This window comes from Oncorhynchus keta, chromosome 8 (genome assembly GCF_023373465.1).
Source record: "Oncorhynchus keta strain PuntledgeMale-10-30-2019 chromosome 8, Oket_V2, whole genome shotgun sequence".
Lineage (NCBI taxonomy): Eukaryota > Metazoa > Chordata > Actinopteri > Salmoniformes > Salmonidae > Oncorhynchus > Oncorhynchus keta.
The window spans coordinates 9007436-9068383 of NC_068428.1; the positions used below are offsets into that span (position 1 = coordinate 9007436).

At 41.0% G+C, this 60948-nt stretch overlaps 1 protein-coding gene across 2 annotated transcripts; it reads left to right on the forward strand.

Annotated features, from left to right (window-relative positions):
- Nucleotides 1–4762: 4762 nt before the first annotated feature.
- Nucleotides 4763–58939, forward strand: mcoln2 (mucolipin TRP cation channel 2). 2 transcript variants are annotated; one of them, XM_035774572.2, is made up of 14 exons: nucleotides 4763–4928; nucleotides 5762–5915; nucleotides 6398–6571; nucleotides 7132–7285; nucleotides 8005–8083; nucleotides 12839–12935; nucleotides 13046–13145; nucleotides 21670–21782; nucleotides 29302–29451; nucleotides 30003–30104; nucleotides 30387–30509; nucleotides 33858–34064; nucleotides 37459–37598; nucleotides 57994–58939. In XM_035774572.2, exons 2-14 carry the CDS (start codon nucleotides 5769–5771, stop codon nucleotides 58028–58030), a joined length of 1623 nt encoding a protein of 540 aa, XP_035630465.1. In that variant the 5' UTR covers nucleotides 4763–4928; nucleotides 5762–5768; the 3' UTR covers nucleotides 58031–58939. The 2 variants fall into 2 exon arrangements, with proteins under 2 accessions (XP_035630465.1, XP_035630464.1); XM_035774571.2 differs by having other exon boundaries at nucleotides 4918–5058.
- Nucleotides 58940–60948: the final 2009 nt, after the last annotated feature.

Genomic DNA, 60948 nt, shown 5'->3' on the forward strand with positions numbered 1-60948 from the left:
TGCCTTTCCTCATATCGCCTCATACCGCCTCTCAGCTTTAGCTGCCTCCAGTTCTTCTTGCGGCGGCGATATTCCCCAGCCTGTCTCCAGGGTCCCTGTCCGTCCAATATCTCCTTCCATGTCCAGTAGTCATGAACCCTCTGCTCCCTGTTACCACGCTGCTTGGTCCGTTTGTGGTGGGTGGTTCTGTAATGGTTTTCGTCGTCGGATGAGGAAGAGTAGTTGGACCAAAGCGCAGCGTGGTAAGTGTTCATGTTTTTTTATTGAACTGAACACTAATACAAAATAACAAGAGAATACATTAAATTGAAACAGTTCTGCAAGGTACAACCAACACTAAACATAAAATAACCACCCACAAAACCACTGTGGGACAAAGCTACCTAAGTATGGTTCCCAATCAGAGACAACGACAGACAGCTGTCCCTGATGGAGAACCATACCCGGCCAAAATAAAGAAATACAAAACATAGAAAAAGGACATAGAATGCCCAAACAAATCACACCCTACCAAACCAAAATAGAGACATGAAAAGCTCTCTACGGTCAGGGAGTGACAGAAGTGTACTGTTTGTTAGAGGCGCGTGACCTGAAAGCTCGCTCCACTTTTTTTTAATCCACTATTGAACGCAGTTTATCCAGTCTTAAATTTTTATGATTATTTACGTAAAAAAATACCTAAAATTGTTTGGACAAAGATTACAGGTAATTTATTACATATTTTGTAGTCATGTTGCGCGAGTTGGAACCGCTGTTTTTCTGGGTCAAACGTGCCAAATAAATGGACATTTTGGAGATATAACGATGGAATTAATCGAACAAAAGGACCATTTGTGATGTGTATGGGACATATTGAAGTGCCAACAAAAGAAGATCTTCAAAGGTAAGGCATTATATCATTATTTCTGTGTTATGTGTTGCGCCCGGCGGATTAAAATATGAATGTCATGTGTTTGTTTGGTGGGGTGCTATCCTTAGATTATCGCATGGTTTGCTTTCGCCGTAAAGCCCTTTTGAAATCTGACACATTGGCTGGATTAACAACAAGTGTAGCTTTAATTTGGTGTATTGCATGTGTGATTTCATGAAAGTTTAACATTTATAGTAATTTGAATTTGGCGCTCTATCATTTCACCGGATGTTGTCAAGGGGTTAAGCTAGCGGAACGTCTAGTTGTAACAAGTTAACAATTACAAGCATACCCATAACATGATGCAGCCACCGCTATACTTGGAAATATGGAGATTGGTACTCAGTAATGTATTGGATTTGCCCCAAACATAACAATTTGTATTCAGGAAAAAGTATATTGCTTTGCAACATTTGTTGCAGTATTACTTTAGTGCCTTGTTGCAACCAGGATGCAAGTTTGAAATATTTTTCTTCTGTACAGTTTTCCCATATCACAGCCATTAAACATTAAATCCCTGAGCAATTTCCTTCCTCTCCGGCAACTGAGTTAGGAAAGACGCCTGTATCTTTGTAGTGACTGGGTGTATTATTACACTGTCACACCCTGATCTGTTTCACCTGTTCCTGTGATTGTCTCCACCCCCTCTAGGTGTCGCTTATTTTCCCCAGTGTCTTTATCCCTGTGTTTCCTGTCTCTCTGTGCCAGTTTGTCTTGTATTTCAAGTCAACCAGCTTGCTTTTCCCTTACTCTTTTTGCTGTTCTACTTTTTGTAGTCCTCCTGGTTTTTACCCTTGCCTCTTTCTGGACTCTGTACCCACCTGCCTGTCTGCCACTCTGTACCTCCTGGCCTCTGATTTGGTTTTGACCTTTTTGCCTGTCTACGACCATTCTCTTGCCTACCCCTTTGGATTATTAAACATTGTAAGACTCCAACCTCAGTCCTGAGCTTCCCCTCAGTCCCGAGCTTCCACCTCAGTCCCGAGCTGCCCCTCAGTCCAGTGGGGTCCTTGGTGAGGGTTATTAGGCCAAGGTCGGCGGCGAGGGTCGCCAATCAAAGGACTCGTTACAGGGGGACTAAGACTTGGTTGGAGTGGGGTCCACGTCCCGAGCCGGAGCCACCACCGTGGACAGACGCCCACCCGGACCCTCCCCTATGGGTTTAGGTGTGCGGCCGGGAGTCCGCACCTTGGGGGTTCTGTCACGCCTTGGTCTTAGTATTTTGTGTTTTCGTTATATATTTGGTCAGGCCAGGGTGTGACATGGGTTTGTTTTGTTGTGTTTCGTATTGGGGTTTTGTAGGCATTGGGATTGCGGCTGAGTAGGCGGTTCTCAATCAGAGTCAGGTGATTCTCGTTGTTTATGATTGGGAACCATATTTATGTAGCCTGGGTTTCACTGTGTAGTTTGTGGGTGATTGTTCCTGTCTCTGTGTTAGTTGTCACCAGACAGGCTGTATAGGTTTTCACGTTCCGTTTGTTGTTTTGTATATATATAGTTATTTCATGTATCGTTGATTCTTCATTAAAGAACATGACTAACCACCACTCTGCATTTTGGTCCGCTTCTCCTTCAACAGACGAACGCTGTTACACTGAGTGACTTCATGCAACTTATTATGTTTCTTGTTTGGCACATTTTTACTCCTGAACTTATTTTGGCTTACCATGAGAAAGGGATTGACTACATTTCATCTTTTCATTTTTAGTTCATTTATACAAATGTCTAATATAATTCCATTTTGACATGATGGGGTATTGTGTGTTGGCTATTGACACAATCTAAATGTAATCAATTTTAAATTCAGGCTGGAACACTACAATGTGGAAAAAGTCAAGTTGTTGTGAATACTTTCTGAAGGCATTGTACATATTCACATGTCTAGGCCTACATCATTGGTTTTAACTAATATAAAGCTGTGGCTTCTCATATGTTGGGAATATTTGTTTCTAAATTTCTCTGTTCTTAATGTTTGCAGATGCTAGAGAAGTCATCAGAAGAGCAAAATACTTCATCCAGTTCATGACAGTATGTTGCAACTTTTGGGTTGCCTGTACTGAGCCAACGTAGCTAGCAGTGTGTCTAGTGTAACACTAGACAGTGTTTTTGTTATTGTAAGCAGAGCAAAATATATAGGTAATTTGTCTATCGGCACGGGATGAGAGGAAATCCATGCGTTTTGAGATATTAGACAGAGCAAATAATAAAATCTAACTTTATTTGTCAAACGGACTGAAATTGCCGTGAAATGCTTAATTACAAGCCCATAACTAACAGTGCAGTTCAAGAAGAGTTTGTTTATTTATTTACTTATTTTATTTATTTCACCTTTATTTAATTAATCAGGTAGGCAAGTTGAGAACAAGTTCTCATTTACAATTGCGACCTGGCCAAGATAAAGCAAAGCAGTTCAACAAATACAACAACACAGTTACACATGGAGTAAAACAAACATACAGTCAATAATACAGTATGTATATTATACAATATACAATTATACAATATTCAATGTGAGCAAGTGAGTTGATATAAGGGAGGTAAAGGCAAAAAAAGGTCATGGTGGCGAAGTAAATACAATATAGCAAGTAAAACACTGGAATGGTTGATTTGCAGTGGACGAATGTGCAAAGTAGAGATAGAAATAATGGGGTGCAAAGGAGCTTAAAAAAAATAAATACAGTAGGGAAAGAGGTAGTTGTTTGGGCTAAATTATAGATAAGATAAATTATAGTTAAGAAAATATTTACCAAGTAAAGTAATTATAAAAGTAGCGCAATAAGAATAACAGTAATGAGGTTATTTACAGGGGGCACCGGTACCGAGTCAATGTACAGGTTATTTGAGATCATTTGTACATGTAGGTGGGGGTGACTATGCATAGATAATAAACAGCGAGTAGCAGCAATGTACAAGAGAGGGGGGGGGGGTCAATGTAAATTGTCCGGTGGCGATTTTGTACATTTTTCAGCAGTCTTATGGCTTGGGGGTAGAAACTGTTGAGGAGCCTCTTGGTCCTAGACTTGGAACTCTGGTACCTCTTGCCATGTGGTAGTAGAGAAAACGGTCTATAACTTGGGTTACTGGAGTCTCTGACAATTTAATGGGCTTTCCTCTGATACAGCCTATTATATGTTCGCCCCGCCTTTCCCTGTAGTCCACGATCAGCTCCTTAGTCTTGCTCACATTGATGGAGAGGTTGTTGTCCTGGCACCACACTGCCAGTTCTCTGACCTCCTCCCTATAGGCCGTCTCATCATTGTCGGTGATCAGGCCTACCACTGTCTAGCCAGCAAGCTTAATGATGGTGTTGGATTCGTGTTTGGTCCAGGCAGTCGTGGGTGAACACGGCATACAGGAGTGGTCTAGGTACACACCCCTGATGGGCCCGGCTCAGCGTAGCAGACGTGTTGCCTACTCTTACCACCTGGGGGCGGCCGTCAGGAAGTCCAGGATCGTGTTACATTCAAAATCCTAATGTAACAAATCATCTCAATTATTTCTACTGCTGAAAGGAAATCATTATTTGACATTAAAATATTTTATTTTTCTTCATGTTACATTCAAAATCATGATTTATTTCATGATTGGCTGTTAAAGGTTGGCTTATCAACGCTCTTTGTCCTGTATTTCGAACATTTGTGGATAAATGTGCCACCAATCGAGTGTTTTTTTTAAACGTAACTTTATTTAACCCTTTACCGTGTATCTAGGTTTTCCTCTGCATGCCTTTGTTTGTTTGGTGAAATCCATACTTTTTTATAAAATGTTAATCAAATACAACTACCGACTGTTTCCTTGTTGAGATTGAATTGGCCCATGACCATTCGCTGATTTGCCAGTCTTATAACACCAATGAGTCAGTCATTGGTATGTGATTAACTCTAGTCTGCGCTCAACTCTGTGGAGGAGTTGAGGTACTTGGCAAATCACAGTACAATACACTACAGTATCAACAAGCTGAATTCAACTTTGGATTGGATATCTGATGCCTGTGTGTAGTCCACCAGCCACGATTCATGTGAGTGACACACATTGTAACTTCTATTATGCTGCTCTGTGATATGATAATTAACAAATCAAACATATCTTATCATTATGGAATTGTTAGTCCAGTATCATGACGGGAGTGAGTCAGTTGGGCCGCTTGGGTGAGTAGTTTTTACAAGAAGTTGTCAAATATTATTTTTGAACTTTTCATACGAGTTGAGACATTCAGGAACTCTCAAAATCAATAAGCCTAACATGATGTTGGTAGAAAATGTCATTCAACTTAAGTGCAGTGAATGTCTGTCTTAGCTGTAAAATTACACTGTACAACTACAAAACAATATGCTGAAATGACTTACAAAACACCTCACGTTGTCACAACGAAAGCTTCATACTAGTCAACACTCGTGCAAATATTTTCAGTGCAGTGAGTTAACCTTGGACTTTTACCCACATGAATGCAGTCACTGGTCAGTACAGGGAGTGCTACATGTAGTACATTTATTTGTGCATTTATGGAAGGAGTCTGGTGGAAAATAGCCTTTTTTCTAAACTGACTGAAATGGCCTATTCAAACTGTTACTTCTCTTTCAATTTGAACTCCTGTGTCCGTCCCATTTGAAAAGGGGAAAACACGGCTATTGGGAAACACTTAAAGGAACTTGTCAAAAGAGATTATATGTTTTATCTTGTATTCCTGTAAGTCATTTTATTGGCCAAAAGATGTCATATAGCTCAATCATATTCATTTGAATTCAAGTTGATAGGTTTTATCTCAAGTTGTTCCCAATCATTTTAGTTGCTATAATAATATTTAATACCTATTTAGCCTAATAACAATGAGTATTGGGTTGTTTCTTTTAGTTCCACAATGAGCCAAGGTATAATCAAGGAGGAAATTCTTCGCAATGATCTAAAATACTACTTCATGAGCCCTTGTGAGAAATACAGGGCCAGACGCCAGTTACCATGGAAACTGGGGGTGCAGATCCTGAAAATCGTCATGATCACATCACAGGTATAGTCTGAGAAGTGTGTCATGAGAACTGTTTCTCTCTTTTTAGGAATTATCGAAGGTAATTGCTAAGAATGGCTATTCTGGCTGTCAGTCTGTTTCTGCTCGCTGTCTTGTCAACTCCTCATGGAATTGGTTTGGCATGGCATAAGGAGTTGGTGGTAGAGCATAAAATAACAGACTGGCACCAAGGCTTAAGAATGCGATCAACCATTATGTTTTTTTTTACTCTCACAAATCATTAGGTTAATTTACACTGATTTGGTGACATAACAATTTGATATGGTTGTGATATGAAAGGCAAATGCCCAAATAAGGCAGTTTTAGTATTTTGTTCATCATTTCATTGTTGATACGATTCCCAAAAATTGTGCATGTCAACAATCAAGTTTTCATGATGAAGCACTTTTCAGTACAGAGCAAAAAAACGGATGTGTTTTGCATCACACTATCCCTTTAAATTGTGTATTTCTTCTCCCACCAAGCTTATCTTGTTTGGACTGAACAACCAGCTTGTGGTTTCCTACAAGGAGGAGAATGCTATGACCTTCAAGAACCTGTTCCTCAAGGACTATAGTGGAGTTGATGAGGACGATTACAGTGTAGCTCTTTACTCCCAACAAGCCGTCTATGACAGTCTGTTCTATGTGCTGGATCAGGCAAGTCTCCAAGGCCCATATTCATAATAAAGCATATCAGAGTAGGAGTACAAGATCTAGTATCTAAACAAGTCTCCTGACTGTCCTTCTTTTTTACTCTAACCCAAATCTCTTTCTTACTGTCGCTTTCTCCCTTGCCTATCATCGGTTTCATAATCATTCCTGTATTTTTGCCGGGTAAATTGGTCTCTGCCACTCATCAGGCAATTTTCCCCTGGGTTATCAATATTGCAGAGTCATGGTTATAGCCTAATGCTGCACACATAAGCATTTCACTCTTAAAACAAATATTTTATTTTAGAGATATAGGGTGACAGTGGGGAAAAACAGAGGTTGTGTCAAAGGGCAGCAGCTCAGATTTTCTCTTCGCCGATACCGTAGACGTGTGCTGCAGGCTGCAGGCCACCTTCTACTGTTTTATGAGTCTGATTGTCCTTTTTTGTTTAAGGTGCTGGTGCAACATTTCATGAGTAGTTATGACTCATACACATAGCATTACACACATTAGCTGGCAATGAGCAGAATGCACTTGTGTTTGAATGGTGTTCTGTTCCCTGCAGTACCGCCAGTTGGGGCGCCTCTCTGTGGGGCCTATCAGTTACGCTGAGGAGGATGGGAAACTGTTACCTCTGGTCATCTGTAAGGAGTACTACAAGAGAGGCAATGTGGAACCCTCGGACGATGCCTACGACATTGATGCTCAGTTAGAAAAAGGTCAGTGGACTCCAAGGGCAAAATTGTGGCGTAGATATTTGGGAGGATGAACAGGAGACGGGGAGGGTGCACTGACAATTTCATTGACATTTTAAAGAGTATTTCCTGCAATTCTACATAGTTTGACATGACTTATTATACCTATTTTCAGGGGTATATGGAGGGGTATTTTGAGAAAACATGAAACGGGTAACTTCTTGCATTTTGACATGGGGAAGAGAAACATTTTCAGTTTAAAATGCTATTCTATGAGATATGTTGCTGTTTTTAAAGCTAACTTTCTGCTACTCTACAACTTTTGCCATGAGGCTGAGAGAAAATGTTGCAGTTTTAAAGTAACTGTCCAGTGAAAATCTTACTTTTATTATTATTATATTATATATATATATATATATATATATATATATATATATATATATATATATATATATATATATATATATATATATATACTTTTGAAAGTTAATATTCTGTTAACTCATACTTAAATAATGTTGTTGACTCAGCCTATACTCGTATTTGTGGCCAAAGTATAAATGGGAGAAAAAGCACTTCAAACCCGCACCTCAAACATCAAACAGACTGTTTAAATATGCTTGCTATTTCCTCATAGAGGATGATGTCATCCTCCATAGGATGATGTCATCCTTCAGAGAAGGAACAACTTCAATTGGCCTAATTGGTTTAATTAGTTCTTCCAATCTTTTCATCTTTTGCAGTTTGTATGACACATGATCCAACAAACGTGAGCCAGTGGAAAGCAGAAAATGTGTCTTTTTTCAATCTGGAATTTTACAGGTACAGTTACTGAGCCAGGTGGCAACTGGGTCAGACAACTAGGTTGTGTTCATTAGGCCATGCAACACAAAAAAAAACATGTTTCTTATTGGACATGTGAGTGTTTCTTAAGCCTAATGAACACAACCCTGATCATTGGAAAAGCTCCTCGCCACGGCACACGGAACCGGTTGGGGTCGGCCCGCCCTCCATTTGTTTTCATTTGCGGAGGCTTTCCTAAATGTTCATACCTCAGTGTTCCAGATAGACAGGAAATGGGCAGAGTGAGGCTCATATAGCTCAGTGGGTTCACGTAGGCAAGTTCAGTACAAAAAACATTTCATAACGTTGCAAATAGGAAGGCCATGAATAGACATGCCTCCTTAGAATAGCATCAGTCATCGAAATTGTTAAGGCTTTGTATATATACAGTGAGGGAAAAAAGTATTTGATTCCCTGCTGATTTTGTATGTTTGCCCACTGACAAAGAAATGATCAGTCTATAATTTTAATGGTAGGTTTATTTGAACAGTGAGAGGCAGAATAACACACAAAAAAATCCAGAAGAGCGCATGTCAAAAATGTTATAAATTGATTTGCATTTTAATGAGGGAAATAAGGATTTGAACCCTCTCAATCAGAAAGATTTCTGGCTTCCAGGTGCCTTTTATATAGGTAATGAGCTGAGATTAGAAGCACACTCTTAAAGGGACTGCTCGTAATCTCACCTGTATAAAAGACATCTGTCTACAGAAGCAATCAATCAGATTCCAAACTCTCCACCATGGCCAAGACCAAAGATCTCTCCAATGACCAAAGATCTCTCCAAGGATGTCAGGGACAAGATTGTAGACCTACACAAGGCTGCAATGGGCTACAAGACCATCGCCAAGCAGCTTGTTGAGAAGGTGACAACAGTTGGTGCGATTATTCGCAAATGGAAGGAATACAAAGAACTGTCAATCTCCCTCAGCCTGGGGCTCCATGCAAGATCTCACCTCGTGGAGTTGCAATGATCATGAGAACGGCGAGGTATCAGTCCAGAACTACACAGGAGGATCTTGTCAATGATCTCAAGGCAGCTGGGACCATAGTCATCAAGAAAACAATTGATAACACACTACGCCGTGAAGGACTGAAATCCTGCAGCGCACGCAAGGTCCCCCTGCTCAAGAAAGCATATATACATGCCCGTCTGAAGTTTGCCTATGAACATCTGAATGATTCAGAGGACAACTGCGTGAAAGTGTTGTGGTCAGATGAGATCAAAATGGAGCTCTTTGGCATCAACTCAACTCACCGTGTTTGGAGGAGAAGGAATGCTGCTTATGACCCCAAGAACACCATCCCCACCGTCAAACATGGCGGTGGAAACATTAGGCGGGGTGTTTTTCTGCTAAGGGGACAGGACAACTTTAACACATAAAAGGGACAATGGACGGGGCCATGTACCATCAAATCTTTGGTGAGAACCTCCTTCCCTCAGCCAGGGCATTGAAAATGGGCCGTGGATGGGTATTCCAAAATGACAATGACCCAAAACACACGGCCAGGGCAACAAAGGAGTGGCTCAAGAAGAAGCACATTAAGGTTCTGGAGTGGCTTAGCCAGTCTCCAGACCTTAATCCCATAGACAATCTGTGGAGGGAGCTGAAGGTTCAGTTTGCCAAACACCAGCCTTGAAACCTTAATGACTTGGAGAAGATCTGCAAAGAGGAGTGGGACAAAATCCCTCCTGAGATGTGTGCAAACTACAAGAAACGTCTGACCTCTGATTGCCAACAAATCAAATGTATTTATATAGCCCTTCGTACATCAGCTGATATCTCAAAGTGCTGTACAGAAACCCAGCCTAAAACCCCAAACAGCAAGCAATGCAGTTTTAGAAGCACGGTGGCTATGAAAAACTCCCTAGAAAGGCCAAAACCTAGGAAGAAACCTAGAGAGGAACCAGGCTATGTGGGGTGGCCAGTCCTCTTCTGGCTGTGCCGGGTGGAGATTATAACAGAACATGGCCAAGATGTTCAAATGTTCATAAATGACCAGCATGGTCCAATAATAATAAGGCAGAATAGTTGAAACTGGAGCAGCAGCACGGCCAGGTGGACTGGGGACAGCAAGGAGTCATCATGTCAGGTAGTCCTGAGGCATGGTCCTAGGGCTCAGGTCCTCCGAGAGAGAGAAAGAAAGAGAGGAAGAGAGAATTAGAGAGAGCACACTTAAATTCACACAGGACACCGAATAGAACAGGAGAAGTACTCCAGATATAACAAACTGACCCTAGCCCCCCGACACATAAAGTACTGCAGCATAAATACTGGAGGCCGGAGACAGGAGGGGTCAGGAGACAATGTGGCCCCATCCGAGGAAACCCCCAGACAGGGCCAAACAGGAAGGATAGAACCCCACCACTTTGCCAAAGCACAGCCCCCACACCACTAGAGGGATATCTTCAACCACCAACTTACCATCCTGAGACAAGGCTGAGTATAGCCCACAAAGATCTCCGCCACGGCACAACCCAATTATGAAGGAACCTACCAGGTCCAACCCCAAATTTGGGACACTGTGAAACGCTAGTAAAATTAAATGCATGCTCTTCAACTGATCGCTGCCCGCACCCGCCCGCCCGACTAGCATCACTACTCTGGACGGATCTGACTTAGAATATGTGGACAACTACAAATACCTAGGTGTCTGGCTAGACTGTAAACTCTCCTTCCAGACTCATATTAAGCATCTCCAATCCAATGTTAAATCTAGAATCGGCTTCCTATTTCGCAATAAAGCCTCCTTTACTCATGCTGCCAAACATACCCTCGTAAAACTGACTATCCTACCGATACTCGACTTTGGCGATGCCATTTACAAAATAGCCTCCAACACTCTACTCAGCAAATTTGATGCAGTCTATCACAGTGCCATCCGTTTTGTCACCAAAGCCCCATATACTGCCCACCACTGCGACCTATATGCTCTCGTTGGCTGGCCCTCACTAAATATTCGTTGCAAAACCCACTGGCTCCAGGTCATCTAAGTCTTTGCTAGGTAAAGCTCCACCTTATCTCAGCTTACTGGTCGCCATAGCAACACTCACCCGTAGCACACGCTCCAGCAGGTATATTTCACTGGTCACCCCCAAAGCCAACACCACCTTTGGCCGCATTTCCTTCCAGTTCTCTGCTGTCAATGACTGGAACAAATTGCAAAAATCACTGAAGCTAGGGACTTATATCTCCCTCACTAACTTTTAGCATCAGCTGTCAGAGCAGCTTAACGATTGCTGCAGCTGTACACAGCCCATCCAACCAACTACCTAACTAATCCCCATATTTGTTTTAGTTTTTCTGCTCTTTTGCACACCAGTATTTCCACTCGCACATCCTCATCAGCACATATATCACTTTAGCATGTAAATTGCTAAATTGTAATTACTTTGCCACTATTAGCCTATTCATTGCCTTACCTCCTACTTAATTTGCACACACTGTATACAGATGTTTCTATTGTTATTGAATGTACGTTTGTTGATGCCATGTGTAACTCTGTGTTTTTGTCGCACTGCTTTGCTTTATCTTGGCCAGGTCACAGTTGTAAATGAGAACTTGTTTTAAACTGGCCTACCTAGTTAAATAAAGTGAAATAAATAAAAATGTCAATGTTACATCCATAAATAGAACATTATCATGCTCTGATCACATATCTCCACGTAGTTTTGCAAACAGGCGTGCGCACAGTTAATGTGGTTTGATGTAGTTTACAATCGAAGTTACCTGCTGCAGTATATCACCTGAGTTCTGTGCTTAGATCTTTTGCCACCAGTTGCTCTCGGAGATAGATGGAGCCCCATCTGTGCGAAAGCCCACCATCCGATACCTTGTAGAATCTGTTTTTTTGCACATCCCCGGTGCCGTTTCAATCTCGGGAATCGTGAGACAGAACTGTGTGGTTGTGGGGGTGTGTCGGCCCTCACAGCTAACGTCCCTTTGGAGAACATAAACTGGGGAGTTTGAGTTCAGTCAGTTTCCTCTTGATTACTAGCAATGGCATAACTTCTTTGTTTAACAGTATTATATGACAAAGATAATGATGTGATGACTATGCCTCTGTCTCCCCACACATTGTTTTCACCATATCAATTGTGGCCGGTAATATCAAAGTCTGCAATAGTGTGTGGTTTCATGGCGTAGTGGGCCTAGACAATCAGCATGGGAATTATATTTCCATGATCTAAGGGCACTCTCTGGTTTCTTTTATATTTTAATAATTTAGATTTTTAAAGTTAAACACATTACAATGATGGGGGGGGGGGTGCTGAAGAGTATTTCTGTCTTTAATAAAGCATGGGGAAAAACTCATTCTGATAGGCTGGGCCTAGCTCCCCAGTGGGTGGGCCTAGCTTCCTAGTGGGTGGGCTTATAGCTGCACTCATGTTTGTGAAATCCATAGATTAGGGCCTAATAAATGTATTTCAACATGATTAACTCTCCAGCAACCCCATTTTCAAATTCGGCAACCCCATATCGGGTCACAATCCATAGTTTGAGAAACGCTGGCTTATGGGTAATGTGAATGAGGTTTTACATGTACCTGCTGATGTCTCACCATGCAGGCTCCGTTGTGTCGAACGTGGTGGAATGAAAATGCATCTCAACCAAGGAAAACGTGTGGTGGGCTGACCCCGCCAACTTTGCCCCGTTCCTTGTGCCGCAACGAGGAGTACTTGAATCATTTGGGGATTGATTTCTTATTAACGTTGGCATGTTTTCCTTTCAGGCTTGTCGATATCAAGATCACTTTTCAACTTAAAGGAATCAACCTGCAAACAGTGCGCTCACATGAGTTACCGGACTGTTATGTATTTTTTGTTACGGTAAGGTTCCTTTGTTGTGTTTAAACATGTAACCCCATCATCATGCCCATGGAGCGCTGTTGGTACTGTTAGACCATTTTTAATCCGTTTTCAGTTGTCTCTTTCTCTAGATCACATTTGATAACCAGTGTCACAGCGGAAAGATAAAAATCTTCCTTGACATTGATGCACTGAGCAGTGCGTGCAAAAACTGGACGATTTCAGGGACTGGTAAGTATAGTTAAGTTTGAGTTATTAAGAAACCAATTTGTTCATCAGGATTAATTGTCCTGGGTAATTAAATAAACACAGTATGTTCAAATACTTGAGGTGCCGTTAAGATTTCTTACTCATATTATTATAATTATTTGATTTATTCTGCTCGTTCCAGCATTTAAATTACTTAAGCTATTAACATGAAACCAACTTCCAAATGTGCAGACCGACCCAAATTATTTTTGATATTGTATACTTTTGTACTACAGCAATATTTAAATGAAGTCACAATACATTTCAATGGAAATAAAAGTTCCATAGACTTACACCATATATACAAAAGTAAGTGGACACCCCTTCAAATGAGTAGATTTCTATATTTCAGCCACACTCGTTGCTCGCAGGTGTATAAAATCGAGCACCCAGCCATGCAATCTCCATATACAAACATTGGCAATACAATGGCCTTATTGAAGACCTGAGTGACTTTCTGCCCTGCTATAGAGCAGCCCCGGTCAACTGTAAGTGCCTGTTATTGTGAAGTAGAAACATCTAGGAGCAACAACAGCTCAGCCGCGAAGTGGTAGGCCACACAAGCTCTCAGATTTGGACCGCAGAGTCCTGATTACATAGTTCAGAAAAAACATCTGTCCTCGGGAGCAGCAGCACGACCAGGTGGACTCGGGACAGCTGAGAATACTTGCCCGTATTCATAGTGCCAACGGTAAAGTTTGGTGGAGGAGGAATAATGGTCTGGGGGTGGTTTTTCATGGCTCTGGCAGGGCCCCTTAGTTCCAGTGAAGGGACATCACGCTACAGCATACAATGGCATTCTAGATTATTCTGCGCTTCCAACTTTGTGGAAACAATTTTGGGAAGGCCCTTTCCTGTTTCAGCTTGACAATACCCCCGTGCACAAAGCGAGGTCCATACAGAAATGGTTTGCTGAGATCGGTGTGTAAGAACTTGACTGGCCTGCACAGAGCCCTGACCTTAACCCCATTGAACGCCTTTGGGATGAATTGGAACACCAACTTCCGAGCCAGGCCTAATCACCAGTGCCCGACCTCACTAATGCTCTTGTGGCTGAATGGAAGAAAGTCCTCTCGGCAAGATTCCTTCAGTTAGTGGAAAGCCTTCCCAGAAGAGTGGAGGCTGTTATAACTACACTGGCCCACCCATGGCTGCACTCCTGCCCAGTCAAATGATAAATCATAGATTAGGGCATAATGAGTTAATTTAAATCCACTGATTTCCTTATATGAACTGTAACTCAGTAAAATCTTAGAAATTTCTGAATGTTGCGTTTATATTTTTGGTGAGTATACATATGTTGCCATAACATAACTCGCTAACAGTAACTATTGAACCGTTTAGCTCGATACACCAAACCAACTTTCTCATTTTCAGGCTATCCTAATTTCAAGTTATTTAACTTTTATCAACTAGAATTATACACATTTTCTTAAAATACGTCACCAACCGTAAATCTTAAACCAAATCTTAAACCATTCAAGCTAGAGAACCGTTTAGCTCGATACACCAAACCAACTTCCTCATGTTCATGCTATCCTGACATCGAATTCTTAAACTTTTATCAACTATAACTATATGAAATTGCATGAATTTGCATAAAGAAACTACAAACAATAATTATTGAAAAGTTCAAGCTACAGTATAGGCACCAAACAAAATGCCACATGTTCAGGCTATCCTAACTTCAAATACTTAAATGTTTACAGCAACAAAAAAAACACAAATGTACACGCATTTGCATAAATAACTCATCAATAGGAACTCGAACTGTTTAAGCTACTGTAGAGCCAAAAACCCAACCGTCACATATTCAGGTTATCCTAAATTCAAATTCTTATATAATTTTATCAACTATAACTATGCAATTTGCGTAAATAAGCATACCATTTTTAACCAACAGTAATTGTTGAACCATTCAAGCTAGATCACATGTTCAGGCTATCCTAACTTCAAAATCGTTTTTATTTAACCAGGTAGGCAAGTTGAGAACAAGTTCTCATTTACAATTGCGACCTGGCCAAGATAAAGCAAAGCAGTTCGACAGATACAACGACACAGAGTTACACATGGAGTAAAACAAACATACAGTCAATAATACAGTATAAACAAGTCTATATACAATGTGAGCAAATTAGGTGAGAAGGGAGGTAAAGGCAAAAAAGGCCATGGTGGCAAAGTAAATACAATATAGCAAGTAAAACACTGGAATGGTAGTTTTGCAATGGAAGAATGTGCAAAGTAGAAATAAAAATAATGGGGTGCAAAGGAGCAAAATAAATAAATAAATTAAATACAGTTGGGAAAGAGGTAGTTGTTTGGGCTAAATTATAGGTGGGCTATGTACAGGTGCAGTAATCTATAAGATGCTCTGACAGTTGGTGCTTAAAGCTAGTGAGGGAGATAAGTGTTTCCAGTTTCAGAGATTTTTGTAGTTCGTTCCAGTCATTGGCAGCAGAGAACTGGAAGGAGAGGCGGCCAAAGAAAGAATTGGTTTTGGGGGTGACTAGAGAGATATACCTGCTGGAGCGTGTGCTACAGGTGGGAGATGCTATGGTGACCAGCGAGCTGAGATAAGGGGGGACTTTACCTAGCAGGGTCTTGTAGATGACATGGAGCCAGTGGGTTTAGCGAAGAGTATGAAGCGAGGGCCAGCCAACAAGAGCGTACAGGTCGCAATGGTGGGTAGTATATGGGGCTTTGGTGACAAAACGGATTGCACTGTGATAGACTGCATCCAATTTGTTGAGTAGGGTATTGGAGGCTATTTTGTAAATGACATCGCAAAAGTCGAGGATTGGTAGGATGGTCAGTTTTACAAGGGTATGTTTGGCAGCATGAGTGAAGGATGCTTTGTTGCGAAATAGGAAGCCAATTCTAGATTTAACTTTGGATTGGAGATGTTTGATATGGGTCTGGAAGGAGAGTTTACAGTCTAACCAAACACCTAAGTATTTGTAGTTGTCCACGTATTCTAAGTCAGAGCCGTCCAGAGTAGTGATGTTGGACAGGCGGGTAGGTGCAAGTAGCGATCGGTTGACGAGCATGCATTTAGTTTTACTTGTATTTAAGAGCAATTGGAGGCCACGGAAGGAGAGTTGTATGGCATTGAAGCTTGCCTGGAGGGTTGTTAACACAGTGTCCAAAGAAGGGCCGGAAGTATACAGAATGGTGTCGTCTGCGTAGAGGTGGATCAGGGACTCACCAGCAGCAAGAGCGACCTCATTGATGTATACAGAGAAGAGAGTCGGTCCAAGAATTGAACCCTGTGGCACCCCCATAGAGACTGCCAGAGGTCTGGACAGCAGACCCTCCGATTTGACACACTGAACTCTATCAGAGAAGTAGTTGGTGAACCAGGCGAGGCAATCATTTGAGAAACCAAGGCTGTCGAGTCTGCCGATGAGGATGTGGTGGTTGACAGAGTCGAAAGCCTTGGCCAGATCAATGAATACGGCTGCACAGTAATGTTTCTTATCGATGGCGGTTAAGATATCGTTTAGGACCTTGAGTGTGGCTGAGGTGCACCCATGACCAGCTCTGAAACCAGATTGCATAGCAGAGAAGGTATGGTGAGATTCGAAATGGTCGGTAATCTGTTTGTTGACTTAGCTTTCGAAGACCTTAGAAAGGCATGGTAGGATAGATATAGGCCTGTAGCAGTTTGGGTCAAGAGTGTCCCCCCCTTTGAATAGGGGGATGACCGCAGCTGCTTTCCAATCTTTGGGAATCTCAGACGGGGTGGGAACAATTTCGGCAGATAATTTTAGAAAGAAAGGGTCCAGATTGTCTAGCCCGGCTGATTTGTAGGGGTCCAGATTTTTCAGCTCTTTCAGAACATCAGCTGAATGGATTTGGGAGAAGGAGAAATGGGGAAGGCTTGGGCGTGTTGCTGTTGGGGGTGCAGTGCTGTTGACCGGGGTAGGAGTAGCCAGGTGGAAAGCATGGCCAGCCGTAGAAAAATGCTTATTGAAATTCTCAATTATGGTGGATTTATCAGTGGTGACAGTGTTTCCTATCGTCAGTGCAGTGGGTAGCTGGGAGGAGGTGTTCTTATTCTCCATGGACTTTACAGTGTCCCAGAACTTTTTTGAGTTAGTGTTGCAGGAGGCAAATTTCTGCTTGAAAAAGCTAGCCTTGACTTTTCTAACTGCCTGTGTAAAACGGTTTCTAGCTTCCCTGAACAGCTGCATATCACGGGGGCTGTTCGATGCTAATGCAGAACGCCATAGGATGTTTTTGTGTTGGTTAAGGGCAGTCAGGTCTGGGGAGAACCAAGGGCTATATCTGTTCCTGGTTCTAAATTTCTTGAATGGGGCATGTTTATTTAAGATGGTTAGGAAGGCATTTTTTAAAAATATCCAGGCATCCTCTACTGACGGGATGAGATCAATATCCTTCCAGGATACCCCGGCCAGGTCGATTAGAAAGGCCTGCTCGCTGAAGTGTTTCAGGGAGCGTTTTACAGTGATGAGTGGAGGTCGTTTGACTGCTGACCCATTACGGATGCAGGCAATGAGGCAGTGATCGCTGAGATCTTGGTTGAAGACAGCAGAGGTGTATTTAGAGGGGAAGTTGGTTAGGATGATATCTATGAGGGTGCCCGTGTTTAAGGCTTTGGGGGGGTACCTGGTAGGTTCATTGATAATTTGAGTGAGATTGAGGGCATCAAGTTTAGATTGTAGGATGGCTGGGGTGTTAAGCATGTTCCAGTTTAGGTCGCCTAGCAGCACGAGCTCTGAAGATAGATGGGGGCAATCAGTTCACATATGGTGTCCAGAGCACAGCTGGGGGCAGAGGGTGGTCTATAGCAGGCGGCAACGGTGAGAGACTTGTTTTTAGAGAGGTGGATTTTTAAAAGTAGAAGTTCAAATTGTTTGGGTACAGACCTGGATAGTAGGACAGAACTCTGCAGGCTATCTTTGCAGTAGATTGCAACACCGCCCCCTTTGGCAGTTCTATCTTGTCTGAAAATGTTGTAATTTGGAATTAAAATTTCAGAATTTTGGTGGTCTTCCTAAGCCAGGATTCAGACACAGCTAGAACATCCAGGTTGGCAGAGTGTGCTAAAGCAGTGAATAGAACAAACTTAGGGAGGAGGCTTCTAATGTTAACATGCATGAAACCAAGGCTATTACGGTTACAGAAGTCATCAAAAGAGAGCGCCTGGGGAATAGGAGTGGAGCTAGGCACCGCAGGGCCTGGATTCACCTCTACATCGCCAGAGGAACATAGGAGGAGAAGAATAAGGGTACGGCTAAAAGCAATAAGAATTGGTCGTCTAGAACGTCTGGAACAGAGAGTAAAAGGAAGTTTCTGGGGGCGATAAAATAGCATCAAGGTATAATGTACAGACAAAGGTATGGTAGGATGTGAATACAGTGGAGGTAAACCTAGGTATTGAGTGATGAAAAGAGAGATATTGTCTCTAGAAATATCATTGAAACCAGGAGATGTCATTGCATGTGTGGGTGGTGGAACTAATAAATTGGATAAGGTATAGTGAGCAGGACTAGAGGCGCTACAGTGAAATAAGCCAATAAACACTAACCAGAACAGCAATGAACAAGACATATTGACATTAAGGAGAGGCATCCTTAGTCGAGTGATCAAAAGAGTCCAGTGAGTGGAGTGGTTGGTTTGGGGGTCACGGCGATTTAGACAGCTAGCCAGGACATCGGTAGCAAGTTAGCATAGGATGGAGGTCTGTTGTTAGCCACCTCTTGCGTTCCGTCAGTAGATTAGTGGGGTTCCGTGTGGTAGAGGGGATTAGTCCAAATCCCACAACAATAAAAATAAAATAAAAACAATAGATATAGTTATAGAGGCCCAAGAAGAAACATAATAATAATAAAAATAAATAAATTGTCCGATTGTCTATTCTGAGAGCAGCCGGTAAGACAGCTAACGGTTAGCAGGCTGCAGATGGGCATTCAGGTAACGTCGCGACGGAGGAGCCAGCCGGATCTCCTTCGGGTAGATAATGTCGGCAGTCCAGTTGTGAAGGCCCGGTGGGGCTCCGCGTAGGCGGTAAAACGGGTCCGGATAGGTGACTGCAGCCCAGGAGTGATTGACGGAGCTCAGGAGTGATTGACTGAGCTGGCTAGCTCCGGAGTAATTGATGTTTGCTCTGGAATTGACGAGAGCAGATAGACACACGGATAACAGCTAGCTAGCTGTGAGATCCGGGAATGAATGTCCAGAGAGCAGTTGAAATCCAAGGACATGGAGAGAAAAATTGGTCCGGTATGTTCCGTTCCGAGCTGCGCCGTACAAAAACTGGCGATAGATTTTCGAGCTAAAGGATAGCTGATGACCACAAACCGTGGTTAGCTGAATACTAACGATTTGCCAGTAAAGAAGCTAACTAGCTTCTGAACTAGCTTCTGATTAGCTTCTCGCTAGCTCCTGGCTAGCTTCTGGTTAGTTTCTGGCTAGCTTCTTGGAGTTTCAGGCTAGCTTCTGGCTAGCTTCTTGGAGGATTGCAGATTTGAGGTAAATAATACTTATTTATAAACGGTCCTTCTGTAGCTCAGTTGGTAGAGCATGGCGCTTGTAACGCCAGGGTAGTGGGTTCGATTCCCGGGACCACCCATACGTAGAATGTATGCACACATGACTGTAAGTCGCTTTGGATAAAAGCGTCTGCTAAATGGCTTATATTATTATTATTAAATATAAATTGGTGAGGCGGGTTGCAGGAGAGTGTTTTGAAGATGGGTTGATGGAAAAAAAAAATGTATGTGAAAAAAAGTTGTAAATATATATATATACAGGACACGACAAGACGAGGACAAAAGACGTCTGAACTGCTATGTCATCTCGATAACCATCTCGATAATCGTAACTGTAACAACAATACAAATGTAACTAAATTAACATAAAATGACTCGCCAGCAGTAACTATTGATCTGTTCAAGCTAGATACACCAAACCAATTTTACATGTTCAGGCTATCATAAATTCTAAATCTTCAAAAGATTTCAACAACTATACAAATTGTAATACTTTAATTCAGTTATTTTATGCAAGTGTAACTTGTCTTCCGTTCAAGCTAGAGACACCAAACCATCTTTCACATGTTCATTGCATAAATTAGCATACAATTTCTCACCAACAGTAGGTATTGATCCTTTCAAGCTAGAGAACCTAAACCAATTTCCTCATGTTTAGGCTATCCTAACATCCAATTCTTAGACTTTCATCTTCTATAACTACATGAAATGGCATACATTTGAATAAAAAACTACAAATAGTCATTATTGAACCGTTCCAGCTGTAGGCACCAAACATACTTCCACATGTTCAGACTATCCTAACTTCAAATTCGTAAAAACTATACTATACAAATTCGCATACATTAACATAATATAACTCACCAACAGTATCTCTTAAACCATTCAAGCTAGAGATACTAAACCAACTTCCTCATGTTCAGAGTATCCTAACTTCACATTTTACCTACTTTAAATAAAAAAAATTAAATACATTTGCATAAATAACTCACCAACAGTAAATCCTGATCCGTTCAAGTTTTTGCCACCAAACCAACCTTTACATGTTCAGACTGTCCAAACCTCAAATTCCTACTTTGAACAAGTTCAACTGTACACATTTGCATAAATTATAATAAATGTATAACCCACCAACAGTAACTCTTGACACGTTCAAGCTAGAGACATCAGCCTATCCTAACTTCAAATTCTCAAAAAACGAATCAACTGTAATTATACACATTGGCATAAAATTACCAAACCACAGTAACTCTTGAACCGTTCAAGCTAGAGAAACCAAACCAAATTTCTCATGTTCAAGCTATCCTAACTTTAAACTCTTACCTTTTATCAACTATGATTGCATAAATTAATAAAATGTAAACCTAAAGGTGTCCTAAAATTCTAAATCAAATAGTTAAATGATCCATCGTATGACTATCTTAAAACAATTCCATATTTTACCTTGTTAACCCCCCACCCAACAGCTTAGACTTTTAGAGGCTAATAGCATACACTTACCCACTGACAGTAACTCTTGAACTGTTCAAGATTGAGACACCAAACCAACTTTCACAAGTTCAGGCTATCCTAACTTCAAACTTTTTGTAAAACTAAACTATAACACCAAACCAACTTCCACATTTTAACACTACTCAATCAATCAATCCATCACAAGCTAGCATGCACACCATATTTTCTTCATGGAATGTACTTTTCTTGTTTAGCCTGCCTTACTAGCTTTTGCTAGTAGAGGACAGTTGGTAAGCTGCTCTAGAGTGTTAGCTAAATGACTGTAAAATGTACTTTTGAGTCAAATTAGACTGTTGTACTCTATTTGAACTAGGTCTCGTATAAGTCCAAATCCAACCATAATGTTTCTTCTCTATACAACCGATACTGAAGACTTCCAATGTTGACACTGTGACACTGTCAAAAGCCTCAAAGCCTTGGAATCATGAGAAGAGTTTTGTAACCCAATTATGTAACCCATGTGTCTTTATCTGTTTCAGCTCAGAAGAACACACACTACCTTCTGGTGTTTGATGGCTTTGTCATAGTGGTTTGCCTGACCTCGGCCGTGCTATGCACACGCTCCATCGTTCTGGCAGTCAAATTACTGCAGGTCAGTTAATGATTCATTATGGAAGTTTAGGTGCTAATTATATACATCACATTTCGGCTTGAAAGGTCAATGTTGGCTGTATGGTTAATACACATGTATGATGTGAATTTCTTGTCTCATAAAACCCAACTCGTGATTTAGCTAAAACAATATACGCTTTGCTCATGGGTGCGATGTCATTTCTGGACAATATTTATCTCCATTTAGAGGGATCCCTTTTGGCTCAAAAGCCAAGTTGTAGGTGTTCTGGAGCTTGACCCCTCACCCCTCAATAAGAATGTGCTCCATGGCTAAATGTGTGGTTGCTTCAAGTTGAGTACTTACAGTCTTTTATGTATTGTGTTGTAATCAACTCCAATTACAATATTCCATTATGGCCTAGTTTGTTAAATAGCCTACAGAAACAAAATAACAAAATATAATAAGGCTTTAAGATTGAATAATTCTGCTCAAAATGAAACAAGACTTGTTTTAAATGGGCTATGTCTAAATACAGTTACATGCCCCATAAACAACCTTCATTGAAGGGAACGGAGGCTATGCAATTATATCTTATTTTTTACATTTTTTTATTGAATATCCCTAACTTACAATATACTTGCAATGAAGCCGCTCAACAACTACATCACACCAGTCATCCAACAGACTCCCATTCAGAGCGACACACAGAAGCACCCAGGGTCAATGCCCTGCTCAAGGGCACGTTGACATATCTCCCACCAGGCCAAAAAACGTGAACCCGAACCCTCTAAGATCCCCCCCACGGTCTCCCTATAGCTGTTCCTCAACCATCCCAGACCACTCCCACAGTCCCCCCCACCAAAACATTCCCCACCCCTGAGAACCCCTCAATGCACCAACAACCAAGAAAATTAACTAAAGAGAAAAAAGAAAAAGACAAGAAACAGCAAACAACAGCGCCAAAAAAAACAAAGGACATCAAGGACAACTAAACTCATAACAGCAATGCCAACTGTATATGTTGGAGTGCATGTCTGGCACTATTACGTGTGTGTGTGTGTCCGTGTATGCGTGTATTTGAATGAGTGTGTGTGTATATGCATGTGTACAAAGACCTGCACGGCATCAGCCTCATCTTTGACCATCATTCTATCTCCCACACAGGATTTCCACTCCCACTTATCTCCAATTACACATCCCAACCCTCAGCTTCCCTCGGCCCATCCCACCCATCTCTGCTGGTCACCCTCTATGGATTTCTATGCAACATATATCTTTCATCTATACTGTGATGTTTAACGTGCAATTCCAATCTATCTAATCGAATAGAATCCACAGATTGCGAGTTGAAGATAAATACTTTTACTAAGAGTATTAGTAATTGACTGACCCGGTCTCTCCAGATCTCCTAACAGTGCTATTTCTAGGGTCAATTTTAGGGTCATTTTCAGCCATTCCAGAACCTGAGACCAGAAACAGGCTACCTGAGGGCAATACCAAAATAAATAATCTATTGATTCTGTATCCTCACAAGAAAATCTGCAGAGCTTTGATGATTTTATGCCCCAAATTTTCAACATTTTGTTGTTGGCAAGAATTCTATAATAATTTTAGCTGAAAAGCACTTGAATCTTGCGTAGTTTTATATATCAACTCATACACCCTGTACCATGGAATTGGTACATCAAAAATCTCTTAAACTATTTTGCAACCTGTATGGCACAGTCCTCAAATGAAACTGGTATACTTTCCTATTTATGCCATTTTTATTATTCCGCCAGTTTTGATCCTTTATATTGGGCAGACAGACGAGTTCCCTCCCTCTTCCCGCTGCCACCTGCCGCCTCCATTTTTGGGGTAATGCTGTAATCAATTCGTTGTACTCTAGGATTGAGAAAACCTTCCCATACAATTCTGATAACTCCATGAGGGACATAAATATAACTATTAAATCTACTATTCCAATTTGCAATATAATTTAAGAACAAAATACCCTTTCAAACATCTTTCCCATAAATACAGGTTTTTTATCAACCAGCACATTTGAGTTCAGACATAATATTTGTTTTAATATTTGTTCTATCTTTTCTCTTGACTTTAACATCATTGAAAAACACATCCCAGCATTTCCATAGCAATTGACGTTTCACATGATCATGAAAGAGACCTTGCATTACTACAGAGACGGCTTCACGACATTACAAATGTATTCCGTACAATATTATTATTCCCTAATGGCCCTATTCTGATATCTTCCCCTTGCTTGTTGTAAACATATATAAACATGTAGACAAAGACATCAAAAAGATAGACAAATGAGAAACATATTAAATTATAAAACAGTTCTCGACAATTGAGAGATGTGGGAGAGGAGAGAAAGAGAAGAGAGCGAGATCAGGTGTGTATGTATATGTAAGCAAGCATGTAATTGAGTACGTGATTGTTCATATCCACTTCATAGTGTTTAGATATTTTTACAGCTCCCATACTTTATTTATTTCGTAACCTGAAGTCCCTGTAGAATTTAGTACAGCTATGGTGTTATGGAGTTGTCTCGGAATAGCTGTCCATCTATAAAGAGTGTAATGCTTCAGGTGTCGTAGGTGTGTGGAGTCAAATGCAGGAGACAGTGAGTGCAAAGCTGTGCGTCTTTAATAGCACCAACGCACCACAGGGTGCTCACAATAGTAACGGCCCCAAACACAGGGAATGAGAATGTACAACGGAAAAGTCACGACCAGGCACTAACACGTACCTCTACAACAGAGCCGAAGGTTACACTGAAATAATCCCGCACAACAACCAGGCGGGCCGGCTGTCTAATAAAGACAAACTAATCATATATAAACAGGTGCTACCAATCAACATACAAGGAGGGAGAGGAAAGACAATCAGTGGCAGCTAATAGGCCGGTGACGACGACCACCGAGCGCCACTCGTGACAAAGAGTTTGTCCACAATGAGAAAGGCACGCTTACCCTTCTCCCTTTGTACCAGATACAGTCTCTTACAACGTTCGTTTATCTCCCTTGGAAATTGGTCATTGAGACCGAATTTGGTCCCATTATGCTACCTTCCCCTGCTTTTGATCAGCTCTTTTTGTTGGTAGTGTTCACTTTTTGTGAATTGGTCGGGGACCCTTGGGCTTGCTGCTCCAAGTTTGTGTGCTCGGTGGAAAGCCACGTTGTTTACAGTCTCTCTAGGAAGTTAAGGCGGATTGCATGAATTCTCTGATCGCGCCCTCTGGATTATTGGATGCGTCCTCAGGAATCCCAGACCAGAAAAAATATTATTTTCACGCATGCTACGACTTTGTCTAGTAGCGACTCCTTCATCACCCTGTTTTCCCTGAGTAGACAATCCATGTTGGAATCGTGGATTTTTACCTTGGCTGTAAGTACATTGTTCTCTCCTTGGAGCATGAGAATTTCACTCTGGTTAAACACCAAACTCCCCCTCAGCCCTGCTACCTTCTCACACAACTTTTCAAGTGTTGCATGAATTCCAGCCAGAGCACCGTCCTGTACTTCTACGGTAAGTAAATCGTCCGTGTAGGTAGATGAATCTGTTTTTCTTTTTTAGGGGGGTTAAAGTTATTTTGTGAGGTAGTCAGATCTTTCCATGATGGAGTATGTTGTCCCTCCATAGCGTAAAGCTATTGGTACTCGTCAATTTCCCTCAGGATCTCCTTAGTATCCAGGTTGGCTCTTTACTGCAACCAGTTATTTTATGAAAAGATAACAAGGAGTCTTTCCCACGACGACGACAGGTGTCTGTAGTACCGCCAGCTAGCACTCACGGAATCCACTCAAAAACACGTTTGGTATTCATATTTAATTAATAGCGTTTTCGTTTTAATCAAAACTAACAAACCAAGTGGTTTCCAGCATAGTGTTCATCTGCACACTCTTGGTTTTTAATCAAATGAAATGAAAAACAATCAATATTCTTTTAAAGAAACAATAATTATGAACAGGATGGGGTCAAAAACATTATATGATAAATCATATCTCTGGTTCAATGGCATTTGCACATTTGCACGTCTATACAAAATACTAAGATCCTGAAAATTGTATCATTGCCTATAGTACCAGTCAAAAGTTTGGACAACAACTTATTTATTTTTATTTTTTCTTTATTCTACACATGGAATGCTTCTCCGACCATCTTGAAGGTGTTCCCACATATGCTGTGCACTTGGCTGCTTTTCCTTCACTCTGCAGTCCAACTCATCCCAAACCATCTCAATTGGGTTGAGGTCAGGTGATTGTGGAGGTCAGGTCATGTGATGCAGCACACCATCACTCTCCTTGTTTAAATAGCCCTTACACAGCCTGAAGGGGTGTTGGGTCATTGTCCTGTTGAAAACCAAATGATTGTCCCACTAAGAGCAAACCAGATGGGGTGGCTAATCTCTGCAGAATGCTATAGTTGCCATGCTGGTTAAGTGTGCCTTAATCTCAAATTTGGACTCATCAGACCAAAGGACAGATTTCACTGGTCTAATGTCCATTGCTCATGTTTCTTGGCGCAAGCAAGTCTCTTCTTCGTATTGGTGTCCTTTAGTAGAGGTTTCTTTGCAGCAACTCGGCCATGAAGGCCTGACTCTTCTGAACAGTTGATGTTGAGAAGTGTCTGTTACTTGAACTCTGTGAAACATGTATTTGGATTGCAATCTGAGGTGCAGTTAACTCTAATGAACTTATCCTCTGCAGCAGAGGTAACTCTGGGGCTTCCTTTCCTGTGGCAGTCCTCATGAGAGCCAGTTTCATCACAGTGCTTGGTGGTTTTTGCGACTGCACTTGAATAAACTTTCAAAGTCCTTGAAATGTTCTGTTTTGACTTACCTTCATGTCTTAAGTAATGATGGACTGTAATTTATCTTTGCTTATTTGAGCTGTTATTGCCACAATATGGACATGGTCTTTTACCATATAGGGCTATATTCTGTACACCACCCTTGTCACAACAAAACTGATTGGCTCAAACGCATTAAGAAGGAAAGAAATTCCACAAATGAACTTTTAACAAGGCACACTTGTTAATTGAAATGCATTCCATGTGACTACCTCATGAAGCTGGTTGAGAGAATGCCAAGCGTGTGCAAAGTTTTAATAGCTAGCTAAGTGACATAATTGAGGGTTGACATTGGTTATGATTATGAATGTGGATGCATTTCAGAATCAAAAAATTGTAGGCATGACGCAAGATGAAAGAACCTTCCAAAAGGACAACCACCTCTACAGCACTCCACCAATCAGGCCTTTATGGTAGATTGGCCAGATGAAGCCACTCCTCGGTAAAAGGCACATGACAGCCGGCTTGGAGTTTGCCAAAAGGACTCTCAGACCATGAGAACCAAGATTCTGTGGTCAGATGAAACCAAGATTGAACTCTTTTTAGCCTGAATGCCAAGCATCACGTTTGAAGGAAACCTGGCACGATCTCTACGGTAAAGCATGATGGTGGCAGCATATGTTTTTTAGCGGCAGGGACTGGGAGACTAGTCAGGATCGAGGGAAAGATGACCGGCGCAAAGGACAGAGACCCTTGATGAAAACCTACTCAGGATCTCAGACTGGGTTGAAGGTTCACCTCCAACAGGACAATGACCCTAAGCCCACAGCCAAGACAATGCAGAAGTGGCTTCAGGACAAGCCTCTGAATGTCCTTGAGTGGCCCAGCCAGAGCCCAGACTTGAACCCTATTGAACATCTCTGGACAGACCTGAAAGGATCTGTGCAGTGATGCTCCCCATCCAACCTGACAGAGCCTGAGAGGATCTGCAGAGAAGAATGGAGAAACTCCCAAGATACAGCTTGTAGCTTCATACCCAAGAAGACTTGAGGCTGTAATCGCTTCCAAAGGTGCTTCAATAAAGTACTGAGTAAAGGTTCTGAATACTGATGTACAGTGCATTTGGAAAGTATTCAGACCTGTGAACTTTTTCCACATTTTATTACGTTACAGCCTTATTCTAAAATGGATTAAATAGTTATTTTCTCCTCATCAATCTACACACAATATCCCATAATGACAAAGCACAAACTGGTTTTGCCATTTTTGCAAATGTATATCAAAAAAACTTAAATATCAAATTTACATAAATATTAAGACAGTTTGAGTGAAATGAAATCAAAATCAAATTAAATGTGATTTGTCACGTGCTGAATCAAACAGGTGTCACGGTTTTCTTCCTCCTCTTCCTCTGAAGAGGTGAAACAGGGATCGGACCAATACGCAAAGTGGTAAGTGTCCATGGTTTTAATAGGAAAACTCAAAAATGAACACAACTACAAAACAAGAAACGTGAAAACCGAAAACAGTCCTGTGTGGCACAAACACTGACACAGGAAAAAATCACCCACAAAATACCCAAATAATATGGCTGCCTAAATATGGTTCCCAATCAGAGACAACGATAAACACCTGCCTCTGATTAAGAACCACTCTAGGCAACCATAGACTTACCTAGACAACTAAACTGAACACAACGCCATTAATCTAATAAAACCCACAGACAAGACGAAACACAATAAATCACCCATGTCACACCCTGGCCTAACCAAAATAAGAAAAGAAAACAAAGATAACTAAGGCCAGGGCATGACAACAGGTGTAGACTTTACTGTAAAATGCTTCCTTACAAGCCCTTAACCAACAATGCAGTTCAAGAAATAGAGTTAAGAAAAATATTTACTAAATAAACTAAAGTAAAAAAATTCAATAAAAAGTAACACAAAATAACAAGGTTATATACAGGGGGTACTGGTAGAGAGTCAATGATTAGAGATTAGAGGTTAGTTGAGGTAATTTGTACATGTAGATGGGGGTAAAGTAACTATGCATAGATAATAAACAGTGAGTAGCAGCAGTGTACTCAGTACTTTGAAGCACCTTTGGCAGCAGTTACAACCTCGAGTCTACTTAGCCTCCATAATTGTTATCTGCCCTCTTGGTCCTGGTATCATCTCTAGCCTATCTTTTAGCTAAATCCAACTCTTTGTTTCGAATCCTCTTCGCTATATTCTGGATGAAACATCTACGGTTGAATGTCACCATGTAGTTAAAAAAAATGCTCCATTGTCAAATTCATGATGATGACTGGAATCCCTTGAAGCCATTATGGTCTGGTCAGTTCTTTCAATTTTGCCCAAAGGATCGTGTTAGTGTCCGCTTCCCTTTTTAAAAAAGGCCGCCTTGGGGGAGGGAGAGGGCCAGAGCATGAGGCTCCGCTCCCCAGGAGATAAAATGTGTCAGCTTGTATATTTAGCAATGAATCTGCTGATAGGAATATCACTGAAATATGTTTAATGGCTCTATCAAACGAGGACAGCCATATACATGCCCAAAAACGTATAGTGCGATAAGTATCACATTGAGCCTTCGTGAAATACCACAAAGCAGGACTACATTTATTTTCAGATCTCCCCCATCAATACACCGGAAGCCGTCATAGGGTGTATCATGGCTTTTATAACCATGTGTGTGGTATACAATTACAGTATACAATGATCTTTCAATTCCTGGCCTCATGAATGTATCCCCTTTATTCCAGAGATTTTCCAGGTTCTTCCGTGAGAATTATAATCACAAGGTGTGTGAGACTGACAAAAAGGAGTTTTTAAATGGCTGGTATGTTTTGGTGATCGTCAGTGACGCTATGGCCATAGTAGGATCCATATTGAAGATGGAAATACAAGCAAAGGTAATTCTCAACTCAAATGTTCAAACTCCTTGAAAGAGTTTAAGCTGACATACATTTACCAGACATTTCTTTCTTTCCTAAATTTAATAGGAACATGTTAACTTTACAAACACTTATGTTTTACAAAATATATGGTTTTGGAAATGTATTTGAATTATCCTGCTTACTGCAAGATGTTACATGTTTAATAACGGCAATAAATGATTGATGTCTAAATCATAGGATGATAATCTATCATATTAGTTTTGAACATGTGGAAGAAGTGGGTGTTTCCATTTATAGCTAATCAATTACTATTTTATAATACAGAAATTAAGAAATAAAAAAACTCTAGAAGAGAGGTTGAGAAATAAATAAAAACTCCCCGTTGCCTGGGCACAGAATCACTGGGCTTGGACTTTGTAACAAGATGGTTGAATCAAGACATTGTAAAACTCCCAAGGACTATTTACTCTAACCTGAGTGACTTTTGAGTCAGACTTTTATGACTTGCATGTTAACCATTTACCCCCAGTTGGCATAAGGAAAATGAACTCCTCTCTCCCTTCTAGAGTCTTACCAGCTACGATGTGTGCAGCATCTTTCTGGGAACTTCTACGCTGATGGTGTGGGTGGGAGTGATCAGGTACCTGGGCTACTTCCAAAAGTACAATGTAAGTTTGATCAAAGACATATTTATTTAGTGTATTCAAAGATAATTATCCAGTAGAAATAGACTAGTCCTGTTTGGCCACATGCAAACTCAGACTTACATAAATAATACATACGAAAATACAATTTGAAAATCTATACATAATGAAAGTGGTTAAAAACAAGGATGTTGCAATAAGAATTATTCATCAACTAAAGGAACACTATCTTAAACACTGATTCAACCCAGGTTTTACAGTGTGTGTGTGTGTGTACATGCCTGTGCACATACGTGTGTGTTCCAGGTGCTCATCCTGACTATGAAGACTGCCTTCCCCAAGGTGATCCGCTTCTGTTGCTGTGCTGGCATGATCTACCTGGGGTACACATTTTGTGGCTGGATTGTACTTGGCCCTTACCATGAAAAGGTACTGACTGGGAATGGCAATGCCGACACTCATTTTAATTCTACACAATAGGGACTCCCGAGTGGCGCAGCGGTCTAAGGCACTGCATCGCAGTAATAGAGCCGTCACTACAGACCCTGGTTCGAGCCTGGGCTGTATCACAACCGGCCATGATCGGGAGTCCCATAGAGCAGAGTACAATCGGCCCAGCGTCGTCTGGGTTAGGTGAAGGTTTGGCTGGTTGTAAATAAGAATGTGTTCTTAACTGACTTGCCTAAATAAAAATATAAGCCTTCATATTTTAGAACCATTTCCTTAACTGTACACAGCTTAAAGTGAAAGTCCTCTGTGCGTACCGGCCCAATTCAAGCACTGGTGATATAAATAGGCTTCATGTGGCCTGGTGTGGTTTTGCAAAAGCCTGAAACTGAACTTGTTTACACTGTTGCCTAACAATTTGATGTATTGTTATCCATTTACAACCACAAGATGGCAGTATGTATACATGTTGCTGCTTGTTGTTGCTTGTCTAGTCAGTGTTGCACCATTATGAGGCACACACATGCCTTAATCATTAATGCTAGCAACGAAGGGCACAAGTGTCTTAAGTGATCGTTGGGTTGTAAGAAAAATTATTTATGGAAGTTGAGAAACATTGCAGTTGTAAACAAGAGCTCACGTGGTGGACTGCATAATCCTCAAGCAAACTTTAACCTGTGTCAAACTACACAGCCCCACTTTATTTGGATTGTCTCTTATAGTTGGTCTACAAACTATCAAGCAACACTTTGCTGGGATTAGGGTTAGGTTCAGGGGATTAGGTTTAGGTTTAGGTTTAGGGTTGGGGTAAATTGACACAGTAGTTAGTATAGTGAACAAAAATATAAATGCAACAGAACCATACATTTATATATATGTATGTTTTTATTTATTACATTTTTTTCCCCCTTCTCCCCGATTTCGTGATATCCAATTCGTAGTTACAGTCTTGTCCCATCGCTGCATCTCCCGTACGGACTCGGGAGAGGCGAAGGTCGAGAGCCATGCGTCTTCCGAAACACGACCCTGCCGAGCTACATTGCTTCTTGACACACTGCTTGCTTAACCCGAAAGCCAGCCGCACTAATGTGTTGAAGGAAACACTGTACAACTGGCAACCATGTCAGTGTGCATGCGCCCGTTCCGCCTCAAGAGTTGCTAGAGCGCGACTGGACAAGAGCATCCTGGCCGGCCAGACCCTCCCCTAACCCGGACGACGCTGGGCCAATTGTGTGCCGCATCATGGGTCTCCTGATCGCGGCCGGCTACAACACACCCGGGATCGAACCGACATGTAACAATTGCAACGATTTTACTGAGCTACAGATCTTACAAGGCAATCAGTCAATTGAAATAAATGTATTAGACCCAAATCTATGTATTTCACATGAATTGGCAAGGGTGCAGCCATGAGTGGGCCTGGGAGGCCTACCCACTTGGGGGCCAGGCTCACCCACTGGGGAGTCAGGCCCAGCCATTCAGAATGAGTTTCACAGTTTCAGCCAGTCCGAATACTCCTCAGGTTCATCAGCTGTCCGGGAGGCTGGTCTCAAACAATCCCACATGTGAAGAAAGCGGATGTGGAGGTCCTGGGCTGCCATGGTTACATGTGGTCTGCGGTTAGGAGGCTGGTTGGACCTACTGCCAAATTCTCTAAAACGATGTTGGAGGTGGCTTATGGATGAGAAATTAACATTAAATTCTCTGGGAACAGCTCTGGTGGACATTCCTGCAGTCAGCATGCCAATTGCACGCTTCCTCAACTTGAGACATCTGTGGCATTGTGTTGTGTGACAAAATTGCACATTTTAGAGTGGCCTTTTATTGTCCCCCAGCACAAGGTGCACCTCTGTAATGACCACACTGTTTAATCAGCTTTTTTTATATGCCAACCTGTCAGATGGATGGATTATCTTGGCCAATGATAAATGCTCACTAATAAGGATGTAAACACATTTGTACTCAAAATTTCAGATAAATAAGCTTGGACAATTTCTGGGATCTTTTATTTCAGCTTATGAAAACATGGGATCAACTCTTTACATGTTGCATTTATATTTCTGTTTAGTATAGTTTGGGGACTATCCAAATACAGTGTTACCCTTACAGGTTTACTATCTTAATTTGATCACTCTGTTGTCGCAGAGAATTTTCCTGCAAAGCAGGAAATGCAAATTGTAGGATTTAAAAAGGCTTTGAACGTTTGTAATTTCCACTTTAAAATGACAGACTTGATTTATCCTATCAAAAAATGTATCAAACCGCTACAAAAATGTTCATTTAATTATAATCCACATAATAGTTCACATTTCCTGTTGCTGCAGATGTAGAAAATGGTCAAATTAAGAGAACATCTGTGTACTTGTACGCAGTCCAAATAAGGTGTGACCCTATTTTGTCTTCATTAGTTTGACATTTTCCTCTCATACTCTAAGAGTTTTCTGAATGATGGCATGAGTGAAATTAGAATATTTATTGTAACTTTTCTTTAAGGAGGAAGTTTGTTTTAAACAGAGCTTTAGCATACACGTTGTACACGCAATGCAATCAAGAGCTGCAGTATCAGATCTCCCATTATTTAAAATGGGGTGGTGCGTTTACTTATAGTGCGTTCGTGTTTGAAAGAGGAAAATGTTGCCCAATATGTGTAAAAATGGCACCAAACTGTCCTCACTGCACAGGTACATTGCAGAGAGGCTGTTCAGACCACCTAGATAGATATCGTTAGTAGATATTGTTTTACCTCTATGATTCAGACTATCCATGACCACCTCAGTATTCAACTCTGGTGTCTGTTGCAACAAGATGTTCACTCATACTTACAACAGGGCATGTGTCCCAAATGGCATCCTATTCCCTATATAGTGCACTCCTTTTGACTCCCTATGGGCCCTGGTCAAAAGTAGTGCATTATGTAGGAAATGGGGTGCCTTTCGGGATGCAGCCATACACTGCGGCCACAGAAGTTACCATAACATCAACTAATTTAGACATTGTTTACCATCTGCAATAAACAAGGGATGTTACAGAGCCGCCCTCCCACAAGTCCCTTACCCTACCTAGGATCTATACCGTCTGTCTGAGTGGGCTGTGCTTAGATGCTATCGCTCTTTGTTTGTGGTGATGTCTCCCCCTGAATCTGACTGTGTTTTGGGATCTGTGCACTCTCTCCTCTCTCTCCCTCGCTCACTCTTTCTCTCTCTCTCTCTCCTCTCTCTTTTTGCAATCGCTCTCCCCTGTTTCTCTCTGTCCATCTCTCTGCTCCTCTCTCTCATTGTCTATGCCTGTCTCTCTCCCCTTCACCCTTCTCTTTTTCTCACTCCATCACAGTTTGAGGGCCTGAGTCGGGTGGCCGAGAGCCTGTTCTCGCTGGTCAATGGCGACGACATGTACACCACCTTTGCACAGCTGAAGGACAAAAACAGCCTGGTGTGGCTGTTCAGCCGCGTCTACCTCTACTCCTTCATCTCCCTCTTCATCTATATGGTGCTCTCGCTCTTCATCGCCCTCATCACAGACGCCTACGACACCATCAAGGTACTACTCACTCATACCTTTGCTGGTTTGTGTTCAGTTGGCACAAAACGTAAGAAAATGATCTGAAATGGAGTGAAATGGGGAGGGACTATCTGAACTTGCCCATTTAGGAACGCTCACTTTGTTATCCGTTGCAAAACATTCTGAAACATTTTTCTAAGGTGTGGCCTGATGATCATGACCCACTGACCCAGGTATCAGGTCTAAATCCCAGACCATACAACCCCAAATCCATAACTATTGTCCAAAAACAGCTTATTGAGATTTGAGGAGGGTTACATATGTAAACGGTCCATATCAGATATGTTTTAATGTCTAGTGAAAATGCCCAGGCACATTATTACACATAATTAATTCAAAGATATTGAATTTAGCCATCAGTGCCCCTTCAAAACAAAATAGTACATGAACAAACATTATACATTATGTGTGATGAGAGAAACAACAATATACGTTGAAAGATTAATCAACTGAGGACCCTTTCATGTGTTAATGAGCAATGGAATTGGAATTTTTAATGTATTTATTTTTATTTTTATTTTACCTTTATTTTACTAGGCAAGTCAGGAATCGGAATTGGAATTAGAGATTTTGTCCAGTATGGCATTATTTATTATTCATCCTTTAATGTTTTTTCTATGGGCCCAATTCAGACATAGTAAATGTACGCCTTTCCTACGCACGTCTTTCCTATGCACTTTTCAGTAGTTGGTATTCAGACTTACCTTATGCATATGCATAACGGGCTTTACAGGCGTGTTTCCCTTGCCCGCGAAGGACACATTTGATTAAACAGCTGAAAACCCTCCCACTTGCTGGCCAACAGATTTTCTTGTGGAGTTTTCATTCAATAGGCATTTCCGTACATTCATCTAAACCACCCCTTTAAATTTTGCATACCTATTAATTCTCACTAGAATATACGAAGAGAATGATTCAGAATATTAGGGATCAATGAAAGATAGCCATGTAAATAGACATTTGTCTCCTATCCAGCAATAATTGGTAGATAAAAAAATATAAAAAATGATCTTGTATATTATTTAGGGTTAGGAAAGTATTTCTGAAAAAATAAAAGGGTTTGGAGAACATTTATGTTCAAAATATATTGATGAATCAAAAATGGTGGTTTGATTCATCCTGAAAGCTGACATATCATTGAAATATTGGAAGGTGAGAAGTGTACACTATGGGTTGAACAGTAGTCCTATAAATCTACCCTAATAATCCTCACTAATCACGGAACTGTGACAACGGCCCAGTTGTTGTGAACCGTGCGCCAGCATCCAGATTTAAACTGCTACGTACACTGTGTACGAAAAATTAGGAACACATTCTTAATAGCGACACCAATTTTTCTAAATGCAGTGAAAAGTCTGGGCATATAACTGAAAGATTCTAGCAATCATAAATCAACTCGGTAGGTTTGGGGCTATACTGTCATTTGCACACAGGCTACAGACGCCTATAGTTTGAGTCTCCAAATTTCAGGGCCAGCATTTCATAAACTTGGTGATATGTTGACAGGCTTCAGTTCGCTGCCATATGACTGGTTTTACATTTGTCTCTGGCGATCTTAATGTAAAATAGATCTAAACAATTGTCATTTATATTTACAATCCCCTCATCCAAATGACTTACTCATTTACGTAGCTCTTTTGAGTTGTAAATTGCAGTGTTGTAAATCGCAGGGAAAAAATAAAGTAGATGTAGTTCCATTGGAACCACAGGTTGCTCGATCTTATCGTTTCATTGTGCATGAAGGTGGTCGAATTATGAGGGAATTAAGTCAAGGTCAGAATACAATGTATCTGTAGACACACCTACGCAACACCTTCATATCTTTGATCTTCACCCCAAACGAATAGTGAGGGTGAATAGCATGCTTGCTTTAAGTTCAAGGTCAGAATACACGTAAACAGAAAAGTTTATTAAGAGTAATTAGTGCCTTCAGAAAGTATTCACACCTCTTGATTTTTTCCACATTTTGTGTTACAAAGTGGGATTAAAGTGGATTTAATTGTCATTCTTCTCAACGATCTACAAAAAACATTCTAATGTCAAAGTGGAAGAAAAAATGTGAAATTCTTTTAAAAATCCTTCAAGCTCTCCCAAGTTGGTTTTTAATTATTGCTAGACAACCATTTTCATGGCTTAATATAGATTTTCAAGGAAATTTAAGTGAAATCTAGGCCACTCTGGAAATTTCAATGTTGTCTTGGTAAGCAACTCCCGTAATATATTTGGCATTGTGTTTTAGGTTATTGTCCTGCTGAAAGGTGAATTAATCTCCCACTGTCTTGTGGAAAGCAGACTGAACCAGGTTTCCCTCTAGGATTTTGCTTGCACTTAGCTCCATTCCATTTATTTTTATCCTGAAAAACTACAGTCATTAACGATAACAAAAAAAACCTATAACATGATGCAGCCACCACTATGCTTGGAAATATGGAGAGTAGTATTCAGTATTGTGTTGTTTTGGATTTGCCCCTAACATAATAATTTGTATGCTGGTTATAAAGTTAATTTCTTTGGCAAATTTTAGGCCGTTTTACTTTAGTGCCTTGTTGCAAACAGGATGTAGGTTTTGGATTCATTTTCACTGTCAATTTGGTTAGTATTGTGGGTTAGCTACAATGTTATTGATCCATCCTTAGTTTTCTGCTATCACAGCCATTAAACTCTGGAACTGTTTTAAAATCACCATTGGCCTCATGGTGAAATCTCTGAGCGGTTTCCTCCTTCTGCGGAAACTGAGTTAGGATGGATGCCTCTCTTTGTAGTGGCTGGGTGTGTTGATGCACCATCCTAAGTGTAATAGATAACTTCACCATGCTCAAAGGGATATTTAAAGTCAGCTTTTTTTTACCCATCTACCACTAGGTGCCCTTATTTGTGAAGCATTGGAAAACTTCTCTGGTCTTTGTGGTTGAATCTGTTTGAAAATTCACTGCTCGACTGAGAGACCATACAGATAATGAATTGTATGTGTGGGGTACAGAAATAAGGTAGTCATAAAAAAATAATGTTAAACACTATTATTGCACACAGAGTGAGTCCATGCAACTTATTATGTGACTTGTTTACCTTGCCATAACAAAGGGGTTGAATACTTATTGACTCAATACATTTCAGCTTTTCATTTTGAATTAACTTGTAAACATTAAAAAATATATAATTCCACTTTGACATTATGGGCCATTATGTGTAAACCAGTAATAAAAAAAAATCTGAATTTAATCTATTTTAAATTCAGGCTGTAACACAACAAAATGTGGAAAAAGTCAAGGGGTGTGAATACCTTCTGAAGACTCTTTCCATTTAATTCGGGTCAGAATGCCCCCCTATGTGAATTCAGTTGTCTCATAGTACTTTTATTCTACCCTACCGACAGAACTACCAGAAGAATGGTTTCCCCATGACAGACCTGCAGAGGTTCCTGAGAGAGCAGAATGATTTCCCCCCTAGTGAGGAGGGCAGCGAGATGGACACAGAGACTGGAATGGGACACCCAGCACTGTGCTGTTGCAGACGGTAAAGTAACTTTAAAATAGCATTACCCCATATAATTCAAATTAGTATAACAGACAATCTATTTTTAAGCAAAGTTCGATTTTATGATGATGGTAGTATAGTGTGTTAAGGTATATGGCACATTATTATGACATGTCATATAGTATGGCTATGTAATATTTTTTATTTAATCCCCTAGTCGATGTTCGCGCCCCCTCAGAAATCTAATTAGAATAATAAAAACATCCCCATCAAAATTTGTCAGTTTAATCTACAGATATAAGTTTCCACATCATCTGTGCTGAAAGGTGGCAGAGCTAGAGCAGTGTGTGTCAGACCATGAGACATCCCGAAAACTTCTGTTGTCCGAACGGTTTAGCTTACAAAATATTATGACCCCTCTATGGAAAGATGAGATTCTCACGAATATGAAAAAAAATAAAGAATATGGCAATTTTATAAATGGTAAAATTGCGTGACACGATTGCATTTTAGAACCCCGCTACCCCCATTTTAGGCAAATTCGTTCTGCGTAGCCGGGTTTGCTCATTTTCAACCAATCCATTGATCCTAATGAGGAAATCTCCACCCACCCGGGGCAGGTCTTGCTGATATTTCCCTGCTACACGTGGAAATCACCACAACGTTCCCACCTCCAATTGCCAAATAAGTATTAGCAGCCTGCGTCAGTCTTTGAGTTGGGCCTTTAACCATTTAGCCAGTTAGTAAAAAAAAATCAATTATAACCTGGTTGGGATTGGGAAGACTAAATTCTACACATTTTTCAGTGTTAGTGTTCCATCCAAATGCAACAACTTCAATCACCATTGTCTCTCCACATAACTGCTCTTACGTGAAAATCATGTGTAATTTCCCTTCAAAACAGTTTCTATCAATCTCTGTCATCTAGGGCAGAGCGCAGCCGAGTGGAGTTTCCTCCTCACTGAAGTTTAGCCTAGCCCTTTGTGGCCTGAGAAATGAAATTAGTGGTGGGAGAAATGTGGACACACCCAGCGATGTACTGATTACAGAGGAACCAAGGGTTATATGCTGGGAAGAGACTTCACCCTTTGGCTGCGCTGTGCACTGACATAAACAACAGCATTGAGAGTGAGTCTCAAATGGTACCCTTTTCCATATATAGTGCACTACTTTTGACCAGGGCCCATAGGGCTCTGGTCAAAACTAGTGTACTATGTAGGGAATAGGTCAAATTAACCAGTGCCATACTGGCTATGTGTTAGCCTTGTCCCAGATCTGTGTGTGCGGTCTTGCCAAACACTGGCGTGACAATGACCTTAGGAATTTTCTAAACACAGATCAGGGACCAGGCTAGATATGTGTGCCACTATATGATTAACTGATGATGTCTGGAAAGCAACAGCTCGTGCTGGTCAACAAATTATGACCATTTCAAGGTCTCTATGTCTTCTGTTTATTTGCAGTATAGCATGTGTTTGAATCTGTGGACAGTATGTGCGTGTGAAGGAGTGGCCTTCTCGAAAGAAATTCATTTAAAAGTGTATTTATTCTAAATATTTACAGAGCAAGTTGTGTTCGTATTTCCTTATTTTATTTAATAATTTACCAAACATTCCAGCTTCTAGATATTGTATTTCCCATCATTTTAAACTAATTGCAGTCATGTGTTCATTATTAAGTGTTACTTGATTCCTATTGGTCCAGTTGATGGAAGTGGTTATTTGACACAGGTGTTTCAGATCAGTAATTGGGTCACCTGCCATGTTAAAAATAGGTGTGTCTTGAACATTGGATTCCATAAAAATGTGATGCCTAATGTTGGGATGAGTAACTACTGGAAGTGTTGTTGAATCCAATGGGCTACTTTAACATTAGCTAGCCTGCTGATGAAAACGGCAGTTTAATTAAAAACTAGCATGATTTCAATCTTCTCTATATATTATTTTCAGAATGGGATAATTAGGTGTACAGTGCCCTCTCCCATCCCTGGATTGAGCTATGTTTTCTGAGCCATATCGCTCGCTGGCTAAATGGCATCCTGATCATGGCAGCCTGCCGTTAAGACTTTACAGAGAAGATGAAATTACAGTGACCGTAAGGTCTAAATGTTTTCATTTAACTCGTATTTGTATAAGCAGCAGGGTGTAATGATATCACCCCCCCCAAAAAAAAAATAGTACAGTACAATTGACTGATAATAAAAACATACTGCCATGGTGGAACTTGCACTCATGTAGTTGTGAAATTGCCAGCCAACCAAAACTAAGGCTCAGGAATTCTTGAAGGTCAGGACAATCCTTGTTCTGCAAAGAAATATTATCTTCAAAAGTATTCGGCAAAAAAAAAAGTTTCCAAAGGAAGTTAGACACTTGTCGAACGGCTACAATTACACGCCTCTTTTTTTTCACATCGCTTTTGTTGAATAAACCTGGGTCAATGGAAACCTTAATGTGACACTCCAGCAGCATATCTGTGACTTTTGGAATGGAACAGCTAGTTATGGTCAACAAATGGCCATTTCAAGGTCTCTGTTTTGCAGTATAGCATGTTTGACTCTTTAGGAGGCTTGTATCTGCCACTCTCAGCACTTGATTCACTGTTGATGCTTGGAAACCAACAGTTAGTGCTGGTTAACAGGTGGCCAGTTCAAGGTCTGTCTGTGTTGCATATAGAGGGGTTAGCTGAGAACATCATGAATGATGTGCGTTATGATTCTAGATGGTCAGATAGCTAGCAACAATGACAAGAAGCTTCCATGTGGGGAATCATAGGTGGCTCATTTTTAGCTCATGTCTTGTTATTGATACTAGGTGGGGCCTCGCAATACTCGTTAGTATTGTGGCAAGGAAACAAACTGCCTTAATGTTAGAAACTAACAATGCTGTCATCCAGCATCACATTTATTTTCCAAGCTATAGCGCACAATATTTTACATGCAGCAGGTTAAGGATGAAAGAGGTTAGTCTGATTCGTGTTGTCATTTTTGCCATGGAAAAAAATATCCCGATGCAGCGATCATCCCGGCCTTAAATACCGTGTCTTGTTTTGACAAGTGCTTATTATGTATGTTTTCAATGAAGGTTTTGAGGAAATATAGTTTACATGCCAACAATCCTTTGAAATTTGGAAGGATTACAAGCTCTTAGATGAGGAGAGAGTTATGTTGGTTCTCTTATGCATTGACAGTTTATTCTCCATCCTGAATGACTGTGGATTTAGGTTTTTGTGATTTCTCAATTGCTCTGAGATGTACCAAGTGTTTTTTTTTTACAGATGCTTTTTAAATATTGTTTGCTCCCTTTTTAAACACTTGTTTATTCATGTGAACACTTTATTGTGCTGAAGTCTTTTTAAACAACACTATAACCGCGTGGCCTTTCAGCCTATAAATACCTGCTACACAATGTTGCCGAGCGTTCACTTTAGCATATGCATATCAACCCACAAACATAAGCACCAACGCTTGATAAATGGTGCATAAAGGATTAATTAAGAAATATTGTGGAACTGTATCATGAAGTCACATGCACCATTATCAATTTATATTGCACATTCATCCACTGATGACAGAATAACATATTTTAATTGTATGATACTAGTTTATGCTTTGATTTCTATATACCTTATCAAACAACTCCGAGTAGGAGTGCTGATTTAGGATACATTTTGCCTTTTAGATCCTTGATCAGCACTCTGAAATGCTTGATACATATAGCCACTTGTGTAAATCCACTGAGATGTGTGTCACATGAACAACAAGCATTATCAGTGAGATATGGACTGTGGGAGCTTACGCAGTATCCTCATGTCATGCCAACTGTTATTAGTGGACTTATAAGTGTCACGACTTCGGTTGAGGTCGGCTCCTCTCCTTGTTCTGGCGGCGTTCAGAGGTCGAAGTCACTGGCTTTCTAGTCATCACTGATCCATGTTTCCTTTTTCCTTTTGTTTTGTCTTAATTACGCACACCTGATTTCTATTCCCTTATTATGTCCCTTATTTAACCTCTCTGTTTTGTCCGTGATTGTTTTGTGTTACCGTGTGTGTTGGAAGGTTTTCTCATTATGTGATGTTTCCTTGTTGGAGATATTCTGTTTTTTTGTATCAATATTTTGAGTAAAGACTTTTGTGTTTTTCCTCAAACCTGTGTCCTACGCCTCCCTCAGACAACGAACCCAGCATATTGTTACAGAATCACGGACCATATTCATGGAGTCAGCAGGCGCAGCCAGTCCTCCTCTCCCGGTAGAGGAGGACCATGCTACAAAGTCTAGGGAAAGCCATGGATCGCGTGCTGCAGACTATGGACAGATGGGAGAGAGGAGGATTTCCAATTAATCAAGCCACACCATCTTCTCCCGCACCTCAGCCTGCACCAATGCCCACCCTCCGTCATCAGGGTTCAGTGGGATTCGGCTCTCGCTCCCCCCGTGTGCGTATGACGGAACAGCTCCCGGGCCCTCTTCAACCTCAGGAGGCTGAAGAAATTCAGCTTGTCACCAAAACCACAACTTTTACAGATGCACAATCGAGAGCATCCTGTCGGGATGTATCACCACCTGGTACGGCAACTGCTCCGCCCACAACTGTAAGGTTCTCCAGAGGGTGGTGAGGTCTGCACAACGCATCACCGGGGGCAGACTACCTGCCCTCCAGGACACCTACACCACCTGACGTCACAGGAAGGCCAAAAAGATAATCAAGGACAACAACCACCCGGGCCACTGCCAGAAGGCGAGGTCAGTACAGGTGCATCAAAGTGGGGACCGAGAGACTGAAAAACAGCTTCTATCTCAAGACCATCAGACTGTTAAACAGCCATCGCTAACATTGACTGGCTGCTGCCAACATACTGACTCATCTCTAGCCACTTTAATAATGAAAAATTGGATGTAATAAATATATCACTAGCCACTTTAAACAATGTCACTATATATAATGTTTACATGCCCTACATTACTCTTCTCATATGTATATACTGTACTCTATACTGTCTACTGCATCTTGTCAAAGCCGTTCGGCCATCGCATATATTTTTATTCATTCCTTTACGTGTGTGTATAAGGTAGTTGTTGTGAAATTGTTAGGTCAGATTAATTGTTAGATATTATTGCATGGTCGGAACTAGAAGCACAAGCATTTCGCTACACTCGCATTAACATCTGCTAACCATGTGTATGTGACAAATAACATTTGATTTGAGGCCACTAATTCACCTGACATTAATGACCCATTAATTGTTGTAGTCTTCACGCAGCTAATGGACAACTTTCAACTTACAACCGTGATGTGCTCATTAGGCACCAAATGGAAGAACAGACTACCTGATTTTGTCCAATACGGAATGTTTGTTTTTATTTATATACAGTACCAGTCAAAAGTTTGAACACCTACTCATTCCAGAGTTTTCCTTAATTTTTACTGTTTTTTACATTGTAGAATAATAGGGAAGACAAATTATGAAATAACACATGGAATCTAATAGTAACCAAAAAAGTGTTAAACAAATCAAAATATTAGCGATTCTTTAACGTAGCCAACCTTTGCCATGACAGTGTGCACTCTTGGCATTTTCTCAACCAGCTTCACATGGGATACGTTTCCAACAGTCATGAAGGACTTCTCACACATGCTGAGCTCTTGTTGGCTGCTTTTCCTTCACGCTGCGGTCCAACTCATCCCAAACAATCTTAATTGGGTTGAGGTCAGGTGTTCACGGAGGCCAGGTCATCTGATGCAGCTCTCCTTCTTGGTCAAATAGCCCTTACTTAGCCTGGATGTGTGTTGGGTCATTGTCCTGTTGAAAACAAACGACAGTCCCACTAAGAGCAAACCAGATGGGATGGTGTATTGCTGCAGAATGCTGTGGTAGCCATGCTGGTTAAGTGTGCCTTGAATTCTAATTAAATCAGTCACCTACAAAGCACCATCACACCTTAATACTTCACAGTTGGAACCACACAGAGACCTACTCTGCGTCTCACAAAGACACCATGATTGGAATCAAAAATCTCAAATTTGAACTCATTACACCAAAGGACAGCTTTCCACCCATCTAATGTCAATTGCTTGTGTTTCTTGGCCCATGCAAGTCTTCTTATTGCTGTACTTCAGTGGTGGTTTCTTTGCAGCAATTTGACAATGAAGTCCTGACTCATGCAGTCTCCTCTGAACAGTTGATGTTGAGATGTCCGTTACTTGAACTCTGATGCATTTATTTGGGCTGCAATTCCTGAGGCCTGTCACTCTGGGTCTTCCTTTCCTGTGGCGGTCCTCATGAGAGCTAGTTTCTTCATCAGCACTTGGTTTTTGTGACCGCACTTGAAGAAACTTTCAAAATTCTTAATATTCAGCATTGACTGACTTTCATCTCTTAAAGTAATGCTGGACTGTCGTTTTCTCTTTGCTTATTGGGAGCTGTTTACATAATATGCACTTCATCTTTTACCAAATAGCGCTATCTTCTGTATACCACCCCTACCTTGTCAGAACACAACTGATTGGCTCAAATGCATTCAGAATAAAGACATTACACAAGGAATACCTGTTAATTAAAATGCATTCCAGGAGACTACCTCATGAAGCTGGTTGAGAGAATGCCAAGAGTGTCCAAAGCTGTCATCAAGGGAAAGGGTGGCTACTTTTGAAGAATCTCAAGTATAAAATATATTTGGATTTGTAGTAAGCAAACGTGTTAGTTTTGATGTCTTCACTTTTATGTTGTAATAACTTTTGTAGACAAAAGTAAAATTACAGAAACCCTGACATGAGTAGGTGTCATCTGTCGTGGTAATTTCCTGTATTACTAAGTGAAAGGAGAGTTTACAAACCACACACAAGTCAGAGATATACTTTAAACTTAATCTTTGAATAATATAAGCTTCACCATAGCCCGTTGACTCTCAGATCAATTCAGTGTCTATACATGAATTCTGAGAGTGCTTACAAAATAATACTTAATCTTTTATAGCCAAGATACACCCCTCTCAACTCACAATGACGAACCACAGATCTTAGGAACTTTATAAAGGGCCTTTTACTTGAAAGAGGAGTATCCAATAGCCAGATAGCATTAGCTATAAATTATCGTTCAGTTTTCTCTCTAAGGTTCTACTTCTCGTTCTTGGTACTTCCTATTACCAAAACATTACCTCATCCAATGGCATATGTCAATTCTAGATACTCCCATCTCAAATACAATCCCTCCTGGACAAGCTCACGGAGAGGAGTGAGCCTCTAGGTCATATACTATGAAAGACAAGTTTTGACATCAGAGGGGACATACAATGGTTCCAGACACTGTCATACACCTCCCCCCAATGGGAAAGTAGGGAGTGACTGGTGTACAGACATTGTGGAGCCCTTCAATGGTTTAACAGATACCCTCACATATTAAGACAATCCTGACCTCTCCCCTCTCTGGGCCCCAAGTCACTTTTTCCACATAAGCATATTTATGAAAGTAGATCAAACATCTTATTTATCAATGTTACCTAACTAATTCTGATTCTGCTACGACACATACTTTGACTGTAACTGTGTATTTAATTTTGGTAGTGTGCCCTAACTAATTTGTCTCTAATAGGTTCGTGTTTTTTTTGTTTTGTTTTTCCGTTTATACTCCATGTTCCTGAATGACATTTGCGACCTCAACTGAGAACCACATTCCCTAAATGTTTACCAGATGGCGCCGCGATTGGTTTGCTGGTTTTCTTGTAAAGATGGATCTGAAATATTAGCATTATCTAATAGGCACTCTTTGAAATTCCACAAAGTTGTCAACCGGGACACCCACATCACAGAGAAAGATTAAATATGATAATTTCCTTTTTGAATATTTGAAGGGTATTGCTTTAGCAGAGAATGTTTCTAATTGTCTTTTTCAGCAAACAATGAGGTTGTTTGGGGTTGTTCTCATTTTTGTTATATGAGAAACAGAAAGAGACTGAATTAAGATGACAGAAATGCCGCATGTCCCCATTGGGGGAATGATCTGGTCTATGTTCCTGAGCTGTTATGCAAAACTCTAACCTAGCCACTCTTATCTTAGCAGCAGCTGGCTACACAAGTGTTTAGCTAGCTAATGGTATATCCCGACAACATTGAAGCTCAACATATTTTGGTTCTAAACCTTATTCAAAATTGAAATTGTATCTGTCTTAAATTCAATGTAGGCGATCTGTTTTGATGTTCCAAAATGAGTTAGCTAGGTTCACGTCTTTTCCAAGTAGCCCAGCTATAGCTAGCCAGCTACCAAACTAAAGCTAACTCGTACCTTAAACATGGACCCTCACCATAATACTTTTGTTAAATTCTGTGCTGTGGCGCGGTGGTCTAAGGCACTGCATCGCAGTGCTACCTGTGCCAATAGAGATCCTGGTTCGAATAAGTCTGTCGCAGCTGGCAATTACCGGGAGACCCATGGGGTGGGGCACTATTGGCCCAGCGTGGTCAGGGGAGGGTTTGATTGGCAGGGTTGTTCCTGTCCCGTCGCGCAGTTGACTCTTGCGGCTGGATGGGCGCAATGCACTCTGATACAGTCACCAGGTGTACAGTGTTTCTTTCGACACATTGGTGCAGCTGGCTTCTGGGTTAAGCGGGCATTGTGTCAAGAAGCAGTGTGGCTTGGCTGAGTTGTATTTTGGAGGACACACAGCTCTTCATACAGGAGTTGCAGCGATGGGACAAGACCGTAACTACAAATTGGGTACCTTATTTTGTAAATTACTTCAGTACCATTGACTGTTTTGCGGGAACTATTTAATTTAAGCTGCCAGTTTAGGATTTGTGGTGTCTTTCTCAAATTAAACTATTGTACTTGTCCTCTTGCTCAGTTGTGCGCCGAGGCCTCCCACTCTTTCTATTATGTTCATAAAGAAAGATTGAGGGGACAACAATTAGACTATGGTCGCTTATTAAGATGCTATGGTATTTTGAACTAAGCACATTAGTATGGAAACTATTAGGAAGTAGTCGATTCTAGAATAAGACTTGTGAACATGAGAGTAGAATGACTGAGTAGTCTGTCTGTGGGATGTTGCATTCTCCAGAGGCCCTCTAGATTCCTGAATTTGATTAGATTAATCAGAACCTGGACAGAGGTGATATTTGATGGCGTACGTGTAGACAGTCTGTCAAATTGCCTACAATTATTAGATTAGTGGTACTAAGATCTGGGAGCAAATCAAAAACATTACGAAAGAATTGTGGCTTGTCAATGCTGGGGCCATAGACGTTCAACAGGGTGACAAGGGGTGTTTTTACGAAAGAGACAAGTGACAATTTTAAACTTAAAATCCAGTTGGAGCTCAGATGTCGCTGCACCATGGTTTGTACGTATGTTTCTTACAGTAAGTGTAAGCACCTTTTGCGAGCGTGCTTGAGACACCTTTACAACTTCTTATGGCTAGGCTCGACAACATTCCGATGAAAAGGCAGAGCACGAAATTCAAAAATATGTTTTGAAATATGTAACTTTCATACATTCACAAGTGCAATACACCAAATTAAATCTTAACTTGATAATCTACCCATCGTGTCCGATTTCAAAAAGGCTTTACAGCGAACGCACACCATATGATTGTTAGGTCAGAGCCTAGTCACAAGAACACATATAGCCATTTTCCAGCCAAAGAGGAGTTCCAGCACAAAAAGCAGAAAGAGAAAATGAATCACTAACCTTTTGATCTTCACCAGATGGCACTCATAGGACTTCAGGTTACACAATACATGTATGTTTTGTTCGGTAAAGTTCATGTTTATATCCAAAAATCTCAGTTGACATTGGCGCTTTACGGATCTAAAGTTGTGCCTCGAAAACATCCGGCGAATTGTCAGAGCGCCAAAATTTACAAAAATACTCATAATAAACTTTGATAAAAGATACAAGTGTTATACACAGAATTATAGAAACTTTTCCTTAATGCAACTGCTGTGTCAGATTTCAAAAAAGCTTTACGGAAAAAGCAAACCATGCAATAATCTGAGTACGGCCCTCAGACACATAAACAAGCCATACAGATACCCGCCATGTTGTGGAGTCAGTAAAAGTCAGAAATAGTGTTATAAAAAATCACTTACCTTTGATCTTCATGAGAATGCACTCCCAGGAATCCCAGTTCCACAATAAATTTTTGTTTTGTTCGATAAAGTCCATCATTTATGTCCAAATCGCCTTTTGTCCAGGCGACTGTTCAGACAAAGTGATCAGCTCAGATGAGCGTGATCTGCTCATGCCACTCTGCCAGACCTCTGGTTCAAACAGCTCTCATTCACCCCTACTTCACAGTAGAAGCTTCAAACAAGGTTCTAAAGACTGTTGACATCTAGTGGAAGCCTTAGGAAGTGCAATATGACCCCATAGACACTGTATATTTGATAGGCAATGAGTTGAAAAACTACAAACCTCTGATTTCACACTTCTTGGTTGGATTTTTTCCCGGGTTTTCGCCTGCCATTTGAGTTCTGTTATATTCAAACATCATTCAAACAGTTTTAGAAACTTCAGAGTGTTTTCTATCCAATACTACTAATAATATGCATATTATCTTCTGGGCCTGAGTAGCAGGAAGTTTACTCTGGGCAAGCTTTTCATCCGAACGTGAAAATACTGCCCCTATCCCAAACAGGTTTTAACATCTGACTGATTCCTGAGATCGTTTCCTGACATTTATATCCAAGATGATTTCAAATTTAACATCTTAATTATGTACAAATTAAAATAAAACTTCTGGCTGCAGAAAACAACCAAACACCGTAACAGACACCAGAGAAACCTACCCCTCGCCACTGCTTCCCCAAATTAAGCACTGTTCTCCATCTCTCGTAAATGAGGACCGCCAGGCATGATGGCTAGAATAGACAAATTAATACGTTACTGCTTATGAATCAATGTAAAAACCACTGTTTGCTCAGTCAACATCCCAGTAATTTGTTGCGAGTGATTTCAGCTTTGCAGAGGGTTTGCTGTAGTTTTGATAAGTAGGTTGCAGGCTCTTCGGGCTTGGTGAAAACTCTTGTCATGCCGTTGTGATGAATATGCAGCTTTGCTGGGAAACGCAGTGTCACAGGCGTCGTAAGAAGTGGACCAAAGTGCAGCGTGGTGAGCATACATATTCCTTTTATTTATAGAAAATGTAGCCAACAAAACAAGGAAATGACCGTGAGGCTTAACTTCGGCTATAATGGCTCAAACAAAGTCAACTTCCCACAAATAACAAAGGGGAAAAGGCTGCCTTAGTATTATTCCCAATCAGAGACAACGATAGACAGCTGTCCCTGATTGAGAACCATAACCGACCAAAACATAGAACTAAAGAACATAGAATACCCACCCAAATCACACCCTGACCAAACCAAAATAGAGACACGAAGGCTGTATTTCACCTCCACCTCTCTCATGGTCTGCATGACATCTTGGATTGCGTGCCGTTGTGCCTTCAACTCCATGGTGTAGTCGGAGAAAATGAGAACCATTTGACCTTTGTTTTCCATAGCTCACTGATGAGCTCCTTTTCCTTTCCCTTGCTATTATGGTGCACGGCTTGGCACCTAGTGAGGGCTTCACCTGCAGAGAGTGGTGTGCACGGTCAATGAAGTGCTTTGGGAAGTTGACATTGCCCAGCAGCTTGGGAATGAGCTTGGACACACTCTGTGGTTTAACTTGTTCTTCGTCCTCCCAAATCCCAAAAAGTTTGCTGTTCAGCCTGCAACTCCTGCCTTCAAAGTTTTTTAAAGCTGCTAGCAGGTGGTTTCCAGGCCTCCGATCCGGGTGTCATTGTCAGACTGCCTCATCGGCTGTGTCCATGCTGCTCTTCAGTTCGACCTGTGCTGTCTTTAGGGACTAAAACTTTGTTTCGAGCCTGTCAAAATGATTGTTGAATGTTTTTATTACAGCCTTTTTCATTTGTTCACTACCATGGAGGAATCTTGTTGGTGGGTGTCTGAAGTGTTGTCAGTACTCAAAGTGGCGCTAGCTGCTGCTTGTTGGGACTGAGCCTTTGTAGATTTTCCGTTAGCGGTTCTGTTGGTTTTCGTCACCATTCTTCACTTCATCGCTGCTAGTTAAAACTTCTTATGGGCAGGTGGGACGATAACCTTCATAAAATGACAAGTGTAATATATCAAAATAAAGCTCAGCTTCTTGTTAATCCAGCTGCTGTCATATTTCAAAAAGGCTTTACGATGAAAGCACACCATGCGATTACCCAAAGATTACCAATCAACTTTTCCAAACAAGTCAAACAAGGTTTATAATCAAACCTTAGGTACCCTAATACGTAAATTTGCACAGGATCGGTACATACGAACATCACACCTGCAGGACAGGTACAGGATGGCAACAACAACTTCCCGAGTTACCCCAGGAACACACAATCCTTCCATCAGGGCTCAGACTGTCCACAATAGGCTGAGTGAGGCTGGACTGAGGGCTTGCAGGCCTGTTGTAAGGCGGGTCCTCAACAGACATCACCGACAACCATGTCGCCTATGGGGGTTGTTGCCGGTGTCTGGTGAGGACCTGCCTTACAACAGGCCTACAAGCCCTCAGTCCAGCCTCTCTCAGCCAACTGAGGACAGTCTGAGCACTGATGGAGGGATTGTGTATTCCTGGTGTAACTCGGGAAGTTGTGGCAACTCAAATCGGAAAACAAATGGCTCCTGATGGAAAAAATTCTCAATGGGCCTATTTTATTTTTTATTTAAACTATATTTAAAACAGGGAGTCACAGATTAAAGATTAAAATATTTTACAAGAGCCCTGTATGCATTACAATAACAGAATAATAAAACATATACGTGTTTTTTAAAGCAATATACTGTAATTCAGCACACAAGAACAAAGTAAACACATTTAATAAAAGCAATCACATTCAACTACAGAGGTCCTCAATCAATTTCAACAGCCCGTGTGACACCAGCACATGTAACTGCTGTGAACTCTGTTCCACACATTCGGGGCAAAAAACAAAATGCACATTTTTCCAAATCTGTGGAGACCGAAGGGATCTCTAGTGTTATCCATTAATGAGAACGGGTTTGGTAACTTATGATTCTTAACTTAATTAAGGAAGTTACATATAGAGGCAGTTTTTATAAGATTGCTTTGTAAATAAGAGAATGCAGCTCTCTTACAGACAGTGGTCCATCCTACATTTTTATACAGACTACAATGATGAGTCCTAAAATTGTCACCTGTGATAAAACGTATTGCGGAATGGTAGACTGCATCCAAGGGTTTGAAAAGAGCCTGCTTCATGCATGTAAACAATATCACCAAAATCCAATAGAGGGAGAAGCATTGTTTCAATCTTTTTCCTACTTTTAATGCTAAGGCATGATTTGTTTTGATATGTAAAAAAAACTGTAATCAGATGGGGCGATTTTCGATCAGTACAAAAATCCTTTAAACAGTCAGCATCCTGCGTTCCCCATGCAAGATTAAAATCTCAGGCGATCAACACCTCTGGGGTAATACAAATTTTCATTAAATCAATGAGTTTGTTTAATACACACTTCTTGGCGGAGGGTGGACGATCACTTCATATAACTTTTATTTTTGAGTTTGGACCCAACCATTAAAATTTAGGACTGAAGGTAGCCTTTAACAGAGACACATAAATAATATTATTTGTGTAAATAGCAACACCACCTATTGAGCAATCAATCGGCCATCACTGGTGAGTGAGCTGTACATCATTGGATATGACAGTAAAATTGGAAAGTTTTCTTTGTATTTTTTTAAGAATTTCCTCATTGTACATTGTCTCCACACGTTTAAGCTATTGGTGGAGTCAAGTCATTTTTATTATCAGATTGTTTGTCAGTTTCAAAGTATCCTATCATTTGTGCAGTCTAAAAAAGATTCAGCCATGTAAAATGATGTAGAATTGCATGAAATACATTTTATTTTCATCCTGGACCCTAGGCTACAAAGAAATTCAATGTGCAACTTCTTCACGCACCTCTACTCAACTGCTCTATGCAAAAGCGATATTGCATGCAGTGCTTAATAAGAAAATACAAATAAAATATATACGTATATATATATATTAATTTTTTGGGTATCATGGGCGTGACCTGGAAGGCTCTATCGCACTCACTTTTTGATCGCACTTCCCGATTTTACAAATTTAAGGACTGATTTACTCCACAATTCTAACCTAATTGACAGAGTGAAAAGGAAGATTGTACACAATAAAAACTTGCAACACGGCATTAAAGTAATACTGCAAGAAATGTGCCAAAGAAATGTCCTTTGTTCTGAATACAAAGTTTTATGTTTGATGCAAATACAAAACATGTACCACTCTCTCCAGATTTTAAAGCATGGTGGTGGCTGCACAATGTTAAATCATAGCAGAAAACCTGCCTCGGTCTGCTTTCCACCAGACATTGGGAGATGAATACACCTTTTCAGCAGGACAACCTGAAACACAAGGCTACATCGACACTGGAGTTGCTTATCAAGTAGATGGCGACTGTTCCTGCGTGGCTGAGTTCCAGTTTGACTTTGACCTCTACTTGAAAATCTATGGCAATACATAAATGGTTGTCTAGCAGTGGTGATTTTAGCAGATTATTATTTTTTAGATGCATGCCAGACGAATCAATACATGAATTGCACTACAACTGTGAGTAACAGTGCCCACAAACTGTTAGGGCCTATAAAAAGCTGTCCCGACAGCAGAGCTTTCTTTTTATCACCATGAAGTGAATTCTTAGCCAGGTGTTGCGGCAGTGTCAGCGAAAACTTTTCTGGCAGCGAAACTGTACATTCAGCCTACATTTTTACTGCCTTTTTAAAAAAATATGGCTGACCTTGATAAAACAAATGTTTCTACTGACAATTTGAGATGTACAAACTATGGCAAAGGGATGAATGACGAGTGGATAAGAGGCAATCCGTAATTTTGATTAAGACATTAATGAGTGAGCTAGGACGGACTTAGTCAACTATTTGTTCAGCACTTGAAGTGTACAGCAACCGAATTCAGAACAGTACTCTCCCTGTACACCAAGTCAGAACCATAGGATAAATAAAGGGGACATAAGCAGAGAATGAAATCTCTCCCAATATTTAATTATATTTCTCTAAAACAGGCTACATGCTCTAACCGTAAGGCGCTGCAGAGGGTAGTGCGTAAGGCCCAGTACATCACTAGGTCCAAGCTTCCTGCCATCCAGGACCTATATACCAGGTGGTGTCAGAGGAAGTCCCTAAAAAATGGTCAGACTCCAGCCACCCAAGTTATAGACTGTTCTCTCTGCTACCGCACGGCAAGCAGTACCGGAGTGCCAAGTCTAGATTCAAAAGGTTTCTTAACCGCTTTTACCCCCAAGCCATAAGACTCCTGAACAGCTAATCAAATGGCCACCTGGATTACATTTACATTGACACCCACCCCCTTTGATTTTTACACTGCTGTTGCTCGCTGTTTATATATGCATAGTCACTTTACCCCTACAGTACAAATGTTCAAATTACCTCAACTAACCTGTACCCCCGCACATTGACTCTGTGCCGATACCCCCTGTTTATAGCCTCTTTATTGTTATTTTTTTTACTTACCTTCTTTGGGACAGGGGACAGTATTTTCACGTCCGGATGAAAAGCGTGTCCAAAGTAAATGGCCTGCTACTCAGGCCCAGAAGCTAAGATATGCATACTATTAGAAGATCTGGATAGAAAACACTGAAGTTTCTAAAACTGTTTGAATCATGTCTGTGAGTATAACAGAACTTATTTGGCAGGTGAAAACCCGAGGACAAACCGTTCAGATATTCTTTTTTTATTTCGAGGTCACTCTCTTTTCAATGAGATTTCATTGGTAATCCAGATTTCAGATAGACGTTCCTGCAGTTCCTATCGCTTCCACTGGATGTCAACAGTCTTTAGAAATTGGTTGAGGTTTTTCCTTTGAGAAATGAAGAAGTAACACTGTTCAGAATGAGGATCGAATATAGTGTACTCTTTGTTAGAGGCGCGTCAAAGGTAAGGCATTAATTATATTTTTATTTCTGCATTTTGTGTCGCGCCTGCAGGGTTGAAATATGCTTTCCTCTCTTTGTTTACTGGGGTGCTATCATCAGATAATAGCATCGTTGGTTTCGCCGTAAAGCATTTTTTAAATCTGACACGTTGGCTGGATTCACAACAAGTGTAGCTTTAATTTGATATATTGAATGTGTGATTTCATCCAAGTTACATTTTTATAGTAATTTATTTGTAATTTGGCGCTCTGCATTTTCACTGGATATTGGCCAGGTGGAACGCTACCATCCCACATATCCCAGAGAGGTTTTAACCAATAATACGGTTCAAGAAATAGAGTTAAGGGCTTCTAAGTAAGCATTTCATGGTAAGGTTTACTTTTGTATTCAGTGCATTTAACAAATAAAAAATGTATTTTATTTTTATGTGCACCACCAAGTCAGAAAAGTAGACTAAGTTATGAAGGGGAAAGGGACCAACTTATTAGGATGAGGCACATGGGCTACTAACAGCTTACTACACAACATACACTTAGTATTACTTTCTTAGCTACTCTATACATATCTCCCTGGCATATTACTACATAGTTTATGTAGCAGCATACAATACATGTTTGGACCTCTATGTTCCCGACTTGGAATTCCGAGTTGGATGACCATTTAAAACGTATTTTCCAGTTGTCTTGAATTTACTGAACTCCTGAGATTTCTGCGTTTCCAGTTGTTTTGAACAGCATGGCCAATGTATTCAACCTTTTCTGGCCCATGGTGTGTTGCGGGTGAATGTTTTATCATTTTAAGCTTATCAAAGACCCTTAAACCTTGACTTGGACCATACCCTTTCCACTGAAATAGCAGGCTAGTGATTGTTGTGCAACGTTTGCAGTTGGCAACTGATTCCTTCCAAACCACTAATTGTTGAATTTACAACTTGTGTAAGGTTCCTGACAGACAAGCACCAATAGTTTTTACTTATTTCTCTTCAATTGAGAAGGATTTGCCAGTAGACTGACTTGATTCATGATGACTGCTAGCTAAGATTTTGAAAGTATGATGTTGATATGATCAGTCCAATCAAAGCTATGGCAGATAAAATGCCGTCATATAACTATCTGTGGCCAATGACCTTGAGCCTTCTTGGATGGGCACTTCTAATGTTAATCTATGGCAGCTAATCTAAGTCAGTTCCAATACGATATTTACAACGTGCAGAGATACTCGAGTGATTGTCGATACTGTAGGGGTAAGTGGACTAGGCAACAGGATAAAAGATAAACAGAGTAGCAGCTGGTGTGGAGCGTCATAAATGTGAGTCAGCAAACTATGGAGTGAGTGTAGGGCCCTGTGAATGTGCAAAGATTGACCTTTTATTACAAAGATACAAGGGTAACTCAGTCCGTGTAGGTATTTATCAGTCATATTGCTTGGGGACAGAAGCTGTGAAGAGCCTGTTGGTGTCGGATTTGACGCACTGGTACCTCTAGCCGTGCAGCAGCAGAGAAAATAGTCTATGGATTGGGTGGTTGGAGTCTAATGATTTTTCCGGGCCTTTTTACACCGCCTGGATGGCAAGGCGCTTGGTGCCAGGGATGTACTGGGCTGTCTGCATAACCCTCTGTAGCGCCACGCTACCGAGGGCGGTGCTATTGCCATACCAAGCATTGATTCAGCCAGTCAATATGCTCTCAATGGTACAATCTTTTGAGGATTGGAGGGCCCATGCCAAACTACAACCTCCCTGAGGGGAAGACACACAAGCTCGCCTCCTTGACGACATTTGTCTTTAGTGATTTGGACACTGAGTAACTTGAAGCTGTCTCACTACTCCACTACCGCCCCGCCGATGTGGATGGGGGCGAGCTTGCCCCTCTCCCCACCACCCCTGTTTCCTGTAGTCCCCAACCTTGGTCTTGCAGACCTTGAGAGAGAGGTTGTTCCTCTGGGCACCATACTGCCAGGTCACTGCCAGGTCACTGACCACCTCCCTGTAGGTGATCAGGCCTACCACCTCCGTGTCGTCAGCCAACTTAATAATTTGTGATGGCGTCATGGGTGAATAGGCAGTGACGAAGCGCACATGCCCCTGTGTTAAGGGTCAGCATGGCGGAGGTGATGTTGACTACCCTCACCACCTGGGGTCTGCCCGTCAGGAAGTCCAGGACCCAGAGTCCTAAGCTTGATGACGAGAATGGACGGTACAATGGTGTGGACAGAGCATGGACAAAGCATGGACGGTACAATGGTGTTGAACGCTGAGCTGTAGTCAATGAACAGTATTCTCTCACAGGTATTGCTCTTATCTAGGTGGGTGAGGGCAGCGTGGAGAGCAATTGAGATTGCATTGTATATGGATCTGTTGGCGTAATGCCAATTGGAGTACGACTAGGGTGGCTGGGATGGTGGAGTTAATGTGTGGAGTAACCAGCCTCTCAAAGCACTTCATGATTACAGATGTGAAGATTAGACCTGGAACGCACCCTGGAATACCATCGGGGCCAGTGGCCTTGCCGGCGTTGACCTGATTTTAAAGACCCTTCTCTCATTGGCCTCGGCGAGCGAGATCACCCAATCCTCTGGGTTGGTGACGGCTCTCACACCCGGCTCAATGTTGTCAAAGCATTCATTAAATTAATTGAGTATGTATGGTAGAGGCATTGTCAGGCAGATCACGGTTGGGTTTTCCTTTGTAATCTGTAATGAACTGTAGCCCCTGCCACATCCAGCACGGGTCAGAGCCCATCAATGGTCTCTGACTTGGGGTCAGACCCGCTCAGGAGGAACTAACTTTTATCAACGTCATTGTTTTCTCAAAGGTGATAATGTATTTGTTTTGCAAAACTCTTCACTGAATTTAAAAGTAATTAAAGTAATCTAGTTTTCCCAAATATTTGTCCTGATAGCGTAAGTGATTACAAAAAAACTAATCGGGTTACATTTAACTCCTGAGTTAAATTTTCTTGGGCTCCCGAGTGGCGCAGTGGTCTAAGGCACTGCATCTCCATGCTTGAGGCGTCACTACAGACTTCCTGGTTTGATTCGACTTTATCACAACCGGCTGTGATTGGGAGTCCCATAGGGCGGCGCACAATTGGCACAGCGTTGTCCAGGTTTTGCCGGTGTGGGCTGTCATTGTAAAAAATGTGTTCTTAACTGACTTGTCTTGTTAAAGGTAAATATTAACTGATCACATGTAATCTGTTACTCCCCAACCCTGAATATGACCCAGGTCTACATGAGTCATTTGATGTATAGTATACTGCAGCACTTTACCTGGATTAACCCTGATCCCTTGGACATTTTCTTTGGATGATAAAGGAAAGGAGACTGTAGTTGGGGATTTGGAACAACATTATGTACTTATAAGGAGGGCTCATCCTCCACTGTACAACTTTGCCAACAACTAATCATCATGTTGGGCATTGCAAATGAATGGCAACTACTTCGGTGTTTCCTTTACATTGTATTAACAAGAAATATAAGCCTTTTCAAAATGTTCTACATTCTAACTTTCAGGGACTACATCCAAATGCCACACTTTTCCCGACATAGCACTACAAATGGAATAGCGTGGCATTTGGAATGCAAACACAAAGCTTGAAGTTTTACCAGACAACCTAGGGTCCATACTTGTGAACATTAGAATAAGTTTAACCTGGACCTACATTGTAGTTGGTCTCATCCGATAACCTGCCACATGTTAGCCCTATGCTAACCTCACCAGGTGACAATGGATTATTTCCTGTCAGAACAAATGCTGCATCATCTTATCAAAGATCTAAAACTTTATATCCACCAACAAATGGCATTTCTTAAAATAGGCCCTTGGCCACCAGAGGGATATTTGACCTCAAAATTCAAGGTTGACTTTTGTTCCTCTTGGTCTGTCTCAAGTAGAGTGCCAAAATTGCATGATGATGATGATGCTTCCTTGACTAGGCTACTAATGTTAGACACAATTCAAAAAGGCACATTTTCTCACATGTCAAAATCCTACACTTTTTCTCATCTGTTTTGTACACATCCATGTGCTTTTACAGAAAAGAGGTCAATGCAACAAGTTTATTGTACATTGTAAAAAAACTAAAAAGCTGAAGAGCCATATGGACTTGTCATATAGCTGTCATGATGTACCATCAACATAATTGCTTCCTGGTGGCAAACTTAGCTAAAGCAGTTGCCTCACGTGACAGTGCTCATTAACCATGGGTTCGAGCTCCCCTTATGTCAAGCAAGTTTTGTAAGGGAAACACTGCTTGTCCTCTGTTCAATGAGACAGTCGATAATTATAAAACATTGTACATGTAAGGGTAGCCTGCTTTACGCGTTCACATGTAAAATAATGTGGTTTTTCCCTATGGGTGATTGAAGCTAGTAAAAGATTTTCTGGAATGACAGTCAACTTTTTTTTGTTTGGGATTATGACTGGATTGTTCTGTTTCAGGGCTCCAAGCAATGATGACATCATACTCATCAGCTGACAGCAGCCACACCTGGGAATGTTGGGAGCAGAGGATGATTCTGGAAATTGGGAACCCGGAACTCTGAAATACAGGAAAGAACCCTGATGGAAATACTGTTCAATAATATTTGGGATCATGCAGGTTTTAATAGGCAGAATATGTATATTTTCCCTGGAAGCAAATGTGGAATATAAGTGCCAAATAATGTTCTTTATATTGCCTTTTAAACATTAAACTAAAAGCCATGTATGATATCTGCTGGTTCAGAGCCAGTGGCTCTGTATTAGCAAAGAGAAGGAAAATATTGAAAACAATAAGTGTCCACTCCACCTCTGAGGAATGGGCCTGGATAAATGTAGCCACTCTCAAATTCATAGGCGGGGCTATGGATGCAAGGACTAACCGTCATGACATCAAAATTATAGTTAACTATGTTTTGTTGCTATACAGTGTTTTACTTTGTTTACAAACATTGGCGTAAAAAAAAAGTTTATATTTTGGGTTCTAATGGTGTACGAATGTTGAACTAAGCTCATGAGGCATTTTCACAGGGACATTCTTCAGAGGTTTACAGGACCAGAAAGTCACTTCAGGGAGAGCATGTCTGCTATGTGATTCTGATGCCCTTCGTATGTATGCAACATTAATGTGAAACACATGTAATTTATTTTTCGGTGTTTCATAGATTTGTATGTTCAAAATAAATCTGTAAATGCACTACTAAAAATAATTTGTCTTTATCATTTGTCTATTATTTTGTCCATATCGGTATTTTGTCCATTTTGGAAATACCATTGTGTCTAAGGCCACCATTAATTTTCAGTAAATAGAAAAGGTAATGCAGTCACTTGCAAAAGGAAGAAGGTAAATCACATAATCCACTCATGCTATGTACTTAGTAATTGAACTTGGTAATTGAACTTTGGAATAAAGAGCTCATGACACCTGTAAGCTGCAAAGTCAATATTATTGAAATATGAACTGCCTCTACACACAGGCATGCATGTCTTCCCTGTATCATAAAGATAATAAAATGTGAGTCTGCCTTTCCCAGGTTTTAGACGGCAGGGAAAAGACTATTTGCAGAAACTGAACCTTGAGTGCGTGACAGAATAGGAGACAATGATAAAGTGGCATGTATTATTCTGTTACATGCATTATTTGGTCATTTACTTTGACTACATAGCTGTGTAATACATCCGTGGTGGCTAAGTATTTCATGAATGTGTTGTAACGGGTCCCAACTGCATTCAAGGATAATGAAAAGGCATACAGTATTTAGTCATCTTAATAGAAGCATCATTACAATAACAGTGTAGTGTCATGGCTGTAATCAAAAGTGCTAGTGAATGGTAGCGTTTAGTCACGGGACCCCCAAAAAAAAAAAAATCTTCATGAAATTTGCCTGCAATTCTGTTATGATATATTGTTGTGATATGAAATATCAGTTAGCAAACAATAAAATTGTATCTATTTTAAATGCTTGATCTAATATAGCATACGCCGTTGCATTCCCATTGTTTTGGTACATTTCCGTTGAGTAAGGTAGCTCCAAAATGCAGCTGTTTCAGCCTCTCCTTTCTGTGGTGGAGAGGCAGACAGAGAAATTAGTGTAGGCATTCATTAATCTTCTCTGGTTTTGCGTGTATGGCTCAGGGAGCTGTCACTCATAGGGAGACTAGGTCGCCAGCAAAAGCCCATCTTCAGTGCTCAATTGATTTACAGTAGAAGCAAACAGAGACCAGATCTTGACGTTTCCAAGAGGAGCAAATTCATTATAGTGGGTAGAACAAGCAAGGAGGTGGGCAGAGCCAAGCATGAGCTAGTGAGATTCTATTTATTTGCACATTTCCGTGGTGCCAAGACAACAACCTCTCCCTCAACAACCTCTCCCTAATTTTGCACGCCCAATTTTTCAGTTTTTGAGTTGTTAAAAAGTTTGAAATATCCTATAAATGTCATTCCACTTCATGATTATGTCCCACTTGTTGTTGATTCTTCACCAAAAAATACAGTTTTATATCTTTATGTTTGAAGCCTGAAATGTGGCAAAAGGTCGCAAAGTTCAAGGGGGCCGAATACTTTCGCAAGGCACTGTATTCCCCCTCAGGAGACTGAAAAGATTTGGCATGGGTCCTCAGATCCTGAAAAGGTTCAACAGCTGCACCACCGAGGTCCTTCTGTAGCTCAGTTGGTAGAGCATGGCGCTTGTAACGCCAGGGTAGTGGGTTCAATTCCCGGGACCACCCATACGTAGAATGTATGCACACATGACTGTAAGTCGCTTTGGATAAAAGCGTCTGCTAAATGGCATATATTATATATTATTATTATTAGCATCCTGACTGGTTGCATCAATGCCTGGTATGGCAACTGCTCGGCCTCCGACCGCAAATGAACTAGAGAGGGTAATGTGTCCGGCCCAGTACATCACTGGGGCCAAGGTTCCTGCCATCCAGGACCTCTATACCAGGTGGTGTCAGAGGAAGGCCCTAAAAATTGTCAAACTCCAGCCACCCTTGCAGGCAAGCAGTACCGGAGCGCCAAGTCTAGGTCCAAGAGGCCTCTAAACAGCTTCTAACCCCAAGTCATAAGACTCCTGAACATCCAATCAAATGGCTACCCAAACTATTTGCATTAACCCCCCCACCCCGCACTTTGGCTCTGTACCGGTCCCTCTGTATATAGTCTTTGTGGTATTTTACTGCTGCTCTTTCTTAACTCTTGAAACTAGGGGGCACTATTTTCATTTTTGGAAAAATAACGTTCCCATAGTAAACGGGCTATTTTGTCAGAACAAGATGCTAGAATATGCATATAATTGACAGCTTAGGATAGAAAACACTCAAAAGCTTCCAAAACTGTAGAAATATTGTCTGAGTACAACAGAACTGATATTGCAGGCGAAAGCCTGAGAAAAATCCAATCAGGAAGTG

Bases quoted from the DNA above. Each gene is read 5' to 3' on its own strand.
- mcoln2 (XM_035774571.2), top strand. From the start codon at position 5,006: ATGGAATTGTTAGTCCAGTATCATGACGGGAGTGAGTCAGTTGGGCCG. The intron at 21,783-29,301 runs GTCAGTTAATGA...CCTTTATTCCAG, and splicing joins TGGCAGTCAAATTACTGCAG to AGATTTTCCAGGTTCTTCCG. The intron at 34,065-37,458 runs GTACTACTCACT...CCCTACCGACAG, and splicing joins ACGCCTACGACACCATCAAG to AACTACCAGAAGAATGGTTT.